This window comes from Salvelinus alpinus, chromosome 14 (genome assembly GCF_045679555.1).
Source record: "Salvelinus alpinus chromosome 14, SLU_Salpinus.1, whole genome shotgun sequence".
Lineage (NCBI taxonomy): Eukaryota > Metazoa > Chordata > Actinopteri > Salmoniformes > Salmonidae > Salvelinus > Salvelinus alpinus.
Window position 1 is genome coordinate 52621834 of NC_092099.1, and position 72089 is coordinate 52693922.

General features: G+C 43.7%; 3 protein-coding genes across 3 annotated transcripts in view; 2 read left to right on the forward strand and 1 right to left on the reverse strand.

Moving 5' to 3' along the window:
* Positions 1-3102: 3102 nt before the first annotated feature.
* tbccd1 (TBCC domain containing 1) lies at positions 3103-8580 on the reverse strand. Its single transcript, XM_071341759.1, has 8 exons — positions 8303-8580; positions 7383-7717; positions 6976-7131; positions 6304-6441; positions 5802-6030; positions 5402-5588; positions 4761-5264; positions 3103-4539 (listed from the first exon to the last, which is right to left on the reverse strand). Exons 2-8 carry the CDS (start codon positions 7713-7715, stop codon positions 4326-4328), a joined length of 1761 nt encoding a protein of 586 aa, XP_071197860.1. The 5' UTR covers positions 7716-7717; positions 8303-8580; the 3' UTR covers positions 3103-4325.
* A 273-nt stretch (positions 8581-8853) lies between these two features.
* On the forward strand, positions 8854-31198 carry LOC139539059 (dnaJ homolog subfamily B member 11-like). Its single transcript, XM_071341760.1, has 10 exons — positions 8854-9036; positions 9580-9736; positions 10466-10563; positions 11009-11144; positions 11639-11781; positions 12218-12300; positions 12395-12452; positions 29060-29171; positions 29428-29587; positions 29973-31198. Exons 1-10 carry the CDS (start codon positions 8963-8965, stop codon positions 30035-30037), a joined length of 1086 nt encoding a protein of 361 aa, XP_071197861.1. The 5' UTR covers positions 8854-8962; the 3' UTR covers positions 30038-31198.
* A 38045-nt stretch (positions 31199-69243) lies between these two features.
* LOC139539089 (DNA-binding protein SATB2-like) overlaps positions 69244-72089 on the forward strand; it is a 103432-nt gene continuing 100586 nt past the window's right edge. The window contains exon 1 of the mRNA XM_071341832.1: positions 69244-69442. The gene's annotated coding sequence lies outside the window, so the exon portion shown is untranslated. The remainder of the gene's footprint in view (positions 69443-72089) is intronic.

Sequence of the window (72089 nt, forward strand, 5' to 3'; positions counted from 1 at the left end):
CTGGTGATTACCAAAGAACAAGTCAATCCACTCAATACATTCCTGATGCTTTCTTTGCAGCTAGTACTGAACAAAACAATAAACGCAACATGCAACAATTTCAAGGATTTTATTGAGTTACAGTTCATATAAGGATTGACATGACTGGGCAGGGGTGCAGCCATGGGTGGGCTTGGGAGGGCATAGGCCCACCCACTTGGGAGCCAGGCCCACCTGCTGGAGAGCCCGGCCCAGCCAATCAGAATGAGTTTTTATCCACAAAAGGGCTTTAATACAGACAGAAATACTCCTCATCAGCTGTCCAGGTGGCTGGTCTCAGATGATCCCGCAGGTAAAGAAGCCAGATGTGGAGGTCCTGGGTTGGCGTGTGTACACGTGGTCTGCGGTTGTGAGGCCGGTTAGACGTACTGCCAAATTCTCTAAAATGACGTTGGAGGTGGCTTATGGTAGAGAAACTGTGCCATTGTGTTGTGTGACAAAACTGTAAAATTTGAGTCGCTTTTTATTGTCCCCGGCACAAGGTGCACCTGTGTAATGATCATGCTGTTTAATCAGCTTCTTGATATGCCACACCTGTCAGGTGGATGGATTATCTTGGCAAAGGAGAAATACTCACAAACAGGGATGTAAACAAATTTGTGCACAAAATTTGAGAGAAATAAGCTTTTTGTGCATATGGAACATTTCTGGGATCTTTTATTTCAGCTCATGAAACATGGGACCAACACTTTGCATGTTGCGTTTATATTTTTGTTCAGTTTAAAAGCCATGGACGGGGGTAAACCCATCTGTTTGAGTTAGTTTTTCCAGCACAGGAAAACTTTCATGTAAATATTTTCAATGGCACTTGAATGCCAAATAGAAGACTGGATTTCCAATCACGTTAAGTGTTTAGGCCAGGTGTCTGTAGGACATCAGTGCTGACAAGCTTTTACCCACATTCCAGTTCACAGATGGGGTTGAGCTGTGATGTCTGGCAATAGTGCCATCCACTTACTGTGTATATCCCATGGCATCACACACAATTACTCTGTAAATATTAATATATTAATATTATTATTAATTACTCTGTAAATACACTTCCATGACAATCTTTAGACTATTACATTGTTATTACTATGGCTGGCAGGATAAATCAGTCAAGTTTGACAGAAAATATTCAAATGGACCATCCCATAACTAAACCAAACACACCACAGAAAATCACTGCTATACTACTGCCACAATACAATCCCTGTGGCAAACCTGAGTGTCCTGTCCACATCTGCATTAAAACCTATTCTGATGGAGCCGGTGGCAGCCCAGAGCCAAGCGGCCATATCTCTGTTACTCACCCTGCCCATTTTGGACATTGTATGTGGGCTAGGCTTGATAGATAGCAGTGGTCTGATGGTCCCCCTAAAGTCTGTATGTCTCTGGTCGTACCACCCAATCCCTTTTATATAACCAGCCTCCCAGTTTTATAAACTATGAGGGGAACAATTGCTGTCATGAAAATTTGATTCAAAAAATGAGTCAGTGATTCTAGTTCTATTCGGTTTTTCCAGAAATGCAAAGTGGGATTACAGCATAATGGCAACATGGTGACAGTGCCCTTTGACCCCCTCTCTGCTGGTTTGCTGAAATGCCCCCCAACTCACCTCAACCGCCATACCCACCACAACACAGACCCACCCTGTATGCCACCCTGCTCCCCTCACCCCCACCCAGCCTATGCCCACTGTGCCCACCACCTCATGCCAACAGTCTGCCAAGTGTGACAAATTCTGCCCAGATGCAGGAGGATATTGTCCTCCCAATAGTTGAAGTGGCACAAGTTCTCTCCAGGCGTAGTCACGTCTTCAACTAACAACAGCAGGGCAGAGAGGTGTGTGGGTGTGCTTGGAGGTGTACATCAGACACAAGTTCCATTACACTAGAAGACCATTTAGAAGCATGGAAATCTAAAAATATGTCAAGTATGCAGGCCAATCTATCTCTTCCATTCCTTCTCTGGGGCCAATGAATGTTCAAAAGAGACAAAGGAAGGAGTGACACTGAGGTGGAATTGTGCCACATCTGTTCCCCTCCAGTCTTAGCCAAAAATAGTTGATGTACCAGTTCACAGTCCCTTTGCCCTGAATTGGCAAAATATAGTCAAGCTATATCATGAGCCCGAACAGAGCCAAGACAGTTTGGTTGGGAACGTTTCCAGGTAGTTCATAAGTAGAGAGCATTTTAAAAGGGTATTATGGGATTGCTACACACATTTGACTTTTAAATTCATGACATATACCCATTGATTCTTGAACTGTCACGCCCTGACCTTAGAGATCCTTTTTATGTCTCTATTTTGGTTTGGTCAAGGCGTGAGTTGGGGTGGGCATTCTATGTTTCTATGATTTTCTATTTCTATGTTTTGGCCGGGTATGGGTCTCAATCAGGGACAGCTGTCTATCGTTGTCTCTGATTGGGAACCATACTTAGGTAGCATTTTCCCACCTGTGTTTTGTGGGTAGTTATTTTCTGTTTAGTGTTCTGCACCTGACAGGACTGTTTCGGTTACGTTTCTCACTTTATTTATTTTGTTCCGAGTGTTTGTTGATTTAATAAATATCATGAACACTTAACACGCTGCGCTTTGGTGCAATCCTCCTTCATGCAACGACGACCGTTACATGAACAATATAACTTGTAAAGGCCTCATGAGCTTAGTTCAACTGTCATACCCCATCAAAACCCCAAACATCAGCTTGTTTTACTCCAATGTTTGTAAACAATGTAGTTGAGATATATTTATATATTAAACATTTAGTAGTGAACAACCACTGTATAGCCTCAAACATGGTTAAAACTATCATTTTGATCTTACAGATGGTCAGTCCTTGCCTCCAGCCCCATCCCTCAGCTCTTTACCAAATCAGTGGCGGGGTGGCCGCTTTATTGTTTGAACTGCAGATTCCCCCTTTAAAAGGTCATTGGCGTAATCTCTATACATGTTGACTGTGCTACAGATAATTGTAATGGTGTGTGATTAGTCTAACAGTATAAGTAAACATTGAGGTCGATATACAGGGTCTCTAGGAAAGTACACTAATCATCAACAACACATAAAATGGCACGTCAAGGCAAAAAACGAATAGTTTATTGATGTCTAAAGAACACCTGAGAACTAAACAAAATTGTGCTCTTAGAAACCATTGTAAATGAATTCCATTGTAATTGTGTAGGTAGGGAAGCATAGTGCAATTGAATTGAAAGGCAAGTCACTGAGAACTAAGCTACAGCAGTAAGGCATAATAACCACAATATCATCCATCCTTCTACACACTGAAGGGAGAGGACTAACAAAGAAGGGATAGACTTAGGTTACCTAGCACATCAGCATCCTCTGGCGCATACTAGGCTAATTTTAACAGTACACAGATCTTTGCTTTAGGTCCACTGTCCATTGACCCATATAATGGAATAGAACTGCTCCCTCAAAGGCATGTTTCTCTTCTCATTACACTAATGTGCCCTGTCATCCATCCTCTTAGAGGTGCGTGTTGTCTAAAGTCTAAAGGCTTCAAATACCCATCCCAGGGAAGTACTAGCCTGGTCCCACATCTGTTTGTGCTCTTGCCATCTCCATTGATCATTGTCAAGCCAAACATTTTGAAACAGTATTAAGGAGTTGACATGATAGCACAATAGATTGGCACTCAGGCTAGGAAGGTACTACATTCATTGGAATTTGTTGAAGAGGCAGACCTTTAAATTCATCACACCCTCTCTCCTATGCTACCAGAAAAGGCATATTAAGACGTAATATCATACATACTGTACAATCACATGAATACATTAATTCATTTCTTCTACATACTGGACAAGGTAAATCTCTGGATTAACAGCACAACCTGATTCCCTATTATTTAAATAGTACAGTACCCACTACAGAGGTACCACACTACACAGATCTAACCAGTGTGGCTAACAATGGGTACCATGTTATTGTACCCCAAGTGCTCTAGGACCACTGGCTCTGTCCTGATTCTCTACCCTGCACATCCACACTGTTGTAAAATACATGAGAGGGAGTGTACAAGTACACACTTCAGGAGAAGGGTAGAGAATCGGGACGCAACAGTCTCAGCTGGATGAAGGGGAACAAAGCCAGTTGTCTATACCAGACCATCCTCCTTCTGTAGTCTACTGATCCTCAGATCAGATCCTGCTTGGAACTGTGGACAGACAGCAGGCAAACAAAGGGATTAGAAGTGCTAGTGGCTGTGAGGCAAACCGCTGACTGAGAGGCAAAGGCAAGAGCTTTGTATGGGGATCTCCATCAACAAGAACCCAAAAAGTCAGCAAGGCAGAAGGGTATGTCCCACTTCCCGTATAGATGTCCCTTCCTGTCTGGTGTCATTGGTCCTGGCCTCCAGGCTGTCGCTGTCCGAGGGGTCCTGGGATGCGATGCAGGGGGGGATAAGGCTATCAAGCTCCTGCCTGTGTCCCGACTCCAACAGCCATTCATGGAACTTCTGCTCCACCAGGGCCTGGAACTGACGCCGCTGCTCCCTGAAAACAGAGACGCATGACTGAATAGAGGAACAAGAGGAACATTACCAGACTCCTCAGAGCTCACAACCCTGTATAAAAATCTGACATTTTAAAGGGTTGCTTCATAATTCACATTGATCATGGAAACTGGGAAGCAGTTCATGTTTTCAGTCTGAGTCCAGGTCAAATTTCCATTATTAATAAATCTAGCAGTTTGGTCTTCTCTGTTAATGACTCACTTGTTCAAGTGGGCATCCTTCACCATCTTCTGCCAGTCCTGTACACTCTTCTCCCTCTCCTCATGGGCCTTCTGGTACAGCGATGGCAGCCCACCTGGCACCTCACACGTATCCCCCTCCATCCTGAAGGGCACCACAAGGGGGCAGAACTCAGCCGGCGGCAGCAGCCTGTAGGATCCAGGGTCTGGGATGGTACCCTCCACTCCCACCAGTAAGGGCTGGTCCCAGGCATTGGGCACCACAGCTAGACCCACACTGGCCATGTGATCCTCCAGGGAGGGGTAATGTGTGTGGAAGGGCCCCAGGGTGAGTGCAGTGTTCCCAGGGAGCAGTAGAGGCTGGGTGGGGGTGAGGGCATGGATGGTACAGTAGGAGGAGGACCCTATGGCTAGACGGCCAGCCACACACACCACCTTGACGTTCTCACAGCTCTGGATGTGGATACTGGTCTCGATGGGACCCAGGACTACCGTGCTGTTACGACACTTGTCCAGGCTCACTGACCTGAAACACACACCACGGGGAATGCCATCTCATCTAAGAAAAGGGATATTTCTACTGAAATGGATCTGTTTTTGTAGTTAGATGGGGCATGCTACAGGTGTAGTGTCCAGTCTGACTATGTGTAGAGAACCTCTCACCTGAGTGGAGAGAGGAGGTAGATAAAGGCGTCACTGCAGCGGTGTATTTTGACGTTAGCTCCTGCTAGCTTGTCTGAGTCCTTGGCCAGAGTCTGTCTGAACACCTGTGACATCAGCACCATCTTGCTGCCTGGGGGGGCCGTGTGGGTGTTCCGGGCAATCTTAGCTCTCTTCATGGCTCCCTCCACTAGAGGACAGGAGAACAGACAGTCACGGACAGACAGCCATGCTTCAATCCTGATAGCTCTCTAAATCTCCCACAGAAAAAGGTGAGCTAGAAAAGAGTTACAAGATAACGCACTCATTTCTATAAAACATACTAACACACCTTATTTGACTGTGCATCTAAATATAAATGAATGATCAACATTAGGGTTTACTTTGGGTGGTAGTAACCTACCTTGCTGAGCCCAGGCCAGCTTCTTCCCAGACCTCAGGCAGGTTGACATCCCAAAGGGGTTGGGGACGAGGGCCTGTCTGAGCCATGCCAGCAGGGGGTGCAGCGAGAAGGAGCGGCTGAGTTTGGAGTACCCTGCTTGGGCCTGGAGTGGGGCTCTGGAGAGCAGTTTGTGGATGGGGTGGACGGTCCGGCCGCGGGACACTGAGCCCTCCAGCAGCAGGCTGAGGCCCTGTAGAGAAAATATTTTATTGTATTGTTGTTTACTGAAAAGGCAAATAGTTGTATTGTAAAAATGTAATGAACACTGCAACATATTGGGCATGTTATGGAACCTTTCACTGTTTTATACAAGAATATATAGTTGAGGATGAGTGCATCCAAATGTCATCCATTTCCCTATATAGTGCACTACTACAGAGCCCAGATGGCTCTGGTCAAAAGTAGTGCACTGTATAGGGAATAGGTTTCTATTTGGGATGCGGACCATGTTCCCTCGCTTCACCTGTAGAGCCTCCAGAGAGACCTGGCTGTCCTTCACGGCTTGGCCGGACCCTGACAGCTGGCCTGGTTCTACTAGCAGCTCCAGCAGCTCACACAGGTGGGTCTGGAGGAAGGACAGGTGGGCCTGGTCGTCCCAGTTCTGATCACAGCAACAGGGGGAAAAGACTGAACAATGATACATTGCATGGATATGGGAGCTAATGCAATGGGGTAGTATATTTAAGCAATGAGGCATGAGGGGGTGTGGTATATGGCTAATATACCACGGCTAAGGTTGTTCTTATGAACAACGCATTGCGGAGTGCCTGGACACAGCCCTTAGCCGTGGTATATTGACCATGTACCACAAACCCCCGAGGTGCCTTATTGCAATTATAAACTGTTTACCAACATAATTAGAGCAGTAAAAATAAATGTTTTGTCATACCCATGGTATACGGTCTGATATATTATGGCTGTCAGCCAATCAGCATTCAGGGCTCAAACCACCCAGTTTATAATAAAATGTCAGTAACTAGACCATCAGAATATGTTTTGCTTTGCATTTCAAGAAAGAAAACGAAATAATGTCCAAGTATAGAGATAGGTTAGAGACTTAATCGTAAAAACGGATTGTGTACATTTACACTCTCAGCCTGCCGTTAAACTTGTAAGCAATATAAAGCAACAGGACCTTGTTTTGAGAGCTGGTCTTTGCCTCGCGGTCCGAGGAGGGGGAGCGAGAGCGGGGGCTTGGCCACTCTTCACCAATCAGAGATGTACGCAGAGACACCCGGTTCAGCTGCTGAATGTAGAGGAAGAGGAGGAACTGCAGCGTGTCCACACACAACTAGAAAAGAGAGAAGAGGAAAATACAGAGATTCTGAACACAAACCAATACATGACATAGGTCAGTCTCACAAACAATACCTAAAAGGATAATAGACAGACTCTTGTATCAAAGTCTGTCTAAACAAAAAAAAGTGCAGGATACAACAGGATAGATATTATTACAGCCCAACTGACAACACATCCCTGGGGGACATAGTCATACAGGTCTCTGCCCTTTTCTCATCCCTCCTTAGTGTGCTCACAGCTCACCTTGCTCCTCTGGCGGTCCAGCTCTCTGGGGGAGGAGCACTGGGACAGGTTCTCAGCCCACTCCAGCCTCTCCTCTGCAGGGTGACCAGCCAGCAGGTCAAAGGTCTCAAAGTAGAGCCAGGCCAGGTCCTCAGGGAGCTGCAGCTTGCCACAGGCAATGTGCCTCCACATGAGCCAGCCTAGCATGGGGAAGCAGCCCTCTCGCGAGTGCACGTAGGCAGCCATCTTGCGCAGGTAGTGCAGGCTGAGTTTGGTAGGGGGTGCCACCTGCAGAGCCCCCAAGAGGAAGGGCTCCATGCGAGGCCACACCGCCACACCACCACCCTGGTCCATGGCTGTTAGTGGGCCAGGAGGAGGAGGGAGTGGAAGAACAAAATAACTGGGTGAGAGGTCAGACAGAGGGATGAGCATACAGTGAGTGTGGTGAGATATCTGAGCTATGGTAGTGCATTGAATTAAGAAGGTTGTAGACAAGAGTTCACCTATTCATTGGTGCCTTCTGGTCTGCTGTTCAATATTCCAGTATTATTAGATAACTCGTAATTAAAAGGGTAACTAACTAGCTGTATTATAAAAACTGAATTTGAACCTTATGGGCAAACAGAATATCCCCTTTATAACTAGCTAGTGCACTAAAGCACTTTAAATAATGTTTTATTTTATATATGTGACTGCTTGTTCCATTGCAAATGTCTGTGTTGTCTGACTCTGCTGTTCCTTCCTGGCTAACAGAGTGGACGCCGGATGTTCCCATGACAACAACTGGCCACTAGAGATGATCTGTAGGTAGCTAACAGCATTTGCTTGATTTATTTATTTAGCAAGGGAACGTTAGCGAGCTAGTTAGCTAGCAACATGGCTTAGCAGCAGATGCAAAGCAGTCAGACTAGCAGAGACAAAACACTTGACGCTTAGTTTACCTTGGCTTGTTCAGCAAGTTTCCACTAGTCCAAGCGATTTCTGGTCCTGCCTCGAAGTTCCAGGAAAAGTAACTGGTGATCAAGCTCCCTCATAAGTAAAATTAAAGTTCAGTACCTTACAGTATTTAGCTAGCTACCTGGCTTTTGGTATGGTTTGTTTACTATGCTGTGAATTTGATCAGCACGTAGCTAGCTACAGAACGTTCGACGTTCTTCCTATTTGGCGCCCTTGCATGTTCTCATCTGTTGCGCGCGACTACACATAGCGAAGGTCGCGCGCACAGTGCACTGCCTGGTGGTGCATCAAGTCCGACATAAAGGGAGAATTGCTGAAAGGCACCAGGCATATTGTAAGAATCCGATGCACATTCTACATTCATCCACTAGAAAATATATTGCAAATATATTTAAAAAGTGTACACCGGCTTTTATTGCTGTCGCTTTAAGAGCTATATATATAATTGGCAGTATATTTTCTAGTGGATGAATGTAGGATGTGCCTCTGATATATACGGTGGGCGGGCGTTAGCACGAGAGGCGGGACTTCCAGGCAGCATGTGGGCGGTTCTGATTTGACAGAAGGAAGAGGATCAGTGACAGAAAGGAACCATACCTCAAAAGCCGGGTTGTTCTGTTGGTTTCTTGAAGAAACTGGTATCTATGGCCGTTAAAGGGATGAATCTATGCAGTGTTTGCTGTCTTGTCCTTTATTTCGTTACAGCAGTGCTTGCAGGGTAAGTACGTGTTTCTATATAACCCGAACACACCGTCTCTGCAATGGTCAAACCGGTTCAAACGCGGTATCGCTAGTTGGTACACATGTTTCATTGTGATTGGTCTACGCTTCTGAAGCCCGTTCTCCATGTGTAAAATAGCTAACGTTAGCTAGCTACTATTTGGAGGGGTAAAGAAGCAATCTCAGCAATGTGAACAACACTTTAAATAAAGTCCTTGTTCATAGGGTAGTCAACATCACCCTGCCTGATCCTTTGTTTCCAGCATCGTGAATCGTGTGTATCTACTCGAGGGAATGACATGGAAGAGTGGGCTAACTTGCTCAACTGGCTTTGTACTCCAAAAATGAGAGCCGTTGATATCAAACTGAATTACTCTGGACTGGGTGATGCCCATTTAGAATGATTTACTTCACAAAGATTCTTAGTCTGATAAACCACACGTTTGTGAACCCTACTCCACTTGTCACTATCATGAAGGGGAACTATCTAAGATCCGGTAGGTAGCTAGACACCCCCTCTTATTTTCACCTCTATCTACAGGCGAGATTTCTACAAGATCTTGGGGGTGAGCAAGTCTGCATCTGTGAGGGACATCAAGAAGGCTTACAGAAAGCTGGCTCTCCAGCTGCACCCTGACAGAAACCCAGATGACCCAACTGCTGCTGACAAATTCGCAGACCTGGGGTCAGCCTATGAGGTAGGAAGTAAACCCCGGTATCACTTATCTCTCTGGTAATTGTTATTTGCCTGGCACTTTTGTTTTACAATATGTGCTATCAATATCATGCCATGATGATCTTGTCTTGTGTAGCTAGTCTCAGAAACAATACCCATCAACATCATTGTCAGTCTCATGAAGAGATGTAAAAGATATGAATGGCAAATGAGTGTTGAGATGATAGTACTCTATTGTTATGTATAATTTATTAACCTTTTATAATAGTCATTTGATCTGGGTGTGTAATAATATTTGGCTTCAGCATGCTATCTCATTTTCGTTACGATCGAGGCACCGAAACGAAAGTATTTTGTAAGAAACTGAAGCGACCTATTTGGTTGTTGTTGGAAACGACATAGTGATTTTGATTGGCCAAGAAGACCGTGTGGCTGCCTCTGATTGGCTCATACTGTGGTCAGTGTTCTCTCATGAAAGCACGACGTGGAGCACTCGGAGCGGCTCAGTGAAACATCCCATGATGCGCACCTCACCAGTGTCATCATGATCACTGATAACGTGTAGATTTGAAACATCATCCAATTTCATGATTGATACATTTTGCATGGTTAAGCTATTTAAGTGGGTGAAATGTGATGTTAAGAATTTGTAATTAAAGTTAATTTCATGTTGCTAATGTAAAGAAACCATGTACTCTACAGTATTTTGTGGCTTAAAAAGAGTCAATCCCTGATGTTGTGCTGTTTGTAGGTGCTCTCTGATGAAGAGAAGAGGAAGCAGTATGATGCATATGGAGAGGATGGTCTGAAAGAGGGCCACCATGGTTCTCACAATGATATCTTCTCCAGGTACAGGAGGTTTACCTAATAGATTGCTATACTGTACATGATGGTTTCAGAATATAGGATCTCGGTGTTTAACAATGATATCCTCATCATCCTTGTGGGTATATGTCTATGTGGTCGCTCCGAGACCAGGCTTACCAGGGCTTTACTTTGTAATAAATGCTTAATACCGGGCTGAAGTGCGTTAAATTACAAGCTCCCGCTACAAGCAGTGCTTGATTTGGACTGAAATAGGTGCTGGTACTCATTTTGGGTGCCGGTACTGTTTATTTTTAGGTGCAGGATCTACACAATACTTTTGAGATAATGTTCTATAAGAGGAACAGGAGCTCAAGCAGTAGAACATTTGAGGTGCCGGTACTGAGCTCCTGTCTATGTCAAGCACTGGCTACATTCCAAATAATGTCTCTTACGCCACTGTTACCTCACACTCTGTTGCCTCTTCCAGTTTCTTTGGTGACTTTGGCTTCATGTTTGGAGGAAACCGGCAAGGACAACAGGACAGGAACATCCCCAGAGGAAATGACATTGTGCTGGACCTGGAGGTCACACTCGAAGAGGTGTACTCTGGGAACTTTGTAGAGGTACACTTCAACCCTTATGGTGGTCTGTATATACTGTCCATATCCAAAATCTGTCTTGCCTACTACTTACTTAAACTACATACTGTGCACTGTTTAGTAAAAATGTATGTAGTAAGCATAAAATAACATACTAGGCTCCTCCATACTGAGAATGCATCATCTAAATTGCATACATTCCCGCCATTCGTTAATTTTGGTACGCTGCGTAACCTTGTGATTTATCAGCGACTCTCTTCCTCAATGGTGTGCAGTGAATTCTACTAGATATCAAGCTGAATGGAGTATGACATCCTGGCATTGAAAGCATACTGAATTAAAAAAATGTCACCTACTATATAACTTTCTATTTTCGCATACCCAAAATGCTACTATTTAGAACGCAAGTACGGGTATTCGGACATGGCCACTGTATACGATTTGTATGCTCCACCAGGCCTACCCTATTCCAACACATACATCCTAATCTCATCACGTCACCTATATGTTCATCTCAGGTTGTTCGTAACAAGCCTGTAGCCAAAGAGGCCCCTGGGAAACGGAAATGCAACTGCAGACAGGAAATGAGGACGACGCAACTCGGACCTGGACGCTTCCAGATGAGCCAGGAAGTAGTGTGTGATGAGTGCCCCAATATAAAGTGAGTCACTGCTTCAGGGGTGCTGCTTTGTGGTTGACTCTGTCCTGCACCCTGTTGTGTGCATGTTGGGTTGGGTGCTGTCAGCAAAAAAACAAAAAGAATGTGCAAATTTATACATTTTAAAGATGTGATTTATACCAGTGGTTCCCAACCAGGGGTACTAGGACCCTGGGGGTACTTGGCAAATCCACAGGGGTGACTTGCGAAGACTCATGAGACCATAGGCCTACTGGTAAAAATGCACATGAGGGGATACTTCAGGGGTACTCCAGGCAGAACAACATGTAGTTGGTGGTACAGTAACTGATAAAGGTTGGGAACCTCTGTTCTATACTGTCATATTGACTGTGCATCTGGTTAAGACTGTTAACACAGGAGTCAATGGGTTCTTTCTTTATGTGATGAGGATGATAATGTGACTGTCTTATGATCCCAGGCTGGTGAATGAGGAGAGAACTCTGGAGGTAGAGATTGAACAGGGAGTGAGAGATGAGATGGAGTACCCTTTCATTGGGGAAGGTAAGCTACTTACTCAACCATCAGGATAATGGGTGTAAAAAAAAAAGTTTTTACAAGTGGTATCAGTGTCTAACTCATAACTACGTCTCTCAAGGCGAACCTCACATCGATGGAGAGCCAGGGGACCTACGCTTCCGCATCAAAGTTATGAAGTAAGAGCAGCATTTCCTTATTTCACAAATAATATAGTGGCTCTAATCAGGGTACTATTAACTTCTATAACTTCTCTAGGAGCCATGCTTTGTTGGTATAGGACATTATGTCAACACTAATACATTAGTGTTATGTAAAGATCAGTGGAGGCTGCTGAGGGGAGGACGGCTCATAATAATGTCTGGAATGGAGTGAATAGAATGGTATCAAACACATGAAAAACATGTTTGATACCCTTTACTCCACTCCGGCCATTATTATGAGCCGTCCTCCCCTCAGCAGCCTCCACTGGTAAAGATTTTTGGAATGTTCGCTACTTGCATTCACCGTTGTCTATGCGACTCAAACCTTGTATCTAAACAAGAGAATAGAAACGTCCTCTCACTGTCAACTGCATTTAGTTTCAGCAAACTTAACATGTGTAAATATTTGTATGAACATAAGATTAAACAACTGAGACATAAACTGAACAAGTTCCACAGACATATGACTAACAGAAATGGAATACTGTATCCCCGAACAAAGGTGGGGTCAAAATCAAACGTAACAGTCAGTAGCTGGTGTGGCCACCAGCTGTATTAAGTACTACAGTGCATCTCCTCCTCATGGACTGCATCAGATTTGCCAGTTCTTGCGGTGAGATGTTACCCCACTCTTCCACCAAGGCACCTGCAAGTTCCTGGACATTTCTGGGGGGAATGGCCCTAGCCCTCACCCTCCGATCCAACCGGTCCCAGACGTGCTCAATGGGATTGAGATCTGGGCTCTTCGCTGGCCATGGCAGAACATTGACATTCCTGTCTGGCAGGAAATCACGCACAGAACGAGCAGTATGGCTGGTGGCATTGTCATGCTGGAGGGTCATGTCAGGATGAGCCTGCAGGAAGGGTACCACATGAGTGAGGAGGATGTCTTCCAGCGTTGAGATTGCTTGCAATGACAACAAGCTCAGTCCGATGATGCTGTGACACACCGCCCCAGATCATGACGGACCCTCCACCTCCAAATCGATCCCGCTCCAGAGTACAGGCCTCGGTGTAACGCTCATTCCTTCTACGATAAACGCGAATCCGACCATCACCCCTGGTGAGACAAAACCGCGACTCGTTAGTGAAGAGCACTTTTTGCCAATCCTGTCTGGTCCAGCGACGGTGGATTTGTGCCCATAGGCGACGGTGTTACCTGTGATGTCTGGTGAGGACCTGCCTTACAACAGGCCTACAAGCCCTCAGTCCAGCCTCACTCAGCCTATTGCGTACAGTCTGAGCACTGATGGAGGGATTGTGCGTTCCTGGTGTAACTCGGGCAGTTGTTGCCATCCTGTACCTGTCCTGCAGGTGTGATGTTCGGATGTACCGATCCTGTGCAGGTGTTGTTACACGTGGTCTGTCACTGAGAGGACGATCAGCTGTCCGTCCTGTCTCCCTGTAGCGCTGTCTTAGGCGTCTCACAGTACGGACATTGCAATTTATTGCCCTGGCCACATCTGCAGTCCTCATGCCTCCTTGCAGCATGCCGAAGGCACGTTCACGCAGATGAGTAGAAACCCTGGGCATCTTTCTTTTGGTGGTTTTCAGAGTCAGTAGAAAGGCCTCTTTAGTGTCCCAAGTTTTCATAACTGTGACCTTAATTGCCTACCGTCTGTAAGTTGTTAGTGTCTTAACGAACGTTCCACAGGTGCATGTTCATTAATTGTTTATCGTTCATTGAACAAGCATTGTTATGGCTAGGCGCGCCTCAAGCGACCCACCTCGACAACATCTGTTGAAATTGCAGAGCGCCTAATTCAAATGACAGAAATCGTAATATTAAACTTTCATGAAAATACAAGTGTCATACATCATTTAAAAGATCAACTAATTGTTAATCCAGCCGCTTTGTCAGATTTCAAAAAGGCTTTATGGCGAAAGCACACCATGCGATTATCTGAGGACAGCGCCCCGCATACAAAAGCATGAAAAACATTATCCAGCCAAGCAGATGCACCAGAAATAGCAATAATATAAATCCCTTACCTTTGAAGATCTTCATCTGGTTTCAATCACAGGGGTCCCTGTTACATAATAAATGGTCCTTTTGTTCGATAAAGTCCAAATTTATATCCCCAAAAAGTTTATTTGGCACGCTTCATTCAATAATCCACCGGTTTCCCCTCGTTCAAAATGAATCCCAAATGTTACCAATAAACTTGGTCCAAACATGTCAAACAACGTTCCTAATCAATTCTCAGGTACCCTAATATGTAAATAAACAATACAATTTAAGATCGAAAATAGTATATTCAATACCGGAGATAAATAACCCAGTGTGTGCCCTCACCGGTGCACGTCACAATCATTTTCTAACCAAGCAGAGTCATCACGAAAGTCAGAAATGGCTATAAAATAAATCGCTTATCTTTGAAGATCTTCATCTTTTTGCAAACCCAAATGTCCCAGTTACAAAATGAATGGTCATTTTGTTCGATAAAGTCCTTCTTTATATCCCAAAAATGTCAGTTTATTTGGCGTGTTTGATTCAGAAATACACCTGTTCCAACATGCCTACAAAGGAATGTAAAAAGTAACTTGTAAACTTGGTCCAAACATTTCAAACAACATTTGTAATCCAACCTTAGGTATCCTAATATGTAAATAATCGATAAAATTTAAGACGGAATAAACTGTTTCCAATACCGGAGAAAAACGAGGAGCGCGTAGTCATTCACGCGCACCAAAATACTAGAGTTCTTCTGAGTGACACTTAGAAAGAATACGACTACTTCTTCATTTAAAAAAAAAAAAAACATCGAACAATTTCTAAAGACTGTTGACATCTAGTGGAAGCCATAGGAACTGCAATCTGTGTCCTAAAAATGTGGGTTTCCCATAGAAAAGCATTGGAATATCCAATGACCTCAATTTTTCCCTGGATGGATTGTTCTCTGGGTTTCGCCTGCCAAATCAGTTTTGTTATACTCAGACATTATTTTAACAGTTTTACTTTAGAGTGTTTTCTATCCAATATTACCATGCATATCCTAGCTTCTGGGCCTGAGTAACAGGCAGTTTAATTTGGGCACCTCAGTCATCCAAACTTCAGAATACTGCCCCCTATCTCTAAAAAGTTAAACCCTTTACAATGAAGATCTGTGACGTTATTTGGATTTTTACAAATTATCTTTGAAAGACGGGGTCTTTGAAAAGGGATGTTTCTTTTTTTGCTGAGTTTATATGCTTGCTGTATGCAAATGCTTTCTCACTCAGTGTTAGGTAGCCTGTCTCTCTCTATTATATAAGATGTAGGTTGTCAGTTGTGGAAGCTGTTTTGTGTTGTTTATGTGACTCAACTCTTCTATGTCTATGGCCACTACAGGATTTATTCTTTCCCTCTCCCTGTTAGCTAACTTGATACACCAGTGTCTATTGAAGTGATAATGCCAGAGAAGCCGGTGTTTGGAGGATACAGTTGAAGTCGGAAGTTTCATACACCTTAGCCAAATACATTTCAACTCTGTTTTTCACAATTCCTGACATTTAATCCTAGTAAAAATTACCTGTCTTAGGTCAGTTAGGATCACCACTTTATTTTAAGAATGTGAAATGTCGGAATAATAGTAGAGAAAATGATATTTCAGCTTTTATTTCTTTCATCACATTCCCAGTGGGTCAGAAGTTTACATACTCAATTAGTATTTGGTAGCATTGCCTTTAAATTGTTTAACTTGGGTCAAATGTTTCTGGTGACCTTCCACAAGCTTTTCACAATAAGTTGGGTGAATTTTGGCCCATTCCTCCTGACAGAGCTGGTGTAACTGAGTCAGGTTTGTAGGCCTCCTTGCTCGCACATGCTTTTTCAGTTCTGCCCACAAATTGTCTTTAGGATTGAGGTCAGGGCTTTGTGAAGACCACTCCAATACCTTGACTTTGTTGTTCTTAAGCCATTTTGCCACATCTTTGGAAGTATGCTTGGGGTCATTGTCCATTTGGAAGACCCATTTGCGACCAAGCTTTAACTTCCTGACTGATGTTCTGAGATGTTGCTTCAATATATCCACATCATTTTCCTACCTCATGATGCCATCTATTTTGTGAAGTGCACCAGTCCCTCCTGCAGCAAAGCACCCCCACAACATGATGCTGCCACCAACATGCTTCACGGTTGGGATGGAGTTCTTCGGCTTGCGAGGCTCCCCCTTTTTCCTCCAAATATAACGATGGTCATTATGGCCAAACAGTTCTATTTTTGTTTCATCAGACCAGAGGAATTTCTCCAAAAAGTACGATCTTTGTCCCCATGTGCAGTTGCAAACCGTAGTCTGGCTTTTTTTATGGCGGTTTTGGAGAAATGGCTTCTTCCTTGCTGAGCGGCCTTTCAGGTTATGTCAATATAGGACTTGTTTTACTGTGGATATAGATACTTTGTACCTGTTTCCTCCAGCATCTTCACAAGGTCCTTTGCTGTTCTTCTGGGATTGATTTGCACTTTTCGCACCAAAGTACGTTCATCTCTAGGAGACAGAACGCGTCTCCTTCCTGAGTGGTATGACGGCTGCGTGGTCCCATGGTGTTTATACTTGCGTACTATTGTTTGTACAGATGAACGTGGTACCTTCAGGCGTTTGGAAATTGCTCCCAAGGTTGAACCAGACTTGTGGAGGTCTACAATTTTTTTTCTGAGGTCTTGGCTGATTTCTGTTGATTTATTTCCCATGAGGTCAAGCAAAGAGGCACTGAGTTTGAAGGTAGGCCTTGAAATACATCCACAGGTACACCTCCAATTGACTCAAATTATGTCAATTAGCCTGTTAGAAGCTTCTAAAGCCATGACATTTTCTTGAGTTTTGTAAGCTGTTTAAAGGCAGTCAATTTAGCTTATGTAAACTTCTGACCCACTGGAATTGTGATACAGTGAAATAATCTGTCTGTAAACAATTGTTGGAAAAATTACTTTGCATGCACAAAGTAGATGTCTTAACCAACTTGCCAAAACTATAGTTTGTTAACAAGAAATTGCGGAGTGGTTGACAAACGAGTTTTAATGACTCCAGCCTAAACTTCCGACTTCAACTGTATATTTAGCATGGGTGTTGTTTGTCGAGGGCCAGAAAACCGTGCCAATATATCCTCAACACCGGCTTCGAGGGCATTATCACTTTTATACAACAGGTTACCAACATATTCAAATATTGATTGACATATTTTACTTGAAAGCATTATTTAGATGATTTTTTTTCATACTATTTAATCCTTCCACAAGATATAGTCCCGAAACAAATCTAGGGTTGCTACCCAAGCCGGCTGGTCATTCGTTCTATTGGTTCGGTTGCCAGAGACACGACCCAGTCGTTAAGTCTTTTTGCTCTGTATCTATGGATGCGACAGTCGTTTGTTCTAAATGTTCCATTGCCATACTGGCTGGCAACATTCCTATCCCTTGCTTGCTAGCTAGCCAACTACGTCTAGCTTAGTCACATCAAACAGTGCAGCCAGAATAACAAAAGGAGCTGCACTTGTTTAAGCTGTTTTCCCGTGATATTTATTTGGATACATCCATAACAATGAGCTAATGAGGCACGAATTCACCTGGCATACAAAATGTGTCTCTCGTCTGTTGTTCAGAGGAGCTAGCCAACAACACAGCTAACACAATCACTTCAAACTGAAGCTGGAAAGACTGCAAACTAGCTGCATTTAATTTCATTCATTCATTTCAACTTTTTTCAATTGACCTTTCTTTGTATATCCATAAAAAATTATGCCAGCTGATTCATCATTTTGACTGGCTGCGAAACGCTGCCTGCCTCCCCCTCTCGTCCCGACTGCCGACCCCTACACGTTCATTACTATGGGACAGTTGGAGATCTGAATATTGAAACAATGTTGCAAATGTCGGAGGGACAGACAGTAACACGGAACCCAAACCGGCTGCATGCGTGCGCCATCGTGCGTAAATGTATTTTGTCCCCCTACACCAAACGCGATTACGACACGCAGGTTAAAATATCAAAACAAACTGAACCAATGACATTAATTTGGGGACTGGTTGAATAGCATTAAACATTTATGTAAATTTAGCTAGCTAGCTTGCACTTGCTAGCTAATTTGTCCTACTTAGCTAGCTTGCTGTTGCTAGCTAATTTGTCCTAGGATATAAACATTGAGTTATTTTCCCTGAAATGCACAAGGTCCTCTACTCCAACAATTAATCCACACATAAAACGGTCAACTGAATCGTTTCTAGTCATCTATCCTCCTTCCAGACCTTTTCTTCTCTTGACTTTATATTGCGATTGGCAACTTTCATAAATTACGTGCATTACCGCCACCGGTATTTCTTTCTGCTCTAATTATGTTGGTAATGTTGATAAAACGTTTACTGGAGACAGGAGATCAAGTTGAGACATAGGACGAGGTGGATAATTGTATAATAAGGCAGTTTATTCACAAGTAAAAATATCTTTGAAATCGTGCAGCACGGCCCCTTCTGTCTGACTCGTATGGAATCGTCGGAAAAGAGAGCTCTAAGCAGTTTGTGCTGGTTATATATGCAACAAGTAAGGTAGGTTGATCTTGTAGTCTGGCCTTCCGATTGGTCGATCTGGGTCGTGGGTAGTCCTGTCCGGGCCTGATGTCGACGTTCCATTGGCTCTTCACACAGTTCTTTGTCTTACATTCTGCTCGAGGATGAGATTCTATGTGCGCTTGTTTTAACAGGGGCCTGTTCATGGGGGAGGGGAGTGTGTGTGGGTCTGTGGTTATTATAAGGGTACGAAGAGTGGGGGTATAGTGGGGGATGGGTGCATGTTGTGTCAAGTATAGCTAGTGTTGAGAAGTTGTTAAAACAAGTTACCAGTATCTATTACAATTTCTTACAAATCCCCCTCTTCACGTCTTATAGACGTGAATAAACTAGTTAAAATTTGTCAGAAGACAAATTTTTGATTCCCCCTCTTCACGTCTCACAAGAGACGTGACATAAAAGTAAAAAAGACAAAGCTATGGGATAAAATTTGTCAGAAGACAAATTTTTTAATTCCCCCTCTTCACGTCTCACAAGAGACGTGACATAAAAGTTTCTTAGTCCTCAAATAGATAGACAGGTCCAGCTTCCCCATCATCAAGCAATGGGAACATTTGGGCCCTTTCCTGATTAGGGTCTATGGCGGCAGTGATAACACGGCTAGCAAGCGTGCGCGCACATGGAATGCAACAGCATCCACAAAGTACAAGAATGCCCGCAAAAACGGAAATAGATACTAGGATAGAGGAAACCAGCGTCTTATATTTACCAAAAGCATCCATCCATGAGTCCCACATAGAAGTGTCCACTCCAGAATGCTGTTTCATCTTATCATTAAGGGTACGAAGTCCCTCCAATGCTACAGTCAGACTCCCATCCGTAGCTGTGTTGTTGGGAATGAAAGTACAACACTGCTCACCAAACATGGCACAGACCCCCCCCCCCCCGTTCTGCCAATAACATATCAACCGCGATTCTATTTTGAAATGCCATCAGGGATGTAGCTGCCAATTGTCCATGGACCGCCTCAAAGCCTTGTTGAGTCCAAAATCACACATTATTAACCAAAAAACGAGAAAATGTTAAACCCTCAGGTCCATCCCTCTATACAACCTGTACCAGGTGGGCTCGTCGCCACCCGGGAACTTCAAACCTTCACAACAGGGAGGACAAACATCACTTTTTATTCATTCGACAACCTCTACTACAGCAAACCAAGGGTCCTCCTCTGTCAGGCCCACTCTCCTGCGAAAGCTTGATTCCGTATCAGCCTCCTTGCCACATCTGTAACAGACTTCTTCAAACAAAGTATGATACAGGCAGCACAGCACATGAGCATAAGAAAAACAACAACTAGAGTCAGAAATCCAGTAACCATCATTGTAGTGTACTTACCAAACCAACCACCCAGCCAGGGAACAGTCCACTCTCCTCCACACCTGCAAGACCCTTCATCTCCACTGATAACCTTGCCAACCCACTCAGAGCTTTTGAAATGCTCCCATCCGGACTAGTATTGTTAGGAACAAACGTGCAACACTGTTCCCCAATCATTTTACATACACCTCCCTGGTTGGCCAGAATCATGTCCAGTTCTAGTCTATTTTGTCTACTGGTTTGAGAGGTAGCATCCAATCGTTCAGCCATCCCCGTAAGTACTGTGTGGGTGTAATTAACAAATCATTGTTGATTATAGTAGATATAATTGATCCAGGCATTCTGCTTAGCATCAACAATAGCTGGGCCAAAAATGGGCAATAAATGCCACAGGCCATCATTCCTGTTTGATGTCTGGTATTCGTGGGGGACCCCTATTGGGACCCCAACAGGTTGGTGTGCATGTTATCTGTACCCTCGGACCAAGGAGCGTCACGGTTCTGCCGTCTCCTGGGTTGGTACCGAGTCTCTGTGTCATGGGCAGCTCCCAGAAGTTGTTAGCTATAACCTCAATAATAGGCAATGGTGGTATCAGACTGGCCAAAGCACATGTGCAACGACAATTTCCTTTCAAAATGGGGTCAACCGCCTGGCAGGTCCACACATCCACCATACATCAGCAACACCTCTAGTTAATAGTGGCATTAGTGATGCAGGTAGTAGTAGGGAGCCTCCCATAGTCTATACCCCTACCTGTACTAGTGATACAGCTGTAATATCCCCCATATGCCTTAACTCCCCACGGTACCTTCTGGGGAGGGACTTCTGGGAACACAAGACTCAGAGTTTTACACAGGGTTGAATTTGGCTTAAACTTTCCAATATACACATCCAACCTTCCCCATTACTTAGTGCAAATGGGTGAGCAGCCAGAATAGGTCTGGCATGTCCACATACGACACAGTCCTCTCTATTAAGTGTTTTGTAGGCCAACCACATATTCTCCCTTTCCTCATAACCAGTTTCAGTCCCCAATTGGTCACTATCTGAGATGTCTTTTACATTTATTACCTGTCCCAGATTGGAGAGCTTAGGTGGTGGTGTGGGACTTGGTCTTGAAGTGGTGGAGGAGGCCGGCTGAACCCTGGTCCGTTGGAACTGGCAGTACTGTGATGGTAACATCCCCATCGTATCCTAATCAGACAGCTCAGGACTACAAGCAGTCCTGTAAAAACCCCACCCTCTCTCAGAGAACACATCATCAGCCAGAGATCAAGCAACACTTTCACTTCTATGAACGTACACAGTGTTGAGAGGTCGGGGTCAGGGATTCTTCATTAAGGAGTTGATCCCCGAGCTCTATTAGCAACGGTTCTTCTCCTTAACTCTGTGATCATTCGTCAGTGTGTCTCACCCTCCAAGTGCGATATGCCCCCAGGTCGAGTGAATCACCTTCTCCTTTAATTCACCTGTAACGCATAAAATCCTGGACATACAAGTTTGGCTAACAAACAGTTTCTCATTTGTTCTATCTGATTATATATTTAACTTCTATACCCATTTGTTAGCTAGTAATTTTTAATTAGTTTATTATCCAATAGGCCCCAATCCTATCCTAGACCACAATGTACCCCTCTCCCGTTTGATACCTGGCCCTGGCCAGGTATCAACCTTACCTACTCTTAATATTGACTTAGGTAAGATTAGTAAAATATTCTTATATTTAAATGCTTATGTATTTTCCTGCCCTATAGGCTTAAAATATCTCCTGTTCACACCTCAATGTATCATATCTTCCCCCATTTATTATCGATGACAAATGGGATTTTTTCTGTTGTATTACCAAATCAATAACAGCCCATTCAAAACCGTCATAGCCAATGTTTAAAAACAGAAACCTGACTCCTCTTTGGTTAAAACTACAATTATGGTCAAGAGTTATAAACTCTATTATAATCAATTTACCTCAAAATTAGTATTCCAAATGACCACAATTTCATTATCCTCACTACATTCCCCCGTGGGTGATCAAACCACATGAAAATGCAATGAAGACAGGTCAAGAGGTTACATCATCTCCTTACATTCGTGTTCCATACTATATCTAGACATACTAAAAGAACCCTTTATCTTAAAAAATCCCTTGTCTAAATAAAACTCAGAAAATAATCCTCCTAATATATATATATAAGTGTACTCCTTTAAGATATCTTATCTCTGGGAACACGGAAACCCTTAACCTAAATGTTTACTACAAAAACAAAATTATGTCACCAGCACTCAACCAGGCTCCCCGTCGGCTGGGAGACCGTTGAGTGCTGCAATACTGCCATCTTCTGTCCATTCTCTGCACAGCTCTCCACCCGCTCTATTTAACCTTCTCAATTTGAGCCATATTAGTTTCTTATTTTAACTGTTGTTTTATAATTTTTGATTTGATTTTTAGATTTTTTTATCTGTTATTACCTAGTTAGACTAGAGTGTCCGTGACATACATCCATGGGGATCCGGTTATAGTTATTCTATTAACCATGTGAAAGTGCCCAGGGACACCCCAAATATCAGTAGGAATATCACAAATAAGGGGCCAGATATCCCTAGCCTTGCCCAGGGAGGGAGAAATGTCCCTCTAACTGGGCGAGGTTCCTTTTTCAGGGGAGGCGGAGTTTGATGCCGCATCCCCTGAGTCAGGAATGTCTTCATTTGGAATCGAATTTAAGCTGTATAAATCAGCTCTGACTTCTGTCAGTGTTCTAGAAGGGATTGGGGCTGGAGTGCAATGTGTGAGGTGGTGCCAAGGTGCGCCTGATTTACCTTTGACCTGGACTGAGTGTGAAGTAATCTCCTTCACTTCGTACTGTCCAGTCCACCTGGGTTCCAGCCACTTTCTCTTGTGGACTTTAACCCCACCCAGTCACCAATTTTTTACCTTCAGTGGTGGCGGATCTCCCGTCAGCTCCCCCTCTTGGACCTTGTGAATCTGTGTGGAGAGAGCTGCAGAAAGTTCCGTAAATTTTCTCACATAATCAGACATTACAATTTGTTGTACATCAAGGGCGGGCATATTACCTCCATCCCTTGGTGGACCAGGCATGACTCTTCCAGCCATTATCTCATGAGGAGAGAGATGGGTGCCTACACCTGGAGAGGCTCTCATGGCCATCAACGCCAGGGGCAGGGCTTCAACCCAAATCAACTTCAAACCTGCACATACATTTGATTGGCGCGTTTCACGAGGCTTTTGAGATTGTGGCCTGTACACTAACCCAAACTTGTGCACAATACCCAATCTTTCCTCCACCTGTCTCAGGTGTTGGTTACTGAAATGGGACCCGTTTGTCGGATCGGATTTGCCTTGGAACTCCATACCTTGGTATGAGTTCAGTCTGCAGCCACTTAATGACTGATCTGGCATCCTCACGTGCTGTTGGTATTGCCTCGACCCATTTGGAAAACCTGTCTACCATTACCAAAAGGTTATTTTTGATTTTTTGATTATTATTATTATTATTATTTAAAAAAAATCCAGCGCTGAACGTGAATTCTTTGCACATCAGATATGCTGCAACTCCATGGTGGGTGTGGATTTCCAATGGATGGCACATTACCAGATGAGCTGTTTTTCCAATAGCTTTTTCCACTGCAGCCACATACCTGGAGCATGTGGTTTGTCCTACTTCAATGTGGTCCAGTTTGGAGGAGTGATACATCAACACTCTTCTCTCCCCCTCTTGTTTCTGGAAAAGGATGGATGATGTAAATCCTTCTTTTTCAGAAACATCCAGATGGAACTTGTTTTTTTTTAGTCAGGTGCTGTTAAGGCTGCTGCCACTGAGAGATCTGTTTTCAAGAGTGCAAAAGCCTTTGATGCTTCAGTAGTCCAGGTCAATGATGAGTGTAGGTTAGTGGTGGGCAGCTTCAGGGCCATGGGGCATATTCGTCAGACATGCCCTGGAAAGGAGGAGGAGGTTGCTGATTTGGGTCTGGGTTTGGGTGATTGTATGCAGGTTGCTGGGCTGCCCGTGGTTGGTACATCATTGGTCGGACTCCTCCCCTCGATCTCGGGGCGTATCCTCGTCCCCTATTCGCCATCCACTGGTTTTGGGCCGCTGTCACTGGGTATGGACACTGACGAGCCATATGTCCTGTCTGCTTACAATTGTAACAGCTCCCCCAGGGTCCAATGTTCCTTGGTTGTTGTCCCCATGTAGACGGATAGCCTGGTTGTGGTGTGTAATCTCGCTCCACCTCCTCTTCATCTTGTCCTAATCTGTTCTCACCTTCATCGTCCTTGCTGTGGTTTCCTCTTAATGAGGCCCCAGAGGAGCATTGTCCTGGTGGCGACCATGACCCTTCAGTGACTATTTGACTACCCCCCCGTGTTCTGCTTCTAAACCAGTCTGGGTTTGGAGTGGAAGAAAACTGAATCAGCTCTCTGTCTTCTCTCTTCAAAGGGCCTGGTTGAGACCCACCACCCCGTCCTTGTGGGTAGGTTGGTAGAGACCCACCATGTCCCTGTAGTGAGGCGGGGTTCGAACCCCCCCCACGTCCCTGTGTGTACGCTCTATCCCTTTCCTCCCTTTCTCGATGATCAGGCCTCTCTTCACACACGAGTTGCCCTTCTTGGATCCCCAAAGTCATGCTACCTTTTAGGTGTCTTTCATGCACCACAAACACCGGTGCCTGTACCACAGCAGGGGTCAGAAAAGGGTTTTGAGGGAGGTGGGTAAATGGATTTTGAAAATAGGGAGGTGGGTTATTTTCTCTCCCTGCTCTGTCTTTTATTCTCTGATCTAAGTATTCATTGAATTTGTGTTTGGGGACGGTGGTCGTGGCCATTTTGTCGTTAAACTATGTCTGGGTCTATATTATTTTTGGTGCTCTTAGCCCGTCACTGATCGCCCAGCGATGTATTCTTGGTGCCTACACAGACTTATCTTTGGTGTCCCACTCTCTTTACACAAATAATTTTATTGCCGTATATTAAGCGAATTATTTTTTCCGTTTTCCAACAATATTTCAGCTATATCCTTTTGGAACAATATGTTAGTAAATTCAAGCGTTTCTAGAATAATTATTTAATTAATTCTAGGACTCATTTTTCTCAAAAAATATTATTATCACATATTCAACTAATTAATTAAATACTTTCCCAAAGTATTTCAAACGTGTCCTTTTGGGACAATATATTAGTATATCCTAGCGCTTCTAGAATAATTATCAAATGATTTCTAGTCCTTAAGGCAAAACCAACAGCACAAGAGGGAAGAATCAAGTCAACTTTCAGCGCAATAGAGGGAAAAATCAAGTCAACTTTCAGCGCAATAGCTTCACAACGACCTAAACTTTTTGACTCAGCGGTCACTTTTATCAGTAATTAGCAACAATCAGCCTCGTGGAACGTTCAATCACTCACATTAATTTGGAGAGTTCAGGTTTAATTCCTATACTCTTAGTTCAAGCTTAGATTTCTCTCCGATGCTCCCAGTGGGGTGCCTTTTCCACTAGCCCCAGATTACTAATGCGACTTGAATCCCGAAATGTCAAGCTTAGTTTTCTCACCGATGCGCCTAGTGGGGTGCCATTTCCACCAGTCCCAGATTACTAATACGACTTGAACAGATTACATTACATTTCAACACTACATCAAGCTTAGATTTCTCTCCGATACTCCTAATTGAAACACAATTCAACTAGTTCCAGATTACTAATACGACTTGATCAGACTACATCAAGCTTAGATTTCTCTCCGATACTCCTAATTGAAGCACCATTCAACTAGTTCCAGATTACTAATACGACTTGATCTTATACTTCGCAGATATCTTTACACAATGCCTTCGGTTACGGACAGTTTTCACATAAAATTTAACAGTAATCCATACTCAGCCTCAGAAACACTGATCTTAATTTGGGTATTTGACTATAATATAATATGCAGATTTCGATTTAACAGGTTCTGCTTACCTTATATTTGTTGAGCTCTTTGATCAGTATTCTTGAGGCGAGTTGAATCACCGAATTGCTCCTGCGTACAGGTCACCCCTCCTTCTGGAATCTTTCTCCACTCGTCTCCTGTCTCATCAACTTTCTATGGACCGAATTCAAAGGTTTTAACTTCTACCGAGTCAGAAACCCGGATCGGGGAGCACCCCCCACCCCCCACCAGTAAAAAAGCTGAATAGCATAGCTAGCATAGCGTCACAAGTAAATAGTAGCATCTAAATATCATTCAATCACAAGTCCAAGATACCAGATGAAAGATCCACTTCTTGTGAATCCAGCAATCATTTCTGATTTTTAAAATGTTTTACAGGGAAGACACAATATGTAAATCTATTAGCTAACCACGTTAGCAAAAGACACCATTTTTCTTTGTCCACCATTTTTTCTCTCCACCAGTAGCTATCACCAATTCGGCCAAATAAAGATATTGATAGCCACTAACCAAGAAAAAACCTCATCAGATGACAGTCTGATAACATATTTATTGTATAGGATAGTTTTTGTTAGAAAAATGTGCATATTTCAGGTAGAAATCATAGTTTACAATTGCACCCACCATCACAACTCGACTAGAACAAATACAGAGAGCAACGTGTATTACCAATTTACTCATCATAAAACATTTCATAAAAATAGACAAAGCATAGCAATGGAAAGACACAGATGTTGTGAATTCAGACAATATTTCAGATTTTCTAAGCGTTTTACAGCGAAAACACAATAAATCGTTATATTAGCATACCACATGTGCAAACGTTACCCCAGCATGAATTCATGGCAACGGGAGCGATAACGTTATGATCACCAAAATATATTAATTTTTTCACTAACCTTCTCAGAATTCTTCCGATGACAGTCCTGTAACATCATATTACAACATACATATAGAGTTTGTTCGAAAATGTGCATATTTAGCCACAAAAAAACGTGGTTATACAATGAGAATAGTAGCAAAACTGGCCTGAAAATGTCGGGCGCTATATTTGAGAGTGATCTAGTCTAATCGATAGCTAATCATAAACTTGACTAAAAAATACAGGGTTGACAGGAATCGAAAGACAAATTAGTTCTTAATGCAATCGCTGACTTACATTTCTAAAATTATCCTTACTGTGCAATACCGGGTCCGCCAAGCGAAGCTACACATAACAAAATGGCGATATATGCGTTTAAAATTTTTCAACAGAACAGCGATTTATCATCATAAATAGTTCTTACTGTGAGCTGTTCTTCCATCAGTATCTTGGGCAATGTATCCTTTCTTGGGTCTAATCTTCTTTTGGTCGAAAGATGTCCTCTTGTCCTTCGAAATGCCCACTAACGTTCGACCGGGACCCCGAAACGTGCCCGGCGCTTCAAAGTGCATCACAAAGCAATGCCTCAAAATCGCACTAAACGGATATAAATTGCTATAAAACGGTTTAAATTAACTACCTTATGATGTCTTTAACACCTATAACGAGTAAAAACATGACCGGCGATATATAAGTGGCTAAACCAACGCTTGGAAAGAGAGCCAGTGCGACGTCCATCTCGCGTCAGGCGCAGCAGGAAAAGAACGGTACATCCGGTCTTTCGCGTTTTATACGGGCCCTGATTGCGCAATCGACTCCATTCAAATTGTCACCTCTTACTGACATCTAGAGGAAGGCATGGGCAGTGTTTGTATCCTCATAGGATTTACAGGGACTTTAACACTGACCTGGGACCAGAGGCCAAAATTTCTGAAATCTCACTCCATATCAGGAAAAGTGCTGTAGAATGAGTTCTGTTTCACTCAGAGACATAATTCAAACGGCTATAGAAACTAGAGAGTGTTTTCTATCCAATAATAACAATAATATGCATATTGTACGAGCAAGAATTGACAACTAGGCAGTTTAATTTGGCAATGTCAAAAAAAAATAAGTGCTAACAGCACCCCCTATTGACAAAAGGTTAACAAACCATCCTCTGCTACCAAGTTTTGTTGATAAAACGTTTACTGGAGACAGGAGATCAAGTTGAGACATAGGACGAGGTGGATAATTGTATAATAAGGCAGTTTATTCACAAGTAAAAATATCTTTGAAATCGTGCAGCACGGCCCCTTCTGTCTGACTCGTATGGAATCGTCGGAAAAGAGAGCTCTAAGCAGTTTGTGCTGGTTATATATGCAACAAGTAAGGTAGGTTGATCTTGTAGTCTGGCCTTCCGATTGGTCGATCTGGGTCGTGGGTAGTCCTGTCCGGGCCTGATGTCGACGTTCCATTGGCTCTTCACACAGTTCTTTGTCTTACATTCTGCTCGAGGATGAGATTCTATGTGCGCTTGTTTTAACAGGGGCCTGTTCATGGGGGAGGGGAGTGTGTGTGGGTCTGTGGTTATTATAAGGGTACGAAGAGTGGGGGTATAGTGGGGGATGGGTGCATGTTGTGTCAAGTATAGCTAGTGTTGAGAAGTTGTTAAAACAAGTTACCAGTATCTATTACAATTTCTTACAGTAAGCAGTTTATAATAGCAGTAAGGTACTTCGGGGGGTTTGTGATATATGGCCAATATACCACGGCTAAGGGCTGTATCCAGGCACTCCGCGTTGCATCGTGCGTAAGAATAGCCCTTAGCGTGCTATATTGGCCATATACCACACCCCCTCGGGCCTTTATTGGTTAAGTAACATCTTGTCAATTGTGGAAGCTGTTTTGTTGAAGAGTGATTTAGTAATGTATATGTGTACTGACAGACATCCAGTGTTTGAGCGGCGAGGAGATGACCTGTACACTAACGTCACCATCTCCCTGGTGGAGGCTCTGGTTGGCTTTGAGATGGACATCATACACCTGGACGGACATAAGGTAACTATGGACGAGTGAAGCTAAGAAATACATGCATACACTTTTACTGCCATGTACTGAAATGTTTTGGGGAGGGGAGCTTGTCTTGAGCCATCATTGCCCCATTCTCAAAAAGCACACAAAAAGACTGGTTGAAAAACAAAAAATATGCATTTTTGTTTTGTCTAGAAAATAAAGTATTTATTCATTATAAAGTATATTCTAAAAGGTATTCTAAGGAATCAGTGACACACTTTGACTGCTCCTCTGACTACAGGTCCACATTGTGAGGGACAAGATCACTAAGCCTGGTGCTCGGGTGTGGAAGAAAGGAGAAGGCCTGCCCAACTTCGACAACAACAACATCCGTGGCTCTCTCATTGTCTCCTTCGACGTAGAGTTCCCAGAGACACAGCTGAATGACAATCAGAAAGAGGGTAAGGAGGAGGCCGAAAAAGATGGGTGGGGGGGGGTGTGACTTGTAATGTATTTATTTCTGAGTTTGAGTTAATGATGCCAGGAGAAGGTAGGCTGCATGTTAGATATCAGAGCTGTTCCATACGAGGTATGGGTATTGTTGATGCATATTAAGACTCAGAGGCAAAGGACATGCCCGTAGAACACGCAAACACCCCCCCCCCTCAAACTGTAAGCGACACATATACATCACAATAAATCGTCTTCGAATTGCCGACTTTACACCACTGACCGGAAGACAATAAAGGTACACATTAACTTCTCAGATATGAAAGATGATGAAAAATGTAATTATGATCATTATGTATAGTCATTTACAATTGGGGCTTGCTTTTGTTGTTCCAGGAGTGAGGGGGATTCTGAAGCAGGCATCGGTACAGAAGGTTTACAACGGACTACAGGGATACTGACACACCAACAGACAGAATCTGGACTGAGTTCTGTGCTACAAAACACGCAATGGAACAAGCACAGGGGTGTATTTATTTTCAGATTGTTCTCAGGATGGGTTGACTTGATTTGTTTTATTTTTTAATATTCTACATTCTGAAGGTGACTTGACGTTGTCTATTTTCTTTTAAAGAAGTCCTTGTTATATATCACATTGACGGGTTGAAACTACACCGTATTTATACTTTTAATTTTCTTGCCCTCGTCCCAATTTTTTACTACCACCATTTCTTTGTCACTCATTTTCCTTTTGTCTTTTTTAATTCACCTTCAATTTCAACTACTGTCATCCAATGTGAACCACTATCACAGACATGTTTGACCATCAAATCCACTATCTGATGTTAAACCTTTATCACACCTGACTGGGCACTAAAAGAGGAGCTGGATTAAGGCAAAGGACTCTAACTCTGAAATCAAAGGACTATCTCATGGACATCAGCAAGACTGGAATACTATTCCCCTCTCTGTTGTTTTGATCAGTTTTACAGATGTAATACTGTACTAGGGTATTTCATCTTGAGTGATTTTGACTCCTCTGACACCTTCAACAATTCTGTCATTTATGGGTTTTCGGTCGTATAGGTTTTCAGTAATATCTCAAAACGCTGTGTAAATAGGAAAGAAACTACATATTGTTATTTTTGTTGTTGCTTTTGTTGAGTTGGATTGCATCTTTAGATGTCTTCTTTGGGGCAATGTGTTGAGTGTTCTGTCTGCTGAACGAGAGGCCACAGAGAATGGACCTGTTGAGCTGCCTCGCATAACCTCGTCATCAGGGTATGATTTTACCATGGAGAGCCCCTCTTTGGCTCCACCCACCACCATCCACACCTCTTGCTCCTCCTTTCAGCCTGTTCTGCGTCCCAAATGACACCCTATTACCTGTATATTACACTACTTCTGACCGGGCCCCATGGGGCTCTGAACGGGCCCCATGGGGCTTTGTTCAAAAGTAGGACACTAGATGGGGAATAAGGTTCCATGTCAGACACAGACCTAGGTTCTCTGGACTACTCTTCCTGGCGGAATGGGGCTACTGTTTTCCAGAGTGCTACAGTACAGGAGGGAGAAGTGTACTTTCAGCTGAGAGTTCAATTAAAAGTTTATATAAATAATGACTCAAGGATTATTTTAGTGTGTCAATTTAAGGATGCGAGCTATGTCTCTAGCATGTCTATCAGTCACTACAGTGGGGAGAACAAGTATTTGATACACTGCCAATTTTGCAGGTTTTCCTACTTACAAAACATGTAGAGGTCTGTAATTTTTTATCATAGGTACACTTCAACTGTGAGAGACGGAATCTAAAACAAAAATCCAGAAAATCACATTGTATGATTTTTAAGTAATTAATTTGCATTTTATTGCATGACATAAGTATTTGATCACCTACCAACCAGTAAGAATTCCGGCTCTCACAGACCTGTTAGTTTTTCTTTAAGAAGCCCTCCTGTTCTCCACTCATTACCTGTATTAACTGCACCTGTTTGAACTCGTTACCTGTATAAAAGACACCTGTCCACACACTCAATCAAACAGACTCCAACCTCTCCACAATGGCCAAGACCAGAGAGCTGTGTAAGGACATCAGGGATAAAATTGTAGACCTGCACAAGGCTGGGATGGGCTACAGGACAATAGGCAAGCAGCTTGGTGAGAAGGCAACAACTGTTGGCGCAATTATTAGAAAATGGAAGAAGTTCAAGATGACGGTCAATCACCCTCGGTCTGGGGCTCCATGCAAGATCTCACCTCGTGGGGCATCAATGATCATGAGGAAGGTGAGGGATTAGCCCAGAACTACACGGCAGGACCTGGTCAATGACCTGAAGAGAGCTGGGACCACAGTCTCAAAGTAAACCATTAGTAACACACTACGCCGTCATAGATTAAAATCCTGCAGTGCACGCAAGGTCCCCCTGCTCAAGCCAGCGCATGTCCAGGCCCGTCTGAAAATTGCCAATGACCATCTGGATGATCCAGAGGAGGAATGGGAGAAGGTCATGTGGTCTGATGAGACAAAAATAGAGCTTTTTGGTCTAAACTCCACTCGCCGTGTTTGGAGGAAGAAGAAGGATGAGTAGAACCCCAAGAACACCATCCCAACTGTGAAGCCTGGACGTGGAAACATCATTCTTTGGGGATGCTTTTCTGCAAAGGGGACAGGACGACTGCACCGTATTGAGGGGAGGATGGATGGGGCCATGTATCGTGAGATCTTGGCCAACAACCTCCTTCCCTCAGTAAAAGCATTGAAGATGGGTCGTGGCTGGGTCTTCCAGCATGACAACAACCCGAAACACACAGCCAGGGCAACTAAGGAGTGGCTCCGTAAGAAGCATCTCAAGGTCCTGGAGTGGCCTAGCCAGTCTCCAGACCTGAACCCAATAGAAAATCTTTGGAGGGAGCTGAAAGTCCGTATTGCCCAGCGACAGCCCCGAAACCTGAAGGATCTGGAGAAGATCTGTATGGAGGAGTGGGACAAAATCCCTGCTGCAGTGTGTGCAAACCTGGTCAAGAACTACAGGAAACGTATGATCTCTGTAATTGCAAACAAAGGCTTCTGTACCAAATATTAAGTTCTGCTTTTCGGATGTATCAAATACTTATGTCATGCAATAAAATGCAAATTAATTACTTAAAAATCATACAATGTGATTTTCTGGATTTTTGTTTTAGATTCCGTCTCTCACAGTTGAAGTGTACCTATGATAAAAATTACAGACCTCTACATGTTTTGTAAGTAGGAAAACCTGCAAAATTGGCAGTGTATCAAATACTTGTTCTCCCCACTGTATGTACATGGAGACCACAGGAGGCTGGTGGCACCTTCATTGGGGAGAACAGGCTGGTGGTAATGCCTGGAGAGGAATGGTATCAAACATAAGGGTTCCAGGTGTTAGATGCCATTCCATTTGTGCCGTTTCAGACATTGTGTGCCATCCTCCCCTTAGCAGCCTGCTGTGGTAAAGACAAGCGAGCCAATATATTACCAGGAGAGGGCCCGACATGTCGCCGGGAGAGGGCCCGACATGTCGCCGGGAGAGGGCCCGACATGTCGCCGGGAGAGGGCCCGACATGTCGCCGGGAGAGGGCCCGACATGTCGCCGGGAGAGGGCCCGACGTATTACCAGTAAAGGGCCCAATTGGCGGCATGTAGCCAAGTGGTTAGAGCGTTGTGCCAGTAACCAAAAGGTTGCTGGATGGAATCCCCGAGCTGACAATGTAAAAATCTGTTGTTCTCTCTGAGCAAGGCAGTTAACCCACTATTCCCTGGGAGCCGAACATGTGGGTGTCGATTAAGACAGCCCCCCCTGCACCTCTCTGATTCAGAGGGGTTGGGTTAAATGTGGAAGACACATTTCAGTTGAATATATTCAGTTGTACAACTGACTAGGTACCGCCCTTTCCATTATATTACCAGTAGAGGGCGGCAAGTGTACAGTGAATGTAAGGCAGCCAAGGATGCCTGCTGCTACCACTCCTTGAGGAATCATTGGTCCACTCTATATCCAGGACCTCACATAGCTCTTCGTTATATGATTGCATTCACATGATTGTTATGGCTTTATAGATTGATTGTTAGTGATCTATGAATTTTGTTGATGGGCAGTTCTTTATCTCCCGCATTTGTTCTGGTTTTACTGCTGTGATTGGCTGACTTTATTGGTCAGATTATAGGACTGTGGTGTCTCTAATCATGTGCTTGAATGAGAGGATCAGGCAGTGTGTGAGTCTATCAGACTGTGTATCGTACTGTGTGTGTATGTGGTCCGTATGATGCTGTTAACCCCTTGTACTCACACCTCCACTCTGTATCTGACCTCTTTGTGACCCAGCTGGTTCAATTTATTCTGTAAGACTGTCTGTCACCGACTGAGGTTACGTCCCAAATGGTACCCTATTCCCTATATAGTGCACTACTATAGACCAGGGTCCATAGTGCTCTTCCCTATATAGTGCACTACTTTTGACCAGGGCCCATAGTGCTCTTCCCTATATAGTGCACTACTTATGACCAGGGCCCATAGTGTTCTTCCCTATATACTGCACTACTTTTGACCAGGGCCCATAGTGCCCCTCACTATATAGTGCACTACTTTTGACCAGGGCCCATAGTGCCCCTCACTATATAGTGCACTACTTTTGACCAGGGCCCATAGTGCCCCTCACTATATAGTGCACTACTTTTGACCAGGGCTCATAGTGCTTTGGTCAAAATGTATGCCCTACATATAAGGAACAGAGTGCCTTTTGGGATGCAGAGTCAATCTCAACTTTGTCCCCAGATGAGATCTACCCATCCCTCCTCCTCCACCCCTCTACCTCGCTTGTGGGAGGGACAGTGGGCGGAAGGTTGTCTGTGAGTCTGTCTGGTTGGGTGCAGCAGGCGATGTCCACATGACTCAGTTCAGTATGGGGGTTTTATAGTGCGGTGACAAGCGCATCTGCCCACCAGCATGCATGTGTTTATATTTGTCTGAATTTGTGTGTGTGCTTGCGTGCGTGTGTGTGTGTAAGAGAGGGAGAGAGAATACATGGGAGGTCTTCCTGTGTCTGGGAGGTGCTTTCCCAAAACTGATTACCCCATACATCTCTAATATCTGACAGTAAATCAGGTTTATTATGCAGATATTGCATTTATTTTCTCCCATCTTACAATGATGGCTTTGTGTCCAAACTGCACACAACTGTGTGAATCTGTGTGCAGTCTGTGTGTATGATGAACCCCCACAGAGATGGCTCTGTGGTATTGGGAAGCTCCTCCACAGCCAACCACACACATCCTTTAGTCATTATCAATCTGGATGAGACCCAACAAGCAGGGTTGGTTGGTGATTAGGATGTATAAAGACTCTGTTTAACCTCTAATTAGCACAACATACAGCTCTCTCGATGTCATGCTGCATAGCCGTCTATTTTAGATATGGCTCTGGCTGCATAGGGAGATTCCCAACCCAGTCCATGTATCTTCACCTATAGTTACTGGCAGTGATAATTCACAGATGTTTTCAGACTTCAAATGTCATCTATTGGTGAGACGAGTATAAGTCCCGCAAAGTTTTATAGATCCAGCTGCATAAATATGCCTGCAATCCAAATGAATGAGAAAGATTGCCACTGTCTACTTTAATCATTTTAGATGGTAACTATCTTTCCCATTCATTTAGGAATGGTCCTTGCTTTCCGTGATCCTTGGGACATCCCCTATCCCATTGAAGTTTAAATGTAAAATGGGTAAGGTTAGGTAAGGGTGATGGTTAAGGTCAGGGTTTAGCGTAGGGTCATCCCAAGGATCCTAGAAAGCACCATTTAGGGAATCTGGATTGACAAACTTTGATTTTGAAATTATGAACTACCCCTCTAAGGTACAATAAGGCAGCATTGCCTGTATGATGGGCCGACAGACCTCCCCTGCAGCCCCTCAGGGGACCTCAGTCAGTCCAAGCACACTTCAGAGCTCTGTGGGACCCGGCTGTAGGTAGAGCGTAGGTGCACTTGACCCAGAGCAATGACACTCTTTAAGTGTTAAGTGGACCATGTGATGTGATGTCTAATTGCACAATCTGCTAGCCAGGGAAGGGAAGTGGCTGAGGGAGAGGAGAGAGAGATGGCGCCAGCAGCCATGTTGACCTGTACTGACTGAGCAGTGTGCTCAGCTGATGGAGCCTGACCCTGTGTGAGGCAAGATTTCAGGGGGGTTTGTGTATGAGAGTTCGGAGTGTGTGTGGGGGGGGGGGTTCAGAGTGCGGGGATAACAGCTCAGTATGGTAGCACTGCTAGTAGTAGTAACCCAAAGCAGTAATGATGACATGCACTGAATGTCTCTGTGTATTATGACTTCTTTAATGGAGAATGTTTTTTAATGCCTTAAAAAAATTATTATAATAATTTGAACACTCTGGAAAAGGTTTACTAGTCTGTCTTTCAAAAAAATAAATAATAACGCCTTACGTAAGTGTGCTTTACACACAGCCTTTATCTTTTCTTTAATTAAATTACACGTCCAAACGTTCAGAACGTCCCGCTTTCTGTGTTACTAAAATTCAATCAATTGTCACAGGGAATATTCATGAGAGAGTATGCCTGAAAACCGTACACACAGAGCAGGGATGAGTTCAACAACACACAACACGTCATCTGTTTCATCCCTGTGTGGTTATCGATGCAGCACCAACATGTGTCTCAGAAGGGAGGAACGAGCACCCCGAAAAAGAAATGGTAACGGACAAAGCCTACAATTTGTGGTTGAGCATAAAGCAAACAATAGGCAGCGTTTGTGTCAGCAGTGTCCTCTGCTCTTCTCGCTGTAGCTTAGTTTGAACACGGCTGGGGACGGCTGTAGCGTCACTGTGCATGTCATGTTGCTATATAAAAGCCAGTCACCTCAAAGGGAAAAGCCTCAACTATTCAACAATGAATAGTGGGGCTGTAGGCAGGAAGAATTGCTGTTTATCTAAATGCTCCTGGGCTAAACATAGTCAGCTGTCATTATGTCTGTCTATTCTTCCTATTCCCCTCAAACATGTATTTATTTATGTCCCAATTCTGTAGTCTAATGACCCATTTTGTGGTTGAAGAGACTAGCTGAGTCTCCCTCCCTCCCAAGCCACAAGACTCCTGAACGGGTAACCATCTGGTTACCCGGACTATTTGCATTGTGTGCCCCCCCCAAACCCCTCTTTTACGCTGCTGCTACTCTCTGTTTATCTTATATGCATAGTCACTTTAACTATACATTCATGTACATACTACCTCAATTGGCCCGACCAACCAGTGCTCCCGCACGTTGGCTATCTGCATTGTCCTGCCACCCACCACCCACCAACCCCTCTTTTTACGCTACTGCTACTCCCTGTTCATCATATATGCATAGTCACTTTAACCATACCTACATGTACATACTACCTCAATAAGCCTGACTAACCGGTGTCTGTATATAGCCTTGCTACTCTTATTTTCAAATGTCTTTTTACTGTTGTTTTATTTCTTTACTTACCTACACACACACATCATTTTTTTTCTTCTCTGCACTTCTGGTTAGAGCCTGTAAGTAAGCATTTCACTGTAAGGTCTACTACACCTGTTGTATTCTGTGCACGTGACAAATAAACTTTGATTTGATTTGAAAGGGTAGTGACTCGAGGCAGCGGAGGGGAGGCAGTCTCTCTTGAGCCTGTAGAGGACAAACAGTGCTATAGACCACCTATCAGGATAAAAGAGCATGGACAGTGTTTCAAATCAACGTAAAGCCCTGTCTTCCAGCTTGCAGGCCTGTGGTGTGTACATATGTTCCTTTATCAGGCATAATCACTCATTAAATGATCAAACTCAATGAATTTAACTGTACAGTTGTGCACTCAGCCAATACATAGAGAATTTTTTTCCTTCTTCCCTAAACTTTTACCAACGAATGTCAAGGGTTTGTATGCTTGTAGAGTCACATTCCCTGCAGGACATTTCTAAACCTCAGACTGTCAGGACCGAGTCCAAGGGCCAAGGTCCAGGGCCATTTGAATGGGGCCATATTATATATTTTATGTGTACATCTACAGTGCATTCAGAAAGTATTCAGACCTCTTGACTTTTTCCACATTTTGTTACGTTACATACAGCCTTATTCTAAAAAGGATTAAATATTTTTTTCCCCTCATCAATCTACAAACAATACACAACAAAATGGAAATATCACATTTACATAAGTATTCAGACCCTTTGGCAGCGTTTATAGCCTTAGGTATGACTCTACAAGCTTGGCACATCTGTATTTGGGGAGTGTCTCCCATTCTTCTATGCAGATCCTTTCAGGTTGGATGGGGAGTGTCGCTGCACAGCTGTTTTCAGGTTTCTCCAGAGATGTTAGATCGGGTTCAAGTAGGGGCTCTGTCTGGGCAACTCAAGGACATTCAGAGACTTGTCCGGAAGCCACTCCTACGTTGTCTTGGCTGTGTGCTTAGGGTCGTTGTCCTGTTTGAAGGTGAACCTTCGCCCCAGTCTGAAGTCCTGAGCGCTCTGGAGCAGGTTTTCATCAAGGATATCTCTGTACTTTACTCCAGGGGCAATAATTCAGGCCGGGAATTTGACTCCATCCCAGGCCACCCTGTTCATGCAAACCACGAGGCCGCTAATTTTGTAGGATAACCCTATTTGTTGACGTAACGGGTACAGAACTAGTTATACATTTGGCCACTATGTTAATCTGGGAAGAAAGTTATTAACATTACAAAATACAAACATTTGGGACTGACCAACAAGTAGCCTATCTGAACACTGAGTTTTCAAGGTATGCTATGGCTATGGGTGCACCCTCAAAAACTCAGTAGCAATACACCAATCATAGCACATACAAATGTACACGGCTAGACACACAAAACAATTAGCCTACACTTTTTAAAAAGAGAATGAGATATACAGAGTTAGCTCAAATGTTCAAATTATTATCTTTATATTCAAGCATCCAGCATATCAAAAGTATCAAACAACTTCACACACATTCACCGAACTTGAACATAAGCTACAACAATGTAAGTAAGTATAATACAAAAGTCAAAAAAGCACTCCACTACAAAAAAATGTAGATTACAATGTTCACTCACTGGTGTCCATAAAGCAAACAGCACAAACATAAACACATCTATACACTGAGTCAATGAAATTGAACATTGGCTACATAACTGCAAGTATAATACGAAAGTCCAAAAAACATGCCTCTGTACAAAAGCTTTAACTCACAGCAAATGTTCTTTCACCCATGTCAGCCTGTTGAGGAAGAGTCATAGCATAGCTACTTCAAAGTAACCAGGAAGTAATTACCACTAGTACACCAGTAGGCAGCGCAGTAACTCACTGCTCTCTGCCATCTTGTCAATGATGTCATCTTTGTCAAGTCCCAAAAGAATCTCCTTCTCTGTTTCCATCAAAAGGAACACTTCAAGGTTCTCTTGAGTGAGGGAGGTTCTTAGGCGGTTCTTCACGAATTTCAGGGTGGAGAAGGTCCTCTCACACGCCACCTGAGTGATAGATAGGGTGAGGAGGAACTTGTAGCCCAAACCAATGATGTGATACGCATCCGTGAGCAGATTGTACTGAGACAGGAGAAGATAGCAGCATATTGGGCAGTTTTTACACGTGGAACAACTTCTGCTCACCAACTCCACACTTTCATCAGGATCCTCAAAGCCTTCCCCTGATTCATCACTGGCGGAGGCGGCCCTGGTGTTGTACTCCTCCAATGCTGACTGTTTCAGTCTTTCCCACTGTTGCGCAAGGCTGATCAGTTCAGCCTGCAATGCCTCAACAGTGGCATGTTCATCAAATTCCAGTAAGTATTTGCTGAGCTCCTTCATGGCTGTCTTTGGAAGGCCCTTTTCTCTGATCTCAGGAAAAGGCTTGGGATTCATGCAGGAGACATCTGCACACAGCACTGCATTTGCTGCATAACGGCAGTGAATACCCTCAACAACAGTGTCCAGTACCACATTGTAGATCTTGATTTTGTAATCCATTTATGCATTTGCAATGGGCTCGTCTTCTGCCAACTCACCTGATTTTCTCTTCTTTTTTTGTTGTTGTCTTCTCTGGGAGAGCAGTCTGAGCTTCGGCATCACAGTCCTGATGCTCCTCCAGCATGCCATTGGCCCACTAAACAAAGTCGTCTGCAGCCCTCTTCACTCCCTCAGTCTCGGGCACACTTTCTCAGGTTATCCTCCGTTCCCGTCACCAAGTGCTGTGCTATTACGATATCCATGCCACTTGTTCACAAGTATTTAGAGAGAGGGGACGTCTGCTCAAAAATCCAGAGAAAAACCTCAGCTGTAAGTATGGTTTCATACTTTAGGAGAGCATCCTCGTACCCTTGGGCCTTGCTTCGGATGGCAGGTTTTCTGGTCACATCCTTTTCAATTCTTTCCATAGGGATGACCACATCCGTGTAAAGTGCACGGTCAGGCTTTGCAAAGCTTCCAAATACTTTCCTCAAGGCCTCGTCTTTGGCCCACCAGCGTGTTTCACCAATTACATCAAGCCGTATGCGTCTCCTTTCCTCACTGGTTTCCTCCCATAGCTTAATGCGCTTGTAGGAATCTCGAACGAACACTGCAATGTCATTCAGTACTGAGAAAAGGGATTCACTTGCCACAACAACCTCAGTGGTGTCAGTTAGCACAAGGTTGAGGACATGTGAGTAACCCCATATGTGCACCTGGTTAGGAGACTCTCCTGTGAGCGATGCAGAGAAGCCCCTGTATTGTCCCTGCATATTAGCTGCCCCGTCTGTTGCATTACCAACACACTGTTTGATATCTATGTCCATCTTCTCAAGGGTCTGTTTCACAAGGTCCACAAAGTAATGTCCAGTCGATGACTCACAGTCAATGACCGCAATGAGTCTCTGGTGGACAACATCAGTGACATATCGCAGAACTACTGCACACTGGTCTTTGGATGTTAAATCCTGTGTTGTGTCCATTCGTATTGAGAACATCCCTGGCTTTCTCACTTCAACAGCAACTGTCTGCTGAATCAACATTCTGATGACTTCAATTACTGTATTTGCTGTTGTTTTGGACATCATAGTTACAAAGGACCCTCTTCCTTTACTTCCCATCTGCTCCGTGCTCTTCTCAATGCAACCACTAACATGCTCTTGTAGGCAGACATCATATTTGCTTAGCAACAATATAACCTCAAGAAACTTGCCATGATGGCCATGTTTTCCAAGTTATATGCAGCTTCGTGTCTGTGTCCTCTGTAGCTAAGCCCACATTTACCAATAACTTTAACTACATCAATCACACGTTCTGTGACCTGCCTCCTCTTTCTGACCTGGTCTCTTTCTGACCTGGTCTCTTTCTGACCTGCCTCCTCTTTCTGACCTGGTCTCTTTCTGACCTGGTCTCTTTCTGACCTGCCTCCTCTTTCTGACCTGGTCTCGTTGAACTGACATTTGCTTATCACACAGAAGGGTACAGATGTCTGCTTTGCTGGCTCTGGGGAAAAAGGCTTCTGCACTTTCTCTATGGGTCTTGCTTCTCTCATGTTCCTGTACTCTCTGATGGGCAATTTTCCAGGCCTGCATGCCTCCTTTGACAAATGCACTATCACTGGCTGAAGGTTTTGCGAATGCAAGACATACTGAGCAGAACAAGTGACAACGAGTGAGTTACTTCATTGTATGTCAGCCATTTTCTGTTTGTGCCATCTTTGGAGTGGAATACATTGGGAATGACTCTTTGAGGGGTTTGCTTAGGGTGGTACTGAAAAAATAAGTCAAAATCCTTGGACTGAGGACGGGCAAAATAATCAAATGGATTTTCAGTGCTTTCGCTGTCCCTCTCTATTTTCCCTGTACTGGGTTCTGAACCTCTCTCTCTCTATCTCTATCTCTATCTCTCTCTATCACTCTCTATCTCTATCTCTCTCTATCACTCTCTATCTCTATCTCTCTCTATCACTCTCTATCTCTATCTCTCTCTATCACTCTCTATCTCTCTCTATCGCTATCTCTCTCTATCTGTCTCTCTATCTCTATCTATCTCTATCTATCGCTATCTCTCTCTATCTGTCTCTCTCTCTCTCTCTCTCTCTCTCTCTCTCTATCTCTCTCTATCTATCTGCACATCTGGTTGCTCTGCAGAATGAGAATAACATTGTAAATAACCTAAACTTGTATAACTTGTGCAGTCATCGATTGTATGCCCTCCGATTACAGTCCTACTGATCATCTCATAAATAAAGCTCATATTAATCTAACATCATAGCCTCCATGTTTAGGTTTGTGATCTTAAGTTGTACCTGAAGGTTCCTGCTCTGAGTCTGACTCTGAACTGACCACCACCTCCAGTTCTGCAGGAGCACCTGAAGGTTCCTGCTCTGAGTCTGACTCTGAACTGACCACCACCTCCAGTTCTGCAGGAGCACCTGAAGGTTCCTGCTCTGAGTCTGACTCTGAACTGACCACCACCTCCAGTTCTGCAGGAGCACCTGAAGGTTCCTGCTCTGAGTCTGACTCTGAACTGACCACCACCTCCAGTTCTGCAGGAGCACCTGAAGCTCTAGCGCTGCTGCTGCTTCCTCCTCCACCTTTACAAAGAAAATACTATATGATCATATTCACTATCAGTAGTGTATCAGTAGTCTACATTAATACAGCTCTGGAAAAAATGAAGAGTGGTCTCTTAATTTGGAGTGGTCTCTTAATTTGGAGTGGTCTCTTAATTTTTCCCAGAGCTGTATATTATTGTAGTAACTTGTAATGCTGGTACCTATGGCACTAATGATCTTTGTCAATGCCTGTGCTGTGTCACACAGGCTACTGTGTTATGTTCATGGATGTATTATGGTTACGTTACTGTAGCCTGTTTCGCTGTACAGTGTATGTGCACTTTCCCTAGCTTATGTGGTATGAGTCATGACCGAATTCTGGCAAGTCCATAGTCTAGGTTTACTATTAGTTGAAACATATTGCCTTCAATGTCATATTATGATCGCTATGTTGCACTCATTGCTATGATATAATTTCTCCACGAAGACGTAAGACGTGCAAACTGTTTAGCCTACCGGCCGCCGTGTCACTATTATTAGCTAGGCTACTTAGCTAGACATGCTGGGTGCCGTGTGTGTGTTTTAGCTAGTGTTTCTGACTGACCTGGTCCCTTACTGGCGAACATGTCGCTTATTTTGCAGCATTTAGCTGCGTCTGTGGCAAGGGCCTTTCTCTTTTTCTTTCTCTCCCTCTCTGCTCCACCTTTTCTTTTCTGACCGTCCATTTCGCCGTGCGACTTGTCTAAAATGTTATCGGTAGAGAAGCAGGTAGACGGTTGTTATGTTCGTTGCGGAGAGACCTGATGTCATTTTTGGCACATGCACCCTCAGGTGGGGACATTGCAGTGAGAGTGAGAGTCGCGCAGTGAGAGTGAGAGTCGCGCCTGATGTGTGGATTCTCTGTCAACTCATTCCTGCCAACTATATTATCGCTGGTCAAGTTGACTATTCACGGCAGGCCAAAATGACCCTCAGGCCACCGGGAAATGTCTCGGTGCTCCCGACGGCCAGTCCGCCACTGCTTTGCTCTGTTCATCTTTCCCTCGATCCTGACTAATCTCCCAGTACCTGACGCTGAAAAATATCCCCACAGCATCATGCTTCACCGTAGGGATGGTGCCAGGTGTCCTCCAGACGTGACGCTTGGCATTTAGGCCAAAGAGTTCAATCTTGGTTTCATCAGACCAGACAATCTTGTTTCTCATGGTCTGAGAGTCTTTAGGTGCCTTTTGGTAAACTCCAAGCGGGCTGTCATGTGCCTTTTACTGAGGAGTGGCTTTCGTTGGGCCACTCTACCATAAAGGCCTGATTGGTGGAGTGCTGCAGAGATCGTTGTCCTTCTGGAAGGTTCTCCACAGAGGAACTCTGGAGCTCTGTTAAAGTGACCATTGGGTTCTTGGTTACCTCCCTGACCAAGGCCCTTCTCCCCCAATTGCTCAGTTTGGCCGGGCGGCCAGCTCTAGGAGAGTCTTAGTGGTTCCAAACTTCTTCCATTTAAGAATGATCAAGGCCACTGTGTTCTTGGGGACCTTCAATGCTGCAGACATTTTTTGGTAGCCTTCACCAAATCTATGCCTCGACACAATTCTGTCTCTGAGAATTCTTTTGACCTCATGGCTTGGTTTTTGCTGTCAACTGTGGGACCTTATATAGACAGGTGTGTGCCTTTCCAAATCATGTCCAATCAATTGAATTTACCACAGGTGGACTTTAATCAAGTTGTAGAAACATCTCAAGGATGATCAATGGAAACAGGATGCACCTGAGCTGAATTTCAAATATCATAGCAAAGTGTCTTAATATTTATGAAAATAAGGTATTTCAGTTTTTTATTTTTAATACATTTGCAAATAAATCCATTTTTTCAATTAATGGCTATTGTGTGTAGATTGATGCAAAAAAAATAGATTTCATCCATTTGAGAATAAGGCTGTAACGTAACAAAATGTGGAAAAAGTCAAGGGGTCTGAATACTTTCCGAATGCACTGTATGTACATATGAAATGCTGTAAATATATATTAGTGGGGGGGGGGGGGGGGGGGGGGGCTGGGGGCTGTAGTACTGGGATGGGGTGGTGGGCCGCGGGGCCTCTGGGTCAAAGCAGCCTTTGTGTGGGAGCTAGCTAGCGAAGGGAGCCTCTCTCTGGGGCCTCCCCTCAGCTCGGCGGTGCCCGGGCCTTGTGGTGGCGGATCACAGTTAATAACTGTGGGGTGGGCTGTCAGAGGCACTTAGCCTGACGCTGGACAGACAGGGCCCTCGAACAGAGCCTCTCCTCTGCCTGGCCTGTGGCTGCAGGCAGGAGCACCCAGGCATGGGACCAGAGAGCACAGCCACCTGGCCTGGGGTGGGGACAGATAGGTAAAGGAACGCTGGTCAGAAAATGGAGATGGAGAGACTTATACAAATGGATCTTGGAAATGTAACTGTGTGTGTGTTTGAGTGGTTGAATTTGTTTGTAGGCTGTCGGCTGCTGTGGCTTTATATAGTTTGGGCAGGCTATCCATTTCCCAAGCTGACATGATTTGACTGTTGAGGAGTTAATTTCCTATTCAGGAAAAAGACCATTACCCATTAACACATTTAATGTAGCCTAAACATTCTCAGTGAACCCACAATGATGTTTTCTTTCATCTGTGATTGATTGAATAGCGGCCTGTGATTTGCCCTGTTATTTCCACATCCTTGTCATTGCCATGGCACTTTAGCCACTTTTGTCAACAGTGACTAGTTACCCTGCAATCTGGCATTAGATCAGATGCTGTTAGGAGGGAATATTATGACTGGGTAAACAGGAGAAGCTGCAGGGATACCTGCTTTTAAACCATTTATCTAATCTCACCAACAGGGATGAGATGTGGACTTTGAATCCCCAGCGGAAGAACGCAGATTGTTCAGTCACTGCCTGTCTTGTTTAACTGGAAATAAAACCCACTCCAAGATGAGACCCTTCTTCATTGGACCAAGCGGTCCTTTGAAATCCTTCTCGTCCAGAGTACCTGCTTTATGAGAAAGGAGCAGATAACAGGTCATTACAGCTCTGGCCTGCTCTGCAGAGGGTCAATGAAGGTCTGATATTGATGGGCTGAAACGGCTACAGTGCTGAAGTTTCCTCCCAGACACTCACATTAGATATGGTTCAGTGGAGGAAACAGAACGTTCTGTTAGTCTTAAGGACCCTCTCCCTGAAGGTAAACCTACCTAGTATATCTGATTCTGATAACCAAATTAGGATTATAAAAGAAGCACAACTTGACCTGACAATGCAGGTGATACTCCAATGTATCAATTTATCTATCTATGAATGATAAACTGCAGGTACATTTATTTTCTCTGTTGTGTGTGAGGTACAGGCGTTTTTTGAATATTCATGATAATTTCAATAGATTCTTAGAAATTTAAACTCAATTAGTCCCATTATCCACTGACGTACACTACAGGTACCGTAGCGGCAAATGAACCAGACACTAAGTGGATGGTAGACACCGGCCGGTAAGTGGGATGACGCAAGGCTTACCTTTCCTTTAAACGCACACGTAGCTTATTGATATAGCGGCTTCACCCGGTGAAAGACCCCAGTCTGGTACTTCAGAGTTCGGGGAGTCTCTGGCATTCTGTTTAAATCATCACTTCCTGCTCTCAATCCCTGCGTCTGCTTATACTTCATTTCCACCCTCCGCACCCCCACCTCGGCCTGTCCCTGCCCTGGCTTAGGCCCGCCCGCCTGTCTGGCTGGCAGGGAGATGATCAGGGTCTTGGGGCTCTGGGTGAAGGGATCTGCTCCCTCTTGGCTCCCTTCAAAATGAAGGGTTAATCAGTTAGCCCCAGAGCGGGGCTTCCAGGCAGACCCCCAAGCCAGCAGCCACAAGCCACCCTGACTGTAGCCATAGCCCGAATCCACCTCCCCTGCCGCAGCAGGCCACACTAAACAAAACTGGTTTGGCCTTGTCCTTGACAAGACCCTTTCTCCCACCCTCCGCCTCCCCTGCTGTCTCCCCCATGTCTCCCCTGCATGCACTCTCTCACAGCACGCACAGACACACTGAGAGAAACCAGGTGCCACATCAGTTTCCAAAAAAGTGTTTGGCTGCTCTCTTTCTCTTACCTTTTGGGCTATTGCTTCCCACTCCTCTTACCCCCCCCCCCTCTCAGACTCAGACACCCATCGTCTCACCCCAAAGCCTCCTTCTATTTTCCCTGACTGAGTGGGGTTATGTTCTTGATCCTCTCTGGAGAGGCTGTGGGGTCAGAGAAGAAGAAGGCAAACAAACGTGGTGAGGGTGGTTTGTTGGGAAGCAGATGTACTCTGATTTCCATGTTGTTTCGAGTATGTAGTTGAGCAAGAGAGATGATATTGTTCTGTGTAATCAAAACTGATCTCTTTTAGCAACAGCAACAGCAACAGTATGTGTTGTAACAAATGAGGGTCACGCTTTATTTTACAGTAGACTTATCTGGTTTTCTACATTGTAATTATATATATATTTTTTTTAACCTTTATTTAACGAGGCAAGTCAGTTCAGAACAAATTCTTATTTACAATGACGGCCTAGGAACAGTGGGTTAACTGCTTCGTTCAGGGGCAGAACGACAGATTTTTACCTTGTCAGCTTGGGGATTCGATCTAGCAACCTTTCGGTTACTGGCCCAATGCTCTGACCACTAGGCTACCTGCCACCCCAATTTCAGGGTAAATTGGTAATAACATAATAATGAATTACTCATTAGTTTTATTGCTCAGACATTCTGTTAAATTCTCTGAGTCAGGGAATAAAGTATTCCATAGTTACCAAATTATTTTGTGAATAACAGTATTTAGTGTAAAATAAATCACCATGGCACTTAAAATCTGAATTGATAAATCAGGATTTAACTGGCTTTCCAACCATACTTCTACATGTATGCTTTAGGAATAGTCCGCCCAATCCCTTATGTGAAGCTTTGTCATCTCTAAATCACTTCATCACTACTTAGTTAATCAATGACACGTGGAAAGTTCTGGCACGTTCTGACCCACCTCACAAATTTCTATCCCGTAATTTGCGTAGTGAGTGTTTCCTCTCCTCCATCCATCCCCTCTTCCCTCCATCCTCCCTTCCCTCCATCCCCTCTTCCCTCCATCCCCTCTTCCCTCCATCCCCTCTTCCCTCCATCCCCTCTTCCCTCTATCCCATCTTCCCTCCTTCCCCTCTTCCCTACATCCCATCTCCCCTCCATTACCTGCCAAACCAGACTATTCACCATCACGCTAATGCTTGTGTTGCTTTCCAAGGTGCTCCATTGCTCATGTATTACTCAGGATTCTCATTAGTTTTAATTTCCCAAACCTCTTTTGGCCATATACACATACTCTCTCTCTCCCCCCTCTCTCTCTGTTCCTTCTCCCTCTCTCTCTCGTGCCCCATCACCCCCTCCTTTTAGTGAGCGGTCTAAGTTATGACATCACTTCTTGTGCCTCTGTAGCCATGGTGATGCTTAGAACCTGGCTGGGTTCTAGATTTACTGGAGGGAGAAAGGGAACGGAGAAGTGGAGGGAAGAGGTGACAAACCGTCTGAAATGAAAGGAGACTAGGATGAGAGAAATTAGAAGATGGGGATAGACAATTGAACGATAAGGACAATGAGGAGGAGAGAGAGGAGGAGAAAGAGGGAAAGAGAGGAGGAGAGAAAGGAGGAGAGAAAGGGGACTGAGATGAGGAGAGAGAGGAGGAGAAAGATGGGACAGAGAGGAGGAGAGAGCGAGGGGACAGGTAGTAGAACTGGTGGTGGTATTGGTAGTGGTAGTAGTACTGGTGGTGGTGGTTTTGGTAGTGGTAGTAGTACTGGTGGTATTGGTAGTGGTAGTAGTACTGGTGGTGGTACTGGTAATGGTAGTACTGGTAATGGTAGTGGTGGTAGTGATATTTGGTATTTTATCAGAATCCCCATTGGCTGTTGCAAAATCAGCAGCTACTCTTCCTGGGGTCCACACAAAACATGAAACATGACATAATACAGAACATCAACAGACAAGAACAGCTCAAAGACAGAACAAAGACAGAACAAAGACAGAACAAAGACAGAACAAAGAAAATGTAAAGGCACACAGCCTACATATCAATGTATACACACAAACTATCTAGATCAAATAGGGGAGAGGCGTTGTGCCGCGAGGTGTTGCTTTATCTGTTTTTTAAAATCAGGTTTGCTGTTTATTTGAGCAATATGAGATGGAACAGAGGTCCATGCAATAAGGGCTCTATATAATAATGTATGCTTTCTTGAATTTGTTCTGGATTTGGGGACTGTGAAAAGACCCCTGGTGGCATGTCTGGTGGGGTAAGTGTGTGTGTCAGAGCTGTGTGGAAGTTGACTATGCAAACAATTTGGGATTTTAAACACATTAATGTTTCTTATAAAAGAAGAAGTGATGCAGTCAGTCTCTCCTGAACTCTTAGCCAAGAGAGACTGGCATGCATAATATTTATATCACCACCACATGTAGTTGTGGAAGCGGTGGTAGTTGAAGTAATGGTGGCGGTAAAAGTGGTGGTTTTAGTGGTGGTATAGTAGTAGTGCTGGTAGTAGTAGTGGAAGTAATGGTGGAAGTAATTGTGGTGGTGGTACTAGTAGTGGTGGTGGTGGTGATAGTAGTAGTGCTGGTAGTAGTAGTGCTGGTTGTGGTAGTGGTGGTGGTAGTAGTATTGGTGGTGGTGGTGGTAGTGGTAGTGTGGGTACTGGTTGTGGTGGTAGTGTTGGTGGTGTGGTGGTGGTGGTGGTGGTTGTTGTAGAATTGCTGGTGGTGGTAGTAGGTGTGGTGGTGGTAGTAATGGTGGTGGTGGTGTTGGTAGTGTTGTTGTTGGTGGTGGTAGTAGTAGGGGTGGTGGTAGTAGTATTGGTGGTGGTGGTAGTGGTGGTGATGTTGGTAGTGGTAGTGGTAGTGGTTGTAGTGGTGGTTGTGGTAGTGGTGGTTAGAGTTGTGGTGGTGGTAGTGGTGGTGGTGGTGGTGGTGGTAGTAGTATTGCTTCTAGTGGTGGTGGTGGTAGTGATCGTGTAAGTAGTTTTAGTGCTGCTGGTGGTAGTGGTGATGGTGATAGTTGTGTTGATGGTGGTTGTGTTGTTCAGGGTTGTGGTAGTAGTAGTGGTGGTGGTTGTGGAATTGGTGGTGCTGGTTGTGGTAGTGGTGGGTGTGGTAGTGGTGGTTAGAGTAGTGGTGGTGGTTGTAGAGTTGCTGGTGGTGATATTAGTGGTAGTGGTGGCTGTAGTGGTGGTGGTAGTATTGGTGGTAGTGGTAATGGTGATGTTAATGTTAGTGGTAGTGGTGGTAATGGTGGTTGTGGTAGTTATTATGGTGGTGTAGTAGTGTTTTTTTTGTGGTAGTGGTGTTGGTAGTAGTGGTGGTGGTGGTTGTAGATTTGCTGGTGGTGATAATAATGGAAGTGGTAGTGTTAGTGGTAGTGATGGTAGTGGTAGTTGTGGTGGTGGTGGTAGTATTGCTGGTAGTGGTAATGATGGTAGTAGTGGTGGTGGTGGTGGTGGTAGTAAGGGTGGTGGTAGTGGTGGTGGTGGTAGTAGTAGTGGAGGTAGTGGTGATGGTGGTACTGGTGGTTGTGATGATGGTGGTAGTAGTAGTGGAGGTCATGGTAGTGGTGATGGTGATGGTGGTACTGGCTGTCGTGGTAGTTATGATGGTGGTTGTAGTAATGGTGTTTTTTGTGGTAGTGGTGTTGGTAATGGTGGTTGTGGTGGTGGTGTTAGTAGTAGCGGTGGTGGTGGTAGTTGTGGTGGTGGTGGTAGTAGTAGTGGTGGTGGTGGAAATAATGGTGGTAGTGGTGGTGGTGGTACTAGTAGTGATGGTGGTGGTGGTAGTAGTAGTAGTGGTGGTGTTAGTAGTAGTGCTGGTAGTAGTAGTGCTGGTTGTGGTGGTGGTGGTGGTTGTGGTACTAGTAGTGATGGTGGTGGTAGTAGTAGTAGTGGTGGTGTTAGTAGTAGTGCTGGTAGTAGTAGTGCTGGTTGTGGTGGTGGTGGTGGTTGTGGTTAGAGTAGTGGTGGTGGTGGTGGTGGTAGTAGTATTGCTTCTGGTGGTGGTGGTGGTAGTAGTGGTGTAAGTAGTTTTAGTGCTGCTGGTGGTAGTAATAGTGGTGATAGTGGTAGTAGGATGGTGGTTGTGGAATTGGTGGTGCTGGTTGTGGTGGTGGTAGTTGTGGTAGTGGTGATTGTAGTTGTGGTGGTGGTGGTTTTAGTAGTGGTAGTGATGGTAGAGGTAGTAGTGGTTGTGGTGGTGGTGGTAGTATTGGTGGTAGTGGTAATGATGGTAGTGGTGGTGGTGGTGGTAGTAATGGTGGTGATGATGGTAGTGGTGGTGGTAGTGGTGGTAGTTGTAGTGTAGGTCGTGATAGTGGTGGTGGTGGTGGTGGTGATGGTGGTATTGTGGTAGTGGTGGTGGTGGTCGTGATAGTTATGATGGTGGTGGTAGTAGTGGTGGTTTTTGTGGTAGTGGTGTTGGTAGTGGTGGTGGTGGTAGCATTGGTGGTAGTGGTAATGGTGGTTTTTGTGGTAGTAGTGCTGGTAGTGGTGGTGTTAGTAGTGGTGGTGGTGGTGGTGGTAGTAGTGGTGGTGGTGGTAGTAGTAATGGTGTTGGTGGAAATAATGGTGGTAGTAGTAGTGGTAGTGGTTGTACTAGTAGTGATGGTGGTGGAAGTAATGGTGGTAGTAGTAATAGTGGTGGTGTTAGTAGTAGTGCTGGTAGTAGTAGTGCTGGTTGTGGTGGTGGTGGTAGTGGTGGTTAGAGTAGTGGTGGTGGTGGTAGTTGTGGTGGTTAGAGTAGTGCTGGTTGTGGTGGTGGTGGTGGTGGTGGTGGTAGTGGTGGTGGTTAGAGTAGTGGTGGTAGTTGTAGTGGTGGTGGTGGTAGCGGTGGTTAGAGTTGCAGTGGTGGTTAGAGTAGTGGTGGTGGTAGTGGAAGTGGTGGTTGTGGTAGTGGTGGTTGTGGTAGTGGTGGTTAGAGTAGTGGTGGTGGTGGTAGCGGTGGTTAGAGTAGTGGTGGTGGTAGTAGTATTGCTGCTGGTGGTGGTGGTGGTTGTAGTGGTGGTGGTGGTAGCGGTGGTGTAAGTAGTTTTAGGGTTGCTGGTGGTAGTAATGGTGGTGATGGTGGTAGTAGTGGTGATGGTGGTTGTGTTGTGTTGTGTTGTTCGGGTTGGCTGGTAGTAGTGGTGGTGGTGGTTGTGGAATTGGTGGTGCTAGTTGTGGTAGTGGTGGTGGTGGTTGTAGAATTGCTGGTGGTGAAAGTAGTGGTAGTGGTGGTTATAGTTGTGGTGGTGGTGGTTTTAGTAGTGGTAGTGATGATAGTGGTAGTTGTGGTGGTGGTAGTAGTGGTAATGGTGGTAGTAGTGGTAGTGGTGGTGGTGGTAGTAATGGTGGTGATGGTGGTAGCGGTGGTGGTGATGGTGGTAGCGGTGGTGGTAGTGGTGGTAGCGGTGGTAGTTGTAGTGGAGGTAGTGATAGTGGTGGTGGTGATGGTGGTACTGGTAGTTATGGTGGTGGTGGTAGTAGTGTTTTTTGTGTGGTATTGGTGTTGGTTGTGGTGGCTGTAGTAGTAGTGGTGGTGGTGGTAGTATTGCTGGTAGTGGTAATGATGTAGTAGTGGTGGTGGTGGTAGTAACGGTGGTGATGATGGTAGTGGTGGTGATAGTAATGGTGGTGATCATGGTAGTGGTGGTTGTAGTTGTAGTGTAGGTTGTGATAGTGGTGGTGGTATTGTGGTAGTGGTGCTGATGGTAGTAGTGGTGGTCATTGAAGTTATGATGGTGGTGGTAGTAGTGGTGGTGGTGGTGGTGGTGGTGGTGGTAGTAGTGGTGGTTTTTGTGGTAGTGGTTTTGGTTGTGATAGTGGTGTTAGTAGTAGTGGTGGTGGTCGTGGTGGTAGTATTGGTGGTAGTGGTAATGGTGGTAGTAGTGTTAGTGGTGGGGGTGGTAGTAATGGTGGTGATGGTTGTAGTAGTGGTGGTCGTGGTAGTGGTGGTAGTTGTGGTGGTATTGGTGGTGGTAATTGTTGTGGTTGTTGTGGTGGTGGTGGTAATGGTGGTCGTGGTAGTTATTATGGTGGTGTAGTAGTGGTGTTTTTTGTGGTAGTGGTAGTAGTGGTGGTGGTGGTATTAGTGGTGGTGGTGGAAGTAGTGGTGGTTGTGGTAATTGTGGTGGTAGTAGTGGTAGTGGTTGGTGTGGTGGTTGAAGTAATGGTGGTGGTAGTGGTGGTGGTGGTAGTGGTGGTGGTGGTACTGGTGGTTGTGGTGCTGGTGGTAGTAGTAGTGGAGGTCATGGTAGTGGTGATGGTGGTACTGGTGGTCGTGGTAGTTATGCTGGTGGTGGTAGTAGTGGTGTTTTTGTGGTAGTGGTGTTAGTAGTAGTGGTGGTGGTGGTGGTAGTTGTGGTGGTGGTGGTAGTAGTAGTGGTGGTGGTGGAAATAATTGTGGTAGTAGTAGTGTTGGTGGTGGTACTAGTAGTGATGGTGGTGGAAGTAATGGTGGTAGTAGTAGTAGTGGTGGTGTTAGTAGTAATGCTGGTAGTAGTAGTGCTGGTTGTGGTGGTGGTAGTGGTTGTGGTGGTGGTGGTGGTGGTGGTGGTTGTGGTAGTGGTGGTTAGAGTAGTGGTAGTGGTGGTTAGAGTAGTGGTAGTGGTGGTGGTGTTAGTAGTAATGCTGGTAGTAGTAGTGCTGGTTGTGGTGGTGGTGGTGGTGGTGGTGGTTGTGGTAGTGGTGGTTAGAGTAGTGGTGGTGGTAGTGGTGGTGGTGGTAGTGGTAGTGGAGGTCGTGGTAGTGGAGGTCGTGGTAGTGGTGATGGTGGTACTGGTGGTCGTGGTAGTTATGATGGTGGTGGTAGTAGTGGTGTTTTTGTGGTAGTGGTGTTAGTAGTAGTGGTGGTGGTGGTGGTAGTTGTGGTGGTGGTGGTAGTAGTAGTGGTGGTGGTGGAAATAATTGTGGTAGTAGTAGTGTTGGTGGTGGTACTAGTAGTGATGGTGGTGGAAGTAATGGTGGTAGTAGTAGTAGTGGTGGTGTTAGTAGTAATGCTGGTAGTAGTAGTGCTGGTTGTGGTGGTGGTAGTGGTTGTGGTGGTGGTGGTGGTGGTGGTGGTTGTGGTAGTGGTGGTTAGAGTAGTGGTAGTGGTGGTTAGAGTAGTGGTAGTGGTAGTGGTGGTGGTGTTAGTAGTAATGCTGGTAGTAGTAGTGCTGGTTGTGGTGGTGGTGGTGGTGGTGGTGGTTGTGGTAGTGGTGGTTAGAGTAGTGGTGGTGGTAGTGGTGGTGGTGGTAGTGGTAGTAGTATTGCTTCTGGTGGTGGTAGTGGTGGTGGTGGTAGTAGTGGTGTAAGTAGTTTTAGTGCTGCTGGTGGTAGTAATAGTGGTGATAGTGGTAGTAGTGGTGATGGTGGCTGTGTTGTTCAGGGTGGTGGTAGTAGTAGTGGTGGTGGTTGTGGAATTGGTGGTGGTAGTTGTGGTGATTGTAGTTGTGGTGGTTTTAGTAGTGGTAGTGATGGTAGAGGTAGTAGTGGTTGTGGTGGTGGTAGTGGTGGTGGTGGAAATAATGGTGGTAGTAGTAGTGGTGGTGGTGGAAGTAATGGTGGTAGTAGTAATAGTGGTGGTGTTAGTAGTAGTGCTGGTAGTAGTAGTGCTGGTTGTGGTGGTTGTAGTGGTGGTAGTGGTGGTTAGAGTAGTAGTGGTGGTGGTTGTAGTGGTGGTGGTGGTGGTAGCGGTGGTTAGAGTTGTAGTGGTGTTTAGAGTAGTGGTGGTGGTAGTGGAAGTGGTGGTGCTGGTTGTGGTAGTGGTGGTTGTGGTAGTGGTGGTTAGAGTAGTGGTGGTGGTAGTAGTATTTCTGCTGGTGGTGGTGGTAGTTGTAGTGGTGGTGGTGGTAGCGGTGGTGTAAGTAGTTTTAGGGTTGCTGGTGGTAGTAATGGTGGTGATGGTGGTAGTAGTGGTGATGGTGGTTGTGTTGTTCGGGGTGGCTGGTAGTAGTGGTGGTGGTGGTTGTGGAATTGGTGGTGCTAGTTGTGGTAGTGGTGGTGGTGGTTGTAGAATTGCTGGTGGTGAAAGTAGTGGTAGTGGTGGTTATAGTTGTGGTGTTAGTAGTGGTAGTGATGATAGTGGTAGTTGTGGTGGTGGTGGTAGTATTGGTGGTAGTGGTAATGGTGGTAGTGGTGGTGGTGGTAGTAATGGTGGTGATGGTGGTAGCGGTGGTGGTGATGGTGGTAGCGGTGGTGGTAGCGGTGGTAGTTGTAGTGGAGGTAGTGATAGTGGTGGTGGTGATGGTGGTACTGGTAGTTATGGTGGTGGTGGTAGTAGTTATTTTGTGGTATTGGTGTTGGTTGTGGTGGCTGTAGTAGTAGTGGTGGTGGTAGTAGTAGTGGTTGTGGAATTGGTGGTGCTGGTTGTGGTGGTTGTAGAATTGCTGGTGGTGATAGTAGTGGTAGTGGTAGTTGTGGTGGTTTTAGTAGTGGTAGTGATAGTGGTGGTAGTGGTAATGGTGGTAGTCGTGGTGGTGGTAGTATTGGTGGTAGTGGTAATGGTGGTAGTAATGGTGGTCATGATGGTAGTGGTGGGTTGTTAGTTGTGGTAGTTGTAGTGGTGGTTGTGGTAGTGGTAGTGGTGGTGGTAATGGTGGTTTTGTGGTAGTGGTGGTGGTAATTGTGGTGGTAGTAATGATTGTGGTAGTGGTGGTGGTAATGGTGGTGGTAGTGGTGGTAGTTGTAGTGGAGGTAGTGATAGTGGTGGTATTAGTATTGGTTGTGGTGGTAGTGGTGGTTGTGGTTGTGGTAGTTGTGGTGGTTGTAGTGGTGGTAGTGATGGTCGTAGTAGTAGTGGTGTTAGTAGCTGTTGTGGTGGTAGTAGTGATGGTGGTGGTGGTGGTAGTTGCAGTATTGGTAGTGGTTGAAGTAATGGTGGTGGTAGTGGAAGTAATGGTGGTATTAATAGTGCTTGTGGTGGTGGTGGTAGTAGTATTGCTGCTGGTGGTCTAGTAGTATTGTTGGTGGTAGTTGTTTTAGTGGTAGTGGTGGTGGTGGTTGTAGTGTTGTTGGTGTGGGTGTGGGTAGTATTGGTGGTGGTGGTGCTGCAGGTGGTTGTTGTAGTGTGGTGGTGAGGGGCTGAGGTCTGATGAATATATCTGTTTGTGATTAGCAGTTATAAAGCCACCACCAAAGCCATCACCAAATGACACCCTATTCCTTACATAGAGCACTACTTTTGACCAGAACCCTATCAGTTCAATGTAGGGAATAGGGGTGCACTTCGGATGCCGTCTGCTTCTTCCTGGCCTGGGCACTACACGGCCCTCAATATGTTCCATGTTAGCAGGACCACAGAGGGCTTTTGAAGAATGGATAGATGGATTGATGGATAAGGCGGTGGGGGGAGGTGGTAGTACTACCATACTGTCAAACTCAAAGGAAGGGGTTGATGTAGTGCTGTGTTAACCTGTCCAAGGGCAGCATAGCAATAACAAATAGGATATCACAGCACTGCTCTGGCCTCTAAACCCTGGCCTCTCCTCACCAAGGAATAGATCAGTATCACACCAACATTGCCACACAGGGAAAGCTGCAGCACACACACGTACACAAACACACACAAGTATACGCACACACAGAAACGCTCAATAAGAAACATTGAAATCCCTTGTGTGGAACTGAAATCTGTGTTACCTGAATGGTTGAATCTCCAACCCATCCTGAAGTTTCTGTTCATGTGTCGGACGCTCGGACCAAGGTATTTGTTCCCTTCATCTTTGGGACATTAAATGTCTTTCACTAGGGCTTTCAATGATTAACTGCTTTTTGTAGCTTTTAGTTTTTTAGCAAATCAAAGGGATTTACCTGGGAGATTTAAAGCTTCCTCATTGGTGTCTGTCAGTCAATGATTGACATTCTTCATGCAGCTAGCTCCGCCCACTAAGGGATTCACGAAGAGAAACTGTCTATTGTCTTACCCACAAAGCCATTCTCATGTCCGGGTTCGGAAAAGCGCTTCAGATGCATTTGAGACGGAAACACTGGGGGACGGCTGAGACAGTGACACACTGATTGGGAAAGGACCTTGCGAAACCACAAGACCCCAGGGTCTGATGAAACTCATGGTAAGAAGACTTCAACATCTACATGCATCAGGGCAACCGAACTTCACACCAAAACAATGTAGTGTGATGTAAATGCTGAGCATGAAGTTTATTTTCCCAGAATTCAAGGCTTCCTTCCTGAGTGCTCATTGGTGAGAGATACCCATGTGAGCTCAGAGTCAAGGCCACCAATATTGATGGGTGCAGCGATAAATGTGCGTGTGCGTGCATGTGCATGTGCGATCGTACATCAGTGTATATGTTTGATGTTGGACCTGTGTGTTGATTAGTTAGAAATGTGTTTGTTGTTCTGTCTCCTTGACTTAGTGAGGTGGACTTCAAACCCTATCAGCTTGCCTTTGACGACTCTCAAATGGCTGCAGCATCAGTAGCTATAAAATGGTCACCCCCCCAGCCCCTCCTTCATTGATGAACAGATAAGATTTCCTTCTCTCTCCCCTTCTCTCTCTCCCCTCTCTCCTTCTTTCTCTCTCTCTCTCTCTCCCCTCTCTCCCTCTCTCTCTCGCCCTCTCTTTCTCTCTCTTCCTCTCTCTCTCTTCCCTCTCTTTCCCCAACTCTCTCTCCCCTCTCTCGCTCGTTCTCTCTCTCTTTCCTCTCTCTCCCCACCTCTCTCTCTCCCCCCTCTCTCTCTCTCCTTCTCTCTTTCTTGCCTATCTACCTCCTTACTCACATGAATAGTTGTACCTAGGTTGAATATAGGGATAGTATTCAACCATATCTGTTTCCATGTGCTCTAACCATATGCCTGAGCTTGACGTCCCCTTTTAAGCGTTGGGTCAGAGGGTAAGTGTGTGACATCGGTGTTGGAAAAACAGTGTTTTCAGCTGAGCTACACCTCCCCGGTGCTTTAATCTAACTGTAGGTTAAAGAGACGGGATGGAAATGGAGTTAGACTTGTAGCCATACATCCTGTTTCAATATCTATACACCCTATACCCTCAACAACCAGTGGACCTGTCATTTTGCTGTTGTGCCCCTGGTCTGGCAGGTACTCACTCACCCTCTCTCTGGTGCCTGCCCTGTATTGTCAACACCCATTAAAGACCGCTAACTTATTTCAGATATTAAAATGTCAAGCAAACACCATTCCATAATTAAGCAATAAGGCATGAGGGCTGTTCTTATGTATGACGCAACACGAAGTGCCTGGATACAGCCCTCATGCCGTGGTATATTGGACATATACCACAAACCCCCGAGGTGCCTTATTGCTATTATCAACTTGTTACCAATGTAATTAGAGCAGTAAAAATAAATGTTTTGTCATACCCATGGTATATGGTCTGATATACCATGGCTGTCAGCCAATCAACATTCAGGGCTCGAACCACCCAGTTTATAATGTGCATAATAAACTACCTGTTGAGTCCTTCATTGAGCTATAACATGCTCATCAAGATGACTAAGTCACTCAGTTGCCCATTTGGATAATTGTTTGTCTCAATTTCTAGATGTTCAAGAATAGAGCTTTGCCCAGTCTGATATTCCATGATTTCTCCTCTTGATTTCCAGTAAAGGCTTTTCATACATCCCATAGGAAGTGATATGAAAAATGCTGTAAAATTATTGACAATAATGCACATCTGGCATGGTGTCCTTCTGGAGGACAATCCATGTAGCGGTCAAATTATTCCTGGCCCAAACATTGTGCACGCGCTCCATCCATCATTACTTGACCTCCGCTGTTTGTTCTTAATTTAAGTGGGCCAATCGAATTCTGGAAGCTCGCGAGCCCCTCCTACCTCCACCTCTTTCAAACACGAATAGATTTTTTGGGGGGTGTGTGTTTATGTTATCATTTGTAAATCTTACCAGAAGTGGACCATGAGGCACAAGGGGTAGTCTAACTCATATACAGTTTAATGAAGTATTTACAGATCATTCCAACTGTCAAATATTTCTGCCCAATGACACAGTGCAGAGTGCTGCCGATAACAACTCGCGTTCTCCCTCCCTAACTCTCTCTCTCTGCGTCTTAGGTCAGACGGATTTTATTTCAGGTAAAAACGTATTCAGAGAAAAAAAGGCGACGAGGGTGCCAGGTTCATGGCATTTAGCTTAAGGAAAAACAATCCTCTTTGTTGCATGTCATAGCTCCCAAGGACTCAATTTCGAAACAGGTATAAGAAGATTACTGTTTTTCTTGATAAACGCAATTTGCACGAAAAGTTAAAACTTCTTGAGTTTGCTCAGGGTTCATATTATCTAAAGTATTGTGATATTGAAGTGAGTATCAAAGTGCATATTTCCGGATAGGATTTTTCATTTTAGGCCTACTGCACAGTAAAACTGATTCCAGCATACCTTGCTGACGTTTTTAATGTATCCTATATGGGCTTTATGTTAGGCTGCCATCCTTCAACCTTTTTCACAATGAATAGCTGAACCAAAACGTAAATAGGCTATCGAACATGCACAAAGGGAATACGAACACATCATTTGTCTTTCTTTCATACGCATATACGTTTTTTTCTTGAAAATGCACGACTGATTTAATTTTAATATTGTCTGTGAAGTTACTAAATTGCTTTGCCAAATATTATAATAATAATAGTGATACTAATAGCATATTAGTGATAATAATTATAATAATAGGCTAATAATAATAATAATAATAGACACATACGGTAGTCCTACCTGCTGAGTAAACAGAACATTTGGGATGTTATCGACCATCTTTACTATTAATAGGCCTATACAGTCACGAGTAGCTCATGTAATCCTACTGACAGCAGCGCTGTAGCGCACAGGGCGATTAGCGAACAAAAATTATTCGGGGCAATAATGGACTCTGAGTCATGACCTCTGTATGGAAGCAATTTAGACTGGGGCTGAAGGTGCGCTCCAACTGCCGCTCCGTCTCTTAGAATGTCGATTAAAAGACACATTAATCCTAACCGGCAACGAGATACATCCTTTAAAAACAAGCCATTAGACGCGCCTCAAATTCACTCAAAACCTCGCGGATCACTTGAACCAGAACATTAAGTTGCACTGTAAGGTTCACTCGTGCGCCAACCGATAGTTTGAGTTGTTTGATATTGTCGAGCTGTGGCCTTTATATTTTGGTAGTTTAAGATAGAAAGATTTCGTAATATTCTTCGGGTGAAGACTACATACATAGGCTACTACTGGTCTACACTATTTATTTTTGTGGATGGTGTTAGATGGGCTATAATCGGTGTTGAACAAGATTGGCAATGGATTTGAATACAATGTTTATGAATTGATCATATCTGTCGACAAGCCACCAAAAGGACTATGTTGTGCAAATATAGAGGCCAAGAATTGTGTGACCACAAGTGATACTGTAAAGATGTGTGCGTTCCTACCCCCAACTTGAATCGTAGCCATGACATGTCCTTATATATCTACATTAATTAAGATGAATTGACGTAGGTGACGAATCTGGTGAAAGAAATCGGTGTTCTGCAAAATATGTAGGCTATTTATTTTTGTTAGATTTTGTTTAATTGTCTGTTTTCTGTTTTAACGTCAGCCATTCATTTCGCGTTAGTCTCCTTCCTCTCTAATTATAGGTGATTTAAGCCATGGTTCATTGAGCATTTTCGTTAAAGCGAAGGTTTACATTGCTTAGACCTTTTACTGAATAATGAGACATTTTACGTGAATTAAAATAAGACTATTTTTCCAGGAATTATTTTATTATAATTATTGTTACTATTATTATGACTATTAATAGTCCTATATAATTTAGTTGTGGTTGATGTTATTATCTATAGGTTAATTAAATTATTATAAATATTAGGCTATTGCTTTTTTTACTAGCCTATTTGCCTTTGCTCTCGGTATCACGTCTTAGCACTGAGAATATACTCCTTCAAATTCCACCATGTTAAAGGAATGTGTGGTCACAGATGCAACTTATAGTAAATTACCACGTTGGTGTTTGTGACAGCATGGAGCGGTGCTGCCGTGGCACCCGACGATTTGAATTCGCCAGTAAAGGTTTCACAGAGGGCCTTGGCCTGTGGCTTCGGGCACAGTTCTCTGGCCACACCATGGCTTATACTTTGGCCAGTGGACCATTACATTATTTATCGTTAAAGTTTGAAAAACCCCATTAACTATAGGTTTATCGTTTTGGTTTAAAACCTGTCATATACAGTGCATTCGTTAAGTATTCACAACCCTTGACTTATCCACATTTTGTTACATTACAGCCTTATTCTAAAATTTATTAAATTGTTTCCCCCCCCCCTCATCAATCTACACACAATACCCCATAATGACAAAGCAAAAACAAGTTGTAGATATTTTGGAAAATATACATTTAAAAAAAATATGAAATATCACATTTACTTAAGAATTCAGACCCTTTACTCAGTACTTTGTTGAAGCACCTTTCACAGCGATTGCAGCCTCAAGTCTTCTTGGGTATGACGCTACAAGCTTGGCACACCTGTATTTGGGGAGTTTCTCCAATTCTTCTCTGCAGATCCTCTCAAGCTCTGTCAGGTTGGATGGGGAGCGTCGCTGCACAGCTATTTTCAAGTCTCTCCAGAGATGTTCGATCAGGTTCAAGTCCGGTCTCTGGCTGGGCCACTCAAGGACATTCAGAGACTTGTCCAAAAGCCACTCTTGCATTGTCTTGGCTGTGTGCTTAGGGTCGTTGTCCTGATGGAAGGTAAACCTTCGCCCCAGTCTGAGGTCCTGAGCGCCCTGGAGCAGTTTTCCATCATGTACTTTGCTCCGTTCATCTTTCCCTCGATCCTAACTAGTCTCCCAGTCCCTGCCGCTGAAAAACATCCTCACAGCATGATGCTGCCACCACCATGCTTCACCGTAGGGATGGTGCCAGGTTTCCTCCAGACGTGACACTTGCCATTCAGGCCAAAGAGTTCATTCTTGGTTTCATCAGACCAGAGAATCTTATTTCTCATGGTCTGAGAGTCCTTTATGTGCCTTTTGGCAAACTCCAAGTGGGCTGTCATGTGCCTTTTACTGAGGAGTGGCTTCAGTCTGGCCACTCTACCATAAAGGCCTGATTGGTGGAGTGCTGCAGAGATGGTTGTCCTTCTGGAAGGTTTTCCCATCTCCACAGAGGAACTCTGGAGCTCTGTCAGAGTGACCATTGGGTTCTTGATCACCTCCCTGACCAAGGCCCTTCTCCCCCGATTGATCAGTTTGGCCGGGTGGCCAGCTCTAGGAAGAGTCTTGGTGGTTCCAAACTTCTTCCAGTTAAGAATGATGGAGGCCACTGTGTTCTTGGGGACCTTCAATGCTGCAGAAATGTTTTGGTACGCTTCCCCAGAACTGTGCCTTGACACAATCCTGTCTCGGAGCTCTACGGACAATTCCTTTGACCTCATGGCTTGGATTTTGCTCTGACATTCAATTTCAACTGTGAGACCTTATATAGACAGGTGTGTGCCTTTCCAAATCATGTCCAATCAATTGAATTTCCCACAGGTGGACTCCAATCAAGTTGTAGAAACTTCTCAAGGATGATCAATGGAAAGAGGATGCACCTGAGCTCAATTTCGAGTCTCCAAGCAAAGAGTCTGAATACTTATGTAAATGTCATATTTCAGTTGTTTGTGTTTTATACATTTGCAAACATTTCTAAAAACAATTTTTTTGCTTTGTAATTATGGGGTATTGTGTGTAGATTGATGATGAAAAAAAATCTATTGAATCCATTTTAGAATAAGGCTGTAATGTAACAAAATGTGAAAAAGTCAAGGGATCTGAATACTTTCCAAATGCACTGTAAGCCAGATTTTGCCTTCGTTTATTGGTTATAACTGTTTGAAATAACCTGCATACATACAGTACCAGTCAAAAATTTGGACACACCTACTCATTTTTACTATTTTCTACATTGTAGAATAATAGTGAAGATATCAAAACTATGAAATAACATATATGGAATCATGTAATAACCAAACAAGTGTTAAACAAATCAAAACTATTTTTTTATTTGAGGTTCTTCAAAGTAGCCACCCTTTGCATTGATGACAGCTTTGCACACTCTTGGCATTCTCTCAACCAGCTTCATGCGGTAGTCACCTAGAATGCATTTCAATTAACAGGTGTGGCTTGTTAAAAGTACATTTGTGGATTTTCTTTCCTTCTTAATGCATTTGAACCAATCACTTGTTTTGTGACAAGGTAGGGGTGGTATACAGAAGGTAGCCACATTTGGTAAAAGACCAAGTCCATGTTATGGCAAGAACAACTCAAATAAGCAAAGATAAATGACAGTCCATCATTACTTTAAGACATGAAGGTCAGTCAATCCGGAAAATGTCAAGAACTTTCAAAGTTTCTTCAAGTGCAGTCGCAAAAAAACATCAAGCCTTATGATGAAACTGTCTCTCATGACGACCACCACAGCAATTAAGACCCAGAGTTACCTCTGCTGCAGAGGATAAATTCATTAGAGTTAGCTGCACCTCAGATTGCAGCAGATTGCATGTTTCACAGAGTTCAAGTAACAGACACATCTCAACATCAACTGTTCAGAGGAGACTGCGTGAATCAGGCCTTCATGGTCGAATTGCTGCAAAGAAACCACTACTAAAGGACACCAATAAGAAGAAGAGACTTGCTTGGGCCAAGAAACACGAGCAATGGACATTAGACTGGTGGAAATCTGTCCTTTAGTCTGATGAGTCCAAATTTGAGATCTTTGGTTCCAACCGCTGTGTCTTTGTGAGACGCAGAGTAGGTGAACGGATAATCTCTGCATGTGTGGTTCCCACCGTGAAGCATGGAGGAGGAGGTGTGATGGTGTGGGGCTCATTTGCTGGGGAGACTGTCTGTGATTTATTTAGAATTCAAGGCACACTTAACCAGCATGGCTACCACAGCATTCTGCAGCGATACACCATCCCATCTGGTTTGCGCTTAGTGGGACTATCATTTGTTTTTCAACAGGACAATGACTGAAAACATACTGTGTAAGTGCAATTTGACCAAGAAGGAGAGTGATGGAGTGCTGCGTCAGATGACTTGGCCTCCACAATCACCCAACCTCAACCCAATTGAGATGGTTTGGGATGAATTGGACCGCAGAGTGAAGGAAAAGCAGCCAACAAGTGCTCAGCATATGTGGGAACTCCTTCAAGACTGTTGGAAAAGCATTCCAGGTGAAGCTGGTTTAGAGAATGCCAAGAATGTGCAAAGCTGTCATCAAGGCAAAGGGTGGCTACTTTGAAGAATCCAAAATAGAAAATATATTTTGATTTGTTTAACACTTTTTGGTTACTACATGAATCCATATGTGTTATTTCATAGTTGTGATGTCTTCACTATTATTCTACAATGTAGAAAATAGTGAAAAATAAAGAAAAACCCTTGAATTAGTAGGTGTGTCCAAACTTTTGACTGGTACTATATATATTTACTATACTATATATATATAGTAAATGCATGTATTATATATGCCTAATAATTGATAGGCTAAATATCACAACAAAAAATAGTAGTATTTTATTTGTTTGTGTGTTAGACAGAAACAGTAGGCCTATTTATTATTCCACCTCCAAGAAAAGTCAATATCAAGTTTTCGTTTGGGAATAGGGAATAGCATATATTCTATGCAGAAATTATTTCTATATTTTTTATATTTTTATTTCCAGAACTTGTGGAATCCATTATGTTGCTATTCCGTAGACCTCCACACAGTGGTGCTATTTCTACATGAAGTGGCAGGTTTTCTTCTATCGTTTTGTCACGCAATATTTACTGAGCAAATGAGACCAATGAAAACCAGATGAACCGGTAGCCTAGGCCAGTGGTTCCCAAACGTGGGTCGCGCCCCCCCAAAAACAAATAAATAATAATAATATATATATATATATTTTTTTTTTAATGAACTCAGTCTGGCTTTAAACTTACTCTTGAAAGTTGTAATAGTTGAATGCACGTGGTGCGGGATGTTCCCCAATGCTGGCAGGGGGCCGAGTAAAAAAGTTTGGGAACCCCTGGCTATTTGAAAGTAGTCTCTGAAATGATTTTAAATTTACATTTTGGTTACACTTTTTCATTCCCCTGTGTTGTTGTCCTGTAGCATAGAGGCTTCCCCAATTGCCCAAGCTACACACACAACACAGTCATAACGGTGGTATTAATTCGGCATCATGGCTGACATATTCCAGATGCATTTTTCTTAAAGTTATTCTGCTGACTTCTTGAATTTAAGTTTGCTTTGTGCCGGAGGTCTGCGTCAAATCACCAGATGATTTCCTATCAAATCCCAGCATGGGCTTCGATGGGAAGTAAATAACAGACTGTTATTCTTATTTTGGGGCTGTAGTGACGCAGTGGGCTCCGAGGGGCTTAGAATCTAGATACTGTATCATCCAGTGACTAGCCTAGCCTACTCAGCCAGTACAAGAGGCTCGTTGGAGCCTGGTCATTCGTTGAATTTAGACCTTCCATCAGAAATCCCGCTCCCTTCGTATCCCAATTTAATTAAATCGACGCTTTTTGTGGGTCTGTTTGTCTCGGCCCCCCCAAATCTAGACAGACCTGTTTCAACTTACCTGGGGATGCTGTGTGCGCAATTGTTCTAACTGCTTCATAATTACTGTCATGTTTTACAAAAGCTTTAGGGATATTTCATGATTTAAATAATGTAAAGGCTTATTTCGGGTTGTTTTCTATTGGGGCTATTGTCGAGATAAATTTTTCATTGTTTCACGGCATTCTGAAGTTTCACGCTTGTTTGAGCTCATGCGCAAGACTCACTGCTACTACTGCCTTTGAACAGACGTATTATTTTAGATAACCAGTTTCCCAAGAAATGGAAAACAGTGAAGTGGAGTAAGTGCAGGAGAGATGCAAAGGAGTCACTAAGCAGTGTTCAATTATTTAAAAAGACCCGAATAGACAAGGAATAGCTGCTTTGCACGAGGAGGTGAAATGCACATCAAGTTATCAAAACATTTATTTGAAAAATACCACAGGATTAAAAAAATGCGTCTATTTCATTTCATCTGCCTTTAAGTGAAGCGTTGAAATAAATGCGTGCAAGCAGCTTTGTAATAGGCTACATCCAGTAGCCAGGTTGAATGACAAGCGCTTTGCGTATAGCAATTAAACTAATACGACGGTTATCGTTTAATAGGCAGCCAAATACTTATTTTGTAATATTCAAATATGTAGTGTAAATAATAAGACATATTCCGTGTCAGACAAAAATAGCAATATATTTATAAAAATAGTAGGCCTATAGGCTATCAATAATCATATTTGAGGATAATAGATAACATTTTATCACATTTTATACCCCTTAAATTCGAACTTCATTCCAAGTATTTTCGATAACACTTATTTATTTCACTTGTAAGGACATTGGCGTTTTGATTGCCTGTTCTTCTAGACATTTTAAATTACGTGTCTCTATAGTTTAGTGGCGCATAAATAATTTGTATCCATTTGACAAAATCCACACAGATTGCTTTGTAAAAGTGATACGTCGAGCCAAGGCCATTCTGCCAGGAGCCACAAACACGTCCATTTACACGTCTCGTTTTCACGTATAAATGAAGACTACCTATAATTTTCGATTTGAAAAGGGGATATTTTTAGGTTAAGTTAAAACCATTGGTTTAACAAATTACATATTTGCCGAGGTCACGTCGGCCACAGTCTAGCTTTAGGGCCATCTTTAAAACACCACCGGTTCTTTATATAAACTGAGGTTGGGCATTTCACGACCCAAAATGTTCTCATTGAGAAAAATATATATTTTAAAGATCACTTTAGAAAATGAACCAGGCATTTTACGCACGTGTTAGATATTTTAATTATACCACCCCTTTACCACTTACGCTTCGTGCACACCGGTTGTGCACACCGGTTGTGTACACCGGTTGTGTAGAAGTGTAGGCCTATGCCTTCCGGCACTCCACATTGCTGCGACTCATCTGTCAGACAGTGGTGTGGCACTGCGTGCAGTGTGTCACAGGCGTTGGATTTTTTTCAACTTGTGTGTCGCTTGCTTTTCAGTGCCGTAGGCCTACCAGTATTAAACCACCGAAGAAGTTGCTCACGTGTAGCATGATTAATTTTGTTGTGACGCAACGCATGAATTGTGAAGACTATGTCAAATGTATAATGCCAAAGCAAAAATGTGCACATGGCGTGCAGCGTACAACTCGTTAGCGCACGCACACACATTTCAATAGCATGGCATTTTTTAAAACATTTATTTAACTAGGCAAGAACAAGGTTAAGGTTAAGAACAAATTCTTATTTTCAATGACAGCCTAGGAACAGTCGGTTTACCTGGGGCAGGGGCAGAACGACAGATTTTTACCTTGTCAGCTCGGGGATTCGATCTTGCAACCTTTCGGTTACTAGTCCAATGCTCTAACCTCCAGGCTACCTGCAGCATATGTATCCCTCCCCCAAAGACATATGTTGATTAATTGGTTTATAATACTTTTACAAATCAATTATAAGATATTGTCTGGCCAAAAAATGTTGTTCGTTCCAAGAATCGATTTGAGAAACCTTTATGCACAGACCAGACGCTGGTCTCTCGCCCACGCACTGCTACATCATTATCATATTTAATATTATTGACGAATGAGCTACGCGCATTGACCGGCGTTCCGCCACTGTCCCCTCTCACGAACCGCAGCGCGCATCTCGTGTATTCTGCACCCAGAACACTGCGATCAGCAGAACGGTTCCAAACCGCCAGTTGTCGACCTTTTCGAGCTGTTATTGAACCTTCATTACGGTGTTCCAAACCAGGTAAGGTTCTGCGGCCGCACTCACTTCTAGCCTATACTGGTATATATTAAATTGAAACATGTATAGAGTTTTATTGATGTGACTATTGGAGAGTTTTTGACAAAGGGTGTCGTTAACAATTTGAGTTGGCAAAGAGCGTTGTTAACACTGTGACCGAAAAACGACACGATTCCAATGTGCCCTCTCTGGCACTTTAAATCAAGTTATATCAGTCTTGCGTTCATTCTCGACATTCTCGAGACGATTATTTGATCGGGTTTGTCTGAGATTGGACATCGTGATGTTTGCTACCAATGGGCCTCCAATTAAAAAACAAATATGATCCAAGTGTTTTTACAACATTTATCATCTCCAGAGACTGTTCCGTGGATTCCTTATTAAAGCAAATGGCAATTGTTAGGCTATATCATGCCTAACAAAACACTGCAAACATGAATAGAATGACCAAAAGTATCGTTTGAGACGTGCATGAAATATTGCTGCATGCGCCACTGTATCTCCTACATATTGCCCACCCTCTCTCTATATGACCCGCGCGCAGGCACGCACGTGGAGGCCCGGGACCCCCTCCTGCTTGTTGCGTCAGTTATTCAGGAGGCTAAACTATGCGTCTCGAAGGCATAAGTAGCGTCGTGTGGCCGGTCCTCACATGTACTGATGCCCATCAATGTGATGTTTCACACTGTATTTCTGAGGTTTTGGGGTCGGTTGCAGGTAAATGGGCATTTCCCAGTCATCAAATGTTCCAAGGCTTTGACTGTGTTAATTAACACCAAAACGATATCTATTTTTTGGTTTGTTTGTTGTGGATGCATGCTCCTGTGGCCAACACATTATAGTATTCTTTAAAATACATCTAATATCCAATTTAATCTGAAGGATTTGAGTCTTGACCCACTGGACACAGATGTCAATTCAAGGTCTATTCCACGTTGGTTCAAATTACGTGGAAACAACGTTTATTCAATCAGTGTGTTCCAAGGTGGGCAATGAGACAGAAAGTAAAGGCAGACAGCAAAGTTAACCCTTCCATTGTGCCAGGCTGCCAACCATGAAGTGGCATATACGTTTTTCATAACCATCACACCGTGTGCTATTGAAAGTGACCTTAAACATATCAGAGCCTGCAACAAAAATAAAACAGAGCTTATCAAATATTTAGGACAGACTGTTTCGTGTGGCTCTCTCGTTTTACATAGAGCGCAGAGGTCGTCCTGACATAAGGACCTCAACGAGAGGTCCACACAAAACAATCTGGCCTCATTATGTATTAAAAGCCAGTGACATCTGCCTGTCTATCAAGAATGTGGTTTATTATTAACTGGTTTCACCTGACAGTGCACTCCTGTTGTATTTACACAAGACATCTAATAAAACAGACGGGCAGAAGCAGGGACGGCTATTTAGTCCACGTTTATTAGACTACTGATATCGTTGTTGAGCATGGACTTAAACCTCACCCTTTTGTATATCATCTGCCTACCAATCTACTCTGATGATAGGCTTACTATTCATTGTTGTTAATTATCAGTAATGACACAATTTGTATCTGACACAGGCACACATTGTATCAGAAATCAAATATATGTGAATGGCAATGGCGCACAGTCTCGCCAAATCTGATGTTTGAAAGGAAAAAGCCAAATAAGTGCAAAATATTATGACTTTTATATTAGTTGGATTTACGCAAGACACCAAGGAAGGAATAGGCCAAATTACATTTGATGCCTCCTCCCCTCTCCCCTGCGCTCGCTTCCGTCTCTCTCCACGCCTCTCTGCCTCTCGCCTCCCTCTTCCATGAGCCAGCCTGTCAGTTAGCGCGCCGGTTGACACGGGACTGATTGAACGTGACACAATCAGATTGCTCTCCGCGAAACTGTAACCGTTTGGCGGATATCAAGTTTTCTTCAGTTCAGACATTATCTGTGTCGCAGACACTGTGATTTCGGTCCATTTTTCTTTTGTTTGAGGAACTTGGTTGTTTTGCCTGTTGTTACAATTTTCCTGGTTATGATGCGTTTTGTGTTTTCCTTGTTCCCGCTGGTGAAGCAGCCACGAGTTCAAAGGAGGGCAGATGTGTGCCTCGGCCTTCTCTAACCCGTGACGACTGAAACGACGTGCGATCAAACGACTCCAGCTGTGCGGATTGACAAGGTTCTCTGCGCCGCGAGACGCAGCGGCTCGAGCTCCAGCAGGATTTAGCCCTCAAGCAAGCCTCCTCGACGCACTGGTCTGGTGCCAAACCAGACTTTCTCTCTCTCTCGCTGAGGCATAGACTCTCTCACACAGACAATAAGCCAACATTGTCTACCCTTGTCACCCATCCTCCCCTTTCTCTCGGACTCGCTCGGAGAACGAAGTTGTGTCCAGCCCACCGACCCTAGCCGATTTCCGCCCGTCGTTGATCCGACGCAGCCCAACCCTGGATTCAATACTTTTAATCAATGGACAGAGCCTCCTCAACGGCCAGCAGAGGTACAGACACTCCATAAGCAGTGAGTACAAGTCAGAGGTGTTCCATAGTCACAAACCTCACCGTTTCCACCTATTTCACATGAATTGTAATAAGCCATTATGCTGTATATATTTGCGGACCAGACATGAGCAGCAGCTGTGTTATGCAGTAATGCAGTCGATTATGAGAAAGAGAAATCACGTGTTGTGCTCAGGTGTAAAAAGCCAATCTGGGGTTTGTTATCAGATTGCTAAAATGATCGATAGGCTAAACTATTGGTTTCAAATTTTCATGGAATTATTAATAGGCCTATAACGATATCTATAGCATATCTCCAATTCTCCCAAAGTTGTTTATGGTGAGTTTTTCGGCGACTTAATCCATATAACAATCTATTTGGTCACATATTTCATCACCAGACTAAACGATCTAAACGATTATTATTATTATAATTAATTATATATTATTATTAGTATTATTATTATTAGTAACCTATTATATTAATAGTCCAATGTAATAATATGATGACAATTATTATGTTAGCCTATAGCCGAATGATAAATAATACTATGATTACTAACTATAACAATTCATGATTATCAAGCAATTTCTATAATAATGATTTCACATATGCCGACAAGTAGCCTATCATTCGGTTTCATCTGATTGATGTGACTCGTGCATAAGAAAGGTCAGACGAATGTCCCTATAGTAGACGAGGGTAAAACGAGGAATACACCAGCTATGCATGGTCTTTTTTAAATTTAAAAAACATTTATTTCACCTTTATTTAACCAGGGAGGCTAGTTGAGAACAAGTTCTCATTTACAACTGCGACCTGGTCAAGATATCTTATTTTTTAATGTTTGACTACTTTTTACATGTAGGATTGTGCTCATTTTCAGCCGGTGAAACGGCATACTTCTTCATTGTCAAAGTGAAAACAGTTATTTTGAAAACTCCATGGTTGTTATAAGGGGTGATATTTATCAGTCAAAAATAGATTATGTAAAACACAAATTCCATTTTCTTTCTGTGCTGCCCCTCGTTGGCATTTAATTTAGTTTAAAACCCAGGTTGTTCAGTGTTCCTGAGAATGTATCAATAGAAACACATCGTTTAGAGTAGATTTGGCCCTGTAATGCCACAGGTTACTCTTCCATATTGTTATGTCTCCATCGAGTAAACGCTTTCAAATTACAAATCATTAATTCACTTTCCTGCATAGGCCGGGTTGCACGTGCTTCTTTTTTTAACGTATCCAGTGTATTTTGTGTTTTGAATAACAGCCTGAGTAAAGTTTTAGGCCTACTTTTGAGATGAGGTTTTATAGTGTTTATGGTGACTCATATGGTGAATATTTTTGCCCCAGAAAAGATCATCGTTTGAGTGAATAATTTATCAATTCACCAAAGGACTAGGTTAGGAGACATGCGCTGCTCTCGCGAACGTGTGTTTGTCCCAAAATGGAACATATTTCTTTATATTTGTGTGTGTGTGTGCGCTTATGTAGGTTGTCTTTTACTTTATGTAGGTTGTCTTTTACTTTGACTAACATGTAACCTTATTGAAGATTTGGACTTAACTGTTGTCTTCGGAAAATCACACAACGTAGCCTACTTTGTGAAACTACGTCATGATTAGCATTTTCTTAGAACTCTCTTGTTTAACTTTTTAATGACTGAATGACTGAGCCATTACCTTTTGAAAGGTGTCAGTTGAGTTATAAATTAACAGACACGTTTTTAATTTAGAATTACGTGAATTTCCACTCATGGAGTTAATGAAAAGATACATATTAACTAATGAATTCATCAAATTCTGTAGTCATTATGTAGCGAATTAGTTTTGTTGTCACTTGTTGGACATTAGCCTATATTATTTTAAACCTATATTAAATATAATTAAATGTATTCTAATTAATATAATATTTTAGGCCTATAATAATACGATCATGTGTCTTCTAATCATCCTAATTAAAAGCTATATGCCAAAACGCGTTGGTAGGCTATTGAATAATAAACAAACACTTTCTATTGATCTGCCGTTCCTCAAAAGGTGGCTGAATCATTTTCACATTTCTAATTTGCTCTTCTCAACCTAGTTAGACTGCGAAGCAGCTACCGAAGCCTAAACAGTTTCCTCTTCACCCAATAGAACATTTCGTCACTTGTCTAACTGTATAGGTCATTCCTAAAACTCTAGCGTTAATACAAATTCATGCATACTATTTGTTAGATTTAAATCTTATCATGTATGGATTGATTAGTGGCTAATAGACACGTAATGGTATGGGCATATATGTTTTATTACCTGTATAATATTCCACATAGCTACTTCGATCTCATCCTGTATTAGGCATAGCATACTTTCACCGAATTCAACAGCTATACCTCCAATACCAATGAGAAGAGCATGGACGTATAGACTGATAATGAACTTTATACAACAAAGGTATGAATCCCACACGGCATCAGTGACAGTGGAGGTAGGCTAGTCTGTCTCATTTTCACAGAGGGGGTCGTCTGATCCTATCCTTAACAGGCCTCTCCCTAAGGTCTACACATCTCTCTCATGCGCAGACCAATTATACTCGTTTTTTTCTTCTGTGAGACATCGTCAGTAGGAGGCCACGGGCAACCGAACAGGCAAGTAAGTCAGGAAGCAACCTTAAAACGCAAATGTTG

Bases quoted from the DNA above. Each gene is read 5' to 3' on its own strand.
- tbccd1 (XM_071341759.1), bottom strand. From the start codon at position 7,715: ATGGACCAGGGTGGTGGTGTGGCGGTGTGGCCTCGCATGGAGCCCTTC. The intron at 5,265-5,401 runs GTGAGAGGTTCT...TGTGTGTTTCAG, and splicing joins TACCTCCTCTCTCCACTCAG to GTCAGTGAGCCTGGACAAGT. The intron at 4,540-4,760 runs GTGAGTCATTAA...CTCTGTTTTCAG, and splicing joins AAGGATGCCCACTTGAACAA to GGAGCAGCGGCGTCAGTTCC.
- LOC139539059 (XM_071341760.1), top strand. From the start codon at position 8,963: ATGGCCGTTAAAGGGATGAATCTATGCAGTGTTTGCTGTCTTGTCCTT. The intron at 10,564-11,008 runs GTACAGGAGGTT...TGCCTCTTCCAG, and splicing joins CACAATGATATCTTCTCCAG to TTTCTTTGGTGACTTTGGCT. The intron at 11,782-12,217 runs GTGAGTCACTGC...TTATGATCCCAG, and splicing joins GATGAGTGCCCCAATATAAA to GCTGGTGAATGAGGAGAGAA.